Source organism: Acomys minous, assembly GCF_964271855.1.
Source record: "Acomys minous genome assembly, chromosome: 8".
NCBI classification, from domain to species: Eukaryota; Metazoa; Chordata; class Mammalia; order Rodentia; family Muridae; genus Acomys; species Acomys minous.
The window spans coordinates 21,683,006-21,755,094 of NC_140489.1; positions in this window are offsets into that span (position 1 = coordinate 21,683,006).

Below are 72,089 nucleotides of genomic sequence, written 5' to 3' on the forward strand. Positions count from 1 at the left end.
ATTAGTTAGCTGAGGGCTAGTAAGGCATTTTTGAGAGGTAGAGATATTTATAGAAAAAACTATTAATTACACTGGATTTGTTTTTACTTAGATGAGGATGCCATAAAGAACTAGATATATATGATGAACATATCTACCACCACTTACTAAGTTAAGGAGTTTACCCAGATGGGATTTACCCACTTCCAAACATTTACTTGGGAAAATTCTGATAGATTTCTAACAACATACTTCATATCTACATGAAGCATTCAAGGGTTCCCTCATTCATTATAGCAACATTTATTCAGGGATGGCAAAGCTGGAGGTTTTCCTATTATGTTAAAATCTTACATAGGAAAGAAAGCCTCAGCCAACATCTTACCAGAAGATTGCACTAACTACTTTTATTTTATTTTATTTTTAATTTTAAACATATATTGCATTCGCCAGGGCATGGTTTTCCATTGCTTCGCGACAAGACCTCACACAATTAATTTTTATAAATGCCACCTGCAATTTTGTATGGAATAGAATCTACTTTTGAAAATAAAAGTTATGGAAAACTTCCGCAATGTAAAGAATGTCAGTTTGTGTAATCCTTTGTAGGGAATTTACTTTATTTTGAAATTCCATAAAGAATTCAGATGCTATTTGGGAGAAAATATTTACCACTCAAAATTAAGCATGGATGATTTATTTAGAGAAAGATGACTATGAGTGGATAGAAATTATTTTTTTGTAGACAGCTTTTGTCTAGTGGCACTTTTGAATGAGTAATAACACTGGAGAAATGGAATTAGCTTTTAGTAGTGAGTCATAGAACTTAGCTGACTTCATCAGAGATGATGCACTGCTTTGACTGATTTTTTGAACATTTATTTTAGGGGAAAATAACTTATGTGTCCACATGAATTTGAGGGCATCTGGAGCAGGCCAGACACTCACAGTATTTGGAAAGTTGACTTGAAAGACTAAAGTCAATTGAGAAAATGACTTCAGAGTTGATGATATGGTCCACTAATCTTGAAAATCTTTTAAAACGTGGGGGTATCAGTGTCTAGACACCTTCGAATAATCTTCAGGATGGTCTAGTCCAACAAGAAATACCTTAGTTTTATTGGTGTGTAGCCTTCAGCTCTCATTGCTATATGTACTAAATCCAGAGAAAGGAAACAGTAGTGCATTGTTTAGTGACTATATCTTTGTAAACAAAGGAACTTCAGGTACTTTTACATAACTACTAAACAGAGACCATAATACACAATATAATGTTTGACTCAGTCTTCACAATGCTCTTTCTTTTAGGATATTGCTATTTAGTATAATTTGATGGTTTTGTATATTTGTATTTATTTATTTTATAATGTGTTTTTAGCATTTTCCCTACTTCCCCTACTCCTTCCAGCTCCTTCCGTAACTCCCCAAGTACTTCCCAATTCATCTTTTCTTCTTTGTAAAAATATATATAACTTAAATACAGTTTAATATCTAATGTTAATATTAAATTACAATATGAATATAAATGTATTATAATCTGCTCAGTTCCTTTGGTGTTGCTCACATGTGCTTGTGTTTCAGGCTGGCTGCTTGCAATTGGGTAATTTATTGGGGAGGCTGTCCCCCCCCAACTGATTCTCCCTCTCTCAGCAGCCATTATTTTCTGTAGCTCCCAGCAAGAGCTGGAATCTTGTAAAAATGTCCCTATCCACTTTGGCAGGTCATTAGTGTTGTCAGGTTTTAGGTCTTGTTTAGGTAGCCCCATTGTTGAGATTCTTTCTTGATCTCCTGTTCCCTCTGCTTTCATCAAACCACGTCATACCATTATTATACAAAGTAATGCTAGTACATTCCTGTCTATTTTTCTTCATGTTCTTATGGTAGCACTAAACACATATGAAGGTTCTTCTCAGTATTTTATAAGGATGTCCCAATAGTTAAAATTTAAATTCATATTTTGTATGCTTTCTTCAACATATTTTGTGAATTCCTTCCTCTTAACTTATATGTTCCTAAGTCATTTCTTTGTATGACTGTACAGTATTAATATACTATAAAATAGATGTGCCATAGTTTATTCATATAACACTTCAGTGATGGCATGTGTATTGTTTATTATGCTTTATTATGTTACGATCAATTTCCTTTTACATAATCTTTCATATTAATATTTTTCTTCCTATGAATATATTTTAGGGCTTGCTTTTATTATAAAATTCAATTCATATGAATACACATACATAAATATATACATTCATACATATGTACACACATATATTTGAGCTGGGAAGTATGGCAAAGCGGATAAAGGCACGTGCTGTGAAGCTTGATAGTGTGGTAGAAGGACCAAACACTACAAAGTGACTTCAACATGTTTGCTGTGCCTATTGCAACCTTCCTCACTAACAAATGGATTTAAACCTTCTCATTCCTCTACCAAATGTGTCTTTCTATTCTTTCTAAGTCAAAGAAAACCAAACACTGCATAGAAAATTTCTCGTTTTTTTTTTTCACCAAGAGGTTAACATTCCTCACAATCATTGAAATTAGCTCAAATGGGAGCATAATTATACAATGCCAATTATCATTTTATTATCAGCTGCTTAAAGATATACATTATATAACAATTTAATAATCAATCATTCAATTAAATGATCAATTAATAATGTTCATATTACTCATAACAAATAGTAATGAACCACATGGGGCTGATTATGATGGGCTACTTTCCATTTAAATATAGCTGCTTCCTTATCATCAACTATAACACTTATTGCCATGACACTTTCTAGATTTATATGGCCATTGCCTAATTTAATAATGATTATCAACATGATGATTTGGCCTGTGCTTTATGCCAGACATGCTACTCAATAAACATTCTCATGTATAATTCACAATAGCTCACTAACCATATTTATGGGGCGGGCCTGACATCAGCTTCTGTTCAGGGCCCAGCATGGCACTGTATCCCCTTCTTTCATTCCCTTTCCTCTATGCTTCTGCCGCAGCATTATACTGCCCTAGTAACCACCGTGCATGCTGTTTTTTGAAAGTTAATTCAAATTTGTACCACATATATAGTCTCCATGTAAATAGCAGCAGAAGTATAATAAAGTACTCACTGCATTTAAAAATGCAGATGAGATTTGTTGTAAGATCCTGCCTCATGAAGTTTTATACACGAGAGTTCCCATGACCTGACACCAGCAAACCAGAGACATAAGAAATTAAATATCGTAGTCTAAAAGCCTGGGAGGTAGAAAACCATTGGTGTACATTCCTGTTTGGGTTTGAAGGCTGGAGACCCAAGAGCTCTAATGTCCACATTTCCAGGTCTGCAGCCAGATAGAGTGGGTTCAACCTTTTCTACTCCTGATATTTCAGCTTTCAAAGGACTAGATGAAGTCCGTTCATATTAGAAAAAACAGTCTGATTAATCAGTCTACTGATTGAATGCTAAGCCTATTCAGAAACATTTCCTTAGACATACCCAGAAATAATATAAAGCCAAGTGTCTGGATTTTTTTTTGAGCCCAGTCAAGTTGTCATAAACTGTGTACCATCAAATAACACAGAATGCTTTTTGCCAAAAAATAACTTAGACTTCATTCTTCTCCTAAATGTCAGAATGCCTGAAAGCATGGCATGTCACTGATTCTGATACCACCAAGCTTCTGATTGAAAACACTGCTCAGGACAGCACCCTTTCTCCACATGCACACTCACTTTCAATGGAGAATGACTGTCATTAGCTACTGTCTATTGAGACTATCAGAGGCGATGAGTCCATCAGAGGCATCTAAGTGGCAACATAACATCAAAGCAGAATTTAGTAACTCATATTTAAACAAATTAAGGAAATCAAATAAATGTCAAATGAGAGGCATGCAAATAAAGAAACCTGTCATGGGTTAGTAGGAATAGCTGAAAAGCAGTGATAACATTATTATCAGGATGTCAACAGATATAAATGCCATTTGTACAGGTGAGAGGAAATGGGTTGACAGTAAAAATATTCAGGTGCATAAATGTCACTTGGTAATGATGCATTTTGACACCTTTATCTAAGATGAAGGGTACAATTCAGCTCACTGCATTCTAAAATTGAATTTAAAATTAGTACAAGTATCCGTATCCTTGTGTTCTAACTCATTCTGTGTATCATCTTCCCCCTCAAGTGGTCTAACCTGCTTAATGAGCAAGGAGAAACAATAGTCTCTTGTTCATTAGTTACTCATAGTGAGCATAGGTACATAGTCTTGCCTAAAAATGTTAGTGTTGAAATATTGACACAGAATGCCTTGGATGAAGGATCAAGTGGTTATTCCAGTGAAAGACATGTTTGCTAAGATTTCTATATTGTATTATTGTGTTGCCAACAGTCTGTGGTAGTGCTTAGAGACTTAGTCCTTAAGTCCATATACCCTTTACTGGTCATAGGATAACCAGGAAAAGAGAGTCAATAACTCTATTTACCATGCAGACATGAGAAGTGAAGCAGTTGTCACTGTTAACGACTTTAAGTATTTCTCACTGTCAATGGATTTGAATATTTCTCACTGTCAATGAGTTTGTGTATCTCTTCTCCATGTGGGTGTATCATTGCTCAGAGAAAATGAATCTCAGAATTTACCAATATTGAAATACCCTTACCTAGAATAAAATTGAGAGTGATGATGAAGAGTGTGACCATAAATCAGACAATTGGTCCTACGCTCTGATTTCCCAGCCTTTCCTCCTGAGCCATGGAATCCTAAACAAGGCATTTGCTTTAGTCATAGTCACAGAAGGAAAGAGAAAGTCCATATACTTTAAGGGTTAAGGAGGGCTTGACAAGGCATTTCTCAAAGCCGTAGCGAATTGCACGAAACTCTCCACCCAACAACAGTAGGACTATTCTAGAAATTAGTCTTTGTTAATATTCACTCACTCACTCACTCACACAGTTCTTCAATCAGTACATGAGAGAGTTAGGCTTGATAAAGAGAAATTTCAAAGCTGTAACCAAAGTTAGCACAAGCCAAGGTGAGAACAAAACTGCAAAATTAAAGAAGTTTGGAATATTTAAAGCCTTAGCTGAAGGTGTAAAAAAAAAAGTCATCATAAACAGAGGGTTAGGGAGAAGAATGGAGTAAGATAGGGACAGAGAGAGAGGCAGAGGGAAGGGGATATGAAAAGGAGGGAAGAGGGAGACAGGGAGGCAAGGGGAAGGAAGAAAAGAAGGAACCGAGGGAAGGAGAGAGACAGATGGTAGAAGAAGAGGGAGATACTTGAATGTGCTTTTTGCACCTCTGTGCCTGGTGTTGGTGTTCTTCCGCCTCCTCACACTGAAACCCTTGTCTTCTGTCTCCTCTCTGCGTCTCTGGCCGGGGAGCCCAGGCAAAAGACAAAGGACAAAGAGACTCTTTGAAGACATCACACAGATCTTCCTCCTAGGGCAGAGGATGTAGAAGAGAGAGTTGTCTTGTATACTCTCCAGCAGGTTGGGTGACACTTCTGAACCTAAGCAGCACTCCAAACTAAGTCTTTCTTGTTATTCGTGAATACTATCTTTACAAATCCATGACTGACCTTTGCGCCAAACTCTCATGGGGCTTGTGTGTGTAATACCTTCAATAGTTAATTTTCCTGCATCTCCTAAAACTGAGTACACACATCCCAAGGCTTAAACTCTCTTGAGAAAATCATACTAAGTTTAAGAAAGAATTTAAGCAATCAATTTAAGCTTTTAAGAAGTAAAAAAATGTAATAAATCTATTAGTATAGAATAATATAATAACATCAATAATATATAACTGATGTAAATTAATATATATTAATAATATATATTTATTGAATGTATAAATTACTGTACAAAATGGAAGCCAACTTCCAAGCAACCAAAAGTACAAACAATTAAAATGAATCAGTTAAAAGGTACATAGCAGTCTATGGAGACAGTACAAGATAGTTCAATGGGTAAAACACTTAGCATGCGGGAGTGAGATTCTGAGTTAATTCCAAAGTCAGATTAAGTAGTGTTCATCTATTATCTGATTGCTTCTTTTATGGGATGGAAGGTGGAGACATGAGCATCTCCAGAATCCTATGGACCAGATCTCCTGGCATGTACAATAGCAAATACAAGTGACTGATCAAAGGTGAGGACAGATACCTAAGGTTGTTGTTTGACCTCCACATGATGCCATGGTATTCATTCACATACACACAAACAAACAACAAACCGTATACACACAGAGAAGAAAAGAACAGTGAGGAAGAACTACAAACAAAGAGGCATCATGAAGTTAGTTAGAAAGCTTCTATATACAATAAAGTAACTCCTACATGGATGGATTTTTAGTGTCTGTAAATATGCTAATCTTCAAGATGCCTAAGTGTATTTAGCTCTCCAAGAGCAATTGATCTTGAATCTTTAAAAGACTTATTTCTGCACAAATATACACTTTTATGAAAAATAGACTTCATATGTTTAAGACCAAAGACTATTACCCTTAATCCTGGGAAACCAAGCCTGTTGTATAAACTGTAGCCTTACTCTGGGTCACTGTGACAACTTACTTGGCAAAGGGCTCTTTCAAACTAAGGTCTGTCAGTCACAATTTTGTATTGCCACATTTTTGGGGGGACCACACCACTCACCTGAGGAGGTTTTGGTACCTGAGGAAAAAATACAAATGGTACATATTTTTCAAAGGAAGAGGCAATGTGAAGCTTTCCTTCACCGATAGCACAACCATGTAAGATGCATTAAGAGTGGAGAGGCTGTTTTTAGAGTCAGTCTTCATTCATCCCACCAGTCAGATCTCATCTGCAATATTCACGAATTGCTCTATACATTGGTGCACAGAGTGACTGTATGCTGTTTCTATTTTCAAAGATCTCTCATTGTAAGGGATGAAATGAGACAGTGGTGAGAGAGAGGGTATAGACAGCACAATACCCAACCCAGAGCTCTGATGAAAGCTGAGGGATTGACACTTACAGCACGGGCAAGTGTTCCTCCCTGCTGGCTCTCTAGGGACATTCTCCTTGGGGAGATAGTGTTCTGCTGAGGTTATTTTTAAATACGAGTTTGTGTAATAAAGCATATACATAAGCTCAATACATTGCTTGTTTCCCCATTCACTATGAATGATCCCAAATAAGGGAGGAATTAGGGGAACAGTATTTATTTTAGTTCAGTTTCACAGCAGAGGAAGTATCGTGCCTGGTGCTCCAGCATTGGTGTAGGTAGGATCTTGAGTCTGGTTACATTGAAGAAGTGGAGAAAAATGAATACTCAGGTAGCGTTGTTCTTTCCCTATTTTTACTCAGTTTGGAAACTCTGCCTGTGGGATGGTGCTCCCACCTTCCAGCTGGGTCCTCCCCACTCAGTTCGTCCTCTGTGGACATGCCTTACTTGCATAGTTAAGAGGTGTGACCCAGTGTTGTCTTGTCTTCATTCAATCAAGTTGCCAATCAAAGGAATCATCACACTAAAGAAAGTAACAAACACCAAGGAGACAAGGTGCCTACTGCTAGAGGATTGAACAGCAGGGAGAATGGGAAGTTTTAAATTTAAGAAATCATATATTTTATTATTTGGTAATTTCACACAGTACATTTTGATATCATCACTCCTCCCGCATAATTCCTCCAAGACATACTTCCTCCTCCCTCCCTCCCTCCCTCCACTTCCTGTCATCTTTTATTTTTATTTTGTTAATATGAACTCAAATGCTTTTAATGTTAAGAAATTTAAAATCAGAATATGCCATTTTTACATTCACTTGTTTACTCTTTGTTTGTATGGACACTCATAAGAGAACACAGGAGTTGGTTTTCTCCTTTTACCATGTGATGCTGGGATCAAACTCGGGTTATTGAGTGTTTTTGGCAAGCATCTGTGCTTTCTCTACTCATGGATATTGTCTTTACATTCTTATTTACAGTTTTGCATCAAATACCCTCAAAATACCATTACACACTAAGTATCTAAATATGATCCAAAGTAGGACCCATTACTGATATTTATATTATACTGAATTTACTCATATAGTATATAAGGTTAGCATCAGAGTTAAGTTTTATGAGTAACTAGACTTTTCTGTGGTTTTCATTTGAGTTTTGAATATTAAGTGTTGTAAATTACAGAGGGATTCTCAATGCTTCATTCCTCCTTGGACCATCTGACCTTGTAGCTGTTGCCCACTTTGTGTCAACGACTTCTCCTATTTTCTCTGTGCTCAGCCTTATAACCTGTTATAGCCTACAGATATCTTCAAATAAGTTACAAATACTCCTTGTGTGATCAGACATGTCTGCTTTCTTATTTATGTGGTATGAAAAGAAGGCACAACCAAAAATCCAATTAAACAGAGAGTTTGCAGGGAACAGAATTAAACAGAGAGTTTGCAACAGAGAAATCTCTAATGAATAAGAAACACTTAAAGAAATGTACACCATTCTTAGGCATCAGAGAAATGCAAATCAGAAGGACTCTGAGATTCTATCTTACACGCCTCAGAATGGCTAAGATCAAAAATTTAACTGTCATCACATGCTGACGAGGACATGGGGAAAGGGTAATACTCTTCCATTGCTGGTAGGACTGCAAAATTGTACAACAGCTTGGAAATCAATCTGGTGCTTTCTCATAAAGTTGGCAATAGTTCTACCTCAAAACCCAGCCATACCACTCCTGGGCATATACCTGAAAGATGCTCCACCACACAACAAGGACATTTGCTCAAGCATGTTCATAGCAGCTTTATCTGTAATAGGAAGAATCTGGAAACAACCTAGATATCCCTCAACTGAAGCATGAATAAAGAAATGGTGGTACATTTACACAATAGAATACTACTCAGCTATTAAAAACAAAAAAATCTTGAAATTTGTAGGCAAATGGATGGAGCTAGAAAAGATTATCCTGAGTAAGGTAACCCAGAAAGACACACATGGTATGTATTGACTTATAAGTGGATGTTAGCCACACAGGATAACCATACTACAACTCACTGACCCAAACAAGGAGGTCCGAAGGGAAGGTGATTGAATCTCACAGAGAGAAGAGGGAATAGAATACACAGCAGAAATGGTTAAAGAGAGGGAACAGGGTAAGAGAGAGTGTGGAGGAAAATGAACGTGGAGATCAGACTGTGGGAGAGTGGACAGGACTGCAGGACAGAGGACCTGCAGAGAGAAGAGTACCACATTCTATGAACTATGCAAAGCAGGTGTGTATTAGCTCATCTCATGATGTATATGCCAGTCAGTATTTGCTAAAATGTGTTAGGAAGCAGAGTTCAAGTAATCTTTGTACTTTATACACCTTAAGAAAGGAAGACCAAATTTAGGTGCAAAAGCTGTCTTTATTTTCTTGAGTGTCCATTATCTAACTGACAGCAGCAAAAATACTGATTTATCTAGAATACTTGTGACAGCATCTTTCTTCTAAGGCTAACTTACCTTTAAGCTATAAAAGAAGCCAAGGGACCTGGATAAATACTTGAAGGCAATACTCCTCATGTAAAATGCCATTGTATTATAGGAGATAATTAATAGGAACATGATAAAGGTTTAGTGAATGGTCCAAAATACAGAGGAAACTGCTCATGTCTTGTTAATAAATAAATAGTTTGTCTAGATGTAAAAGAATGGAAATTTACATTCCTACTCACACTATAAATATTGAAGAACCTAACTGAGTAAGACTTACTTTATTGATTTTTACTACCAGCTCAGGGATTGCATTTGTTTTTTTCAAGCAGATTGCTAAAGTTCAGTAGCATTGACCCCAATTGTTGCAATTCAGTTTTATGTAGAATGGTACCTCTCAACCCATGGGTCAGGACCTCTTTGGGAGCCGAACAACCCTTTCACAGGGGTCACCTGAGACCACCAGAAAACACAGATATTTACATTAGATTCATAACAGTAGCAAAATTACAGTTATAAAGTAGAAACAAAAATATTTTTATGTTTGGGGGTCATCACAACATGAGGAACTGTATTAAAGAATTATAGCATTAAAAAGATTGAGAACAGCTGACCTAGAACAATTTACACAATACTCCCACTTATAGCCTATGCAAAAGAATGATAACTTCTTTATCATGTAGATGAAGGAATGATGAATTTTTTTTGTTTTAAAGTTTCATCCATGAACACTATATTCATATCACTCCCCTGTCTCTTCTTCCTCCAACTTTTCCTGCACCTCCAATTCTTTCTTAAATTCATGTTCTCTCATTCTTTATTACCATTACATAGATGTATCCATACACATTTACAAGTGCCAAATCCTGAATTAATTTAATGTTGTGTATATTTATTTGGAGCTGACCTCTTAGGAACCTATCATGGTGCTCATCACTGGAGATGACTGATTTTCCCTCTCTCAGTTGCTATTATTTGCCAAAGCTTTTCATCTAGGATTGGAGACTTGTGAGAATTCCTTCAGGCATGGTAGCATGTACATTGGTATTGCCATTTAAAAATCCTTGTTTAGACAACCGTATTGTTAACTTATCCTGAATGTTGCCTCTCTGTCATGGAAAAATACTCTCACAATAGACATCTGGGACTCTGGCTTTTACAATTTTTCCATCCCATATTCTGTAACAGCCCATGAGATTTATGTGTAGAAGTTCTGTTGTAAATGTATCAACAGAGGTGAGGTACCCCATAGTCAGTGGTTCTCTGCATTTTAGATAACTGTGGGTTTCTGCAATGGTCTCTATCTGATATACATATAGATATTCTTTAATGGGGAGTAAGAACTACCCATATTTGTATGTATAAGGATAAGTATTCAGAATGCAGTTAGAACTTATACTGATTTGGGTGTATGATGGATGGTGGTAGGTTTTCTTCTAGGGTCCATGGCCTCAGCAACCATCAGTAGTTGGCTAGTTTTATAGTACCTTGCATGGATTCTCTCCTATTGAATAGGACTTAAATTCAATTACATGCTAACAGTGCCACCATTGTATCCCTTTGGGACATCTTGTTGTTAAGATCATTGCTGTAATTCATAAGGATCATGGTTAGATAGTATTATTGATTCACATGTATCTTTTGGAAGCTTATACAGCTTTTTAAAAGAAACTGAGAGCTAGTCCAGAAAGAGGAGGCTTTCAGGTTATTTCCAACTTAATTCTTTCAGTTCAGTTCAAAATATGTGGTGTCTTCAGCAATAGGTGCTACCTTCAGTTTCTAAGAAGTAACCAAGGTCAGTGACAGTAGCCTATATCATGTTTGGAATATCGTAGATTCTACTGACCAACAACTCAAAAGGAGGCTTCCCATTCCTAGCACAGTTTTTTTTGATAGTCTATGACTCTTGTCACCCCAAACTGGCATAACTTCATTTAATATGCCCCCACACACAAAACACATATACACATACACCTGTACACATAAACAGTGAAGCATAACTTCACTATATATATATGTACATTATATCATGCATGTGTACATAAGTATAGTTTATACATACATGTATAATTTTATACTTTTGGTGGTGAGACTAGCCTTTAACACCTGAGCCTTACATGTGTAATTATAAGGACACTGGAGAAAATGTCCTTGTTTCAGTCACAGACAGAAATCTGCCTAAAAATGGGTAAGCTTGGATGTAGAGTTGACAGCCAAACTATGCCAACGCAGCTTAAGCAAATCCTCAACAGTTCCTGCCTCACAAATATGTCTGTCAGATATACTGGGCCAGAAGGCTGAAGATGATGCTCCAATATTATAGAGAGTTTTGAGTGACTGTTCAGGCAGCAAACCATCTCTGTCAATTCTTAATTTTGGAAGCTGCCAACCTGTACTTCCAGTTCATTCAGGAAATTAATTTTATTCCTTCTCAAGTCTCTGATGGAGTTGAAGACCAGATAGTTTAGTTTAACAATTTAGCTTAGTTGTTTGGGAGTTAAGATGTTTTTAGGTTTAGATAGATATTTTAAGTTGACAGAGATGAGATACGATAGATATTGATTTACGTTCAGAATTTTAGAAGCACCAAGACAGGAAAGATGCTTTCTTCAAGGTTGCCAGATACAAATAGCCAAAACACTATCAATGTAACATTTATATAATTCCTGATTGTTTCATGATTCTTCTTGCCTTAGGTAGTTTATTTTATATATGAGTAATAATATAAATTATATGTAAAAACAAAAATGTTAAAAAAGAACAGAAAATAATATGATTCTCAATGTAACCCCTAATGTTACCTATTTCCCTCCTTTCCTCTTCCGCTTTGTAGCTCTCTCCTTCCCCTCCTCAAGTTACATCTGATCCTCTTATTTTTCCTATTTTCTTCTTCATAACAGCCATATCTTACCACTGTCCTCTTGAGCTCCCCCACATCACAAAATGGAGAGTTTTTACTTTTGCTAATTCTTGATGCACTAACCTCTGAATATTCTAGCTCGGATCCACAAACAAAACATGTGGTGTTTGTTTTTCTGGGTTTATAGTATTTCACTCAGTATATCTTCTAATTCTAACCATTTAGTGGAACATTTCATGATTCGATTTTTGTTTACTGCTGATACATATTCTATTGTGTATAGGTAGCATATACATAATCTATTCATCATTTGAAGAACATTTAATTTGCTTCCATTTCCTTGCAAATTGACTAAAGGAACAATGTATCTGGATAAGCAAGACACATGGTTCTAAACATCATCAGCAGCCATTCATTAGAAAGAAAACAATGAACAATGGTATCCATATTTAAATTGTCAGACCAGGTGGATATTACCTCATTTGGCAAAGGAAACTTTATAGCCTTGATTAAGAAATGACTGGTGAGTTGTGCAGATGTTGTAGGTACTTGCAACAGTATCACAAGGGCTTTCATAAATGGTAGAAGGTATAAAATAACCTGAGGGATGGCAGTATGTGCCAGACCCTTCCCTAAGTCATTGGCTTTCCTAAGGAGAAATTTTGGGTGGCCTCCAGAAACTGGAAAGATTAGGAAGGAGTAATTCCTTCCCAGGATCCCCAATGCTGTATATTTTCCTCAATGAAACTCGTTGTTGACTCTAGGCCCCTGCAACTATAAAGACAATAAGTTACAGGCTGCTCTACTTGAAAACAAAAACAAAACAAAACAAAAACAGTTGAAGTACAATTGACATGAAGTTAACATTAGCAGTGGGAATGGAAAGACAAAAAAGTGTAGATGGGAAATGTAAAGAAACCAGAAGCAGCAGAAATGCAATTAAAAAAAAGGAAGAATTTGAGGCAATGAAAAATGGGCCACAGTTTTTGAAAGAAAGGAACTTTTCTCAAAAATACATACATGGCAGCCTACAGTGCAATAAGAGAGAAGCTGGGAGTAAGCGCTCTCTTTGATCGTGAATTTGTGAAGGAGGTAAACTCTCAGAGAACTGCCCATTCTTGGCTCAGCTTCTTCACCATTGGTTTTATTCTGCATACCCCATGCAAAGCAGCAGCTGCCGACTGCATTGCTGTATTATGAAAACTACAGAGAACTCTCTCTCTCTCTCTCTCTCTCTCTCTCTCTCTCTCTCTCTCTCTCTTTTTTTTGCGTTACTTGGCAACACATTTCTGTCCAGGTGTTTGAGAAACTCAGACCGTAATTATGCCAAAGCAAGAGTAGCTGAGAAGTTCAGTCAAGGAAGCCAGATTGCTTTTTGTCAAGAGAGTCTGTCAGGAGAGAGCCTGGTGTGGAGGAAAGAACGTGAGCTTTGTAGAGAATGTTGAATTTGCATACTGATTCCAACATTTACTTCTGTGACATGGTACAAGCGACTTTCTCGTTCCCCAGATTTCATCTTTTTGTCATTGTTCACCATAAGTAGATTCACATCTATCTGGTGGGATTGCTGCACGGAATAAATGAATTGATAACTACAGGGGGTTGATTCAAAGTGGATGCTTGCTAACCTCAATATATAAAAGAAGAATCTGAAATAGTTAAACCATGGTATATTTTAAGGATTTGGTGTTTTCTATTTTAGAAATTAAAATCAAAATAAGTGTATTGACAAGAAGAACATTATGATGGGCAGATCTGGGTCCTGGGGTCCTGCTCAAACTATGACATCAGCCAAGGACAATACAGGCATAAACTTCTAACCCCTACCCAGAGCTACCCCAATGGACAGAACATTCTCCACCGTTGAGTGGAGAGTGGGGACTGACTTTCACACGAACTCTGGTGCCCCATTTTTGACTACATCCCCTTGATTGAGAGGCCTAGTGGCACTCAGAGGAAGGATAGCAGCCTGCTAAGAAGAGACTTGATACCCTATGAGCATATACAGGGGAAGAGGTCCCCCTCAGTCACAGACATAGGGGAGGGGAGTAGGAGGAAAGCGAGAGGGAGAGATAAATGGGAGGATACAAGGGATGGGCTAACAATTGAGATGTAATATGAATAAATTAATAAAATATTAAAAATAAGTATATTGATTAAAGATGTATTCTGCCTTCACACATACAAGAGACTAAAACATGTCCCAAGGTAGTACCATAGAAATTATATCTAAAACCCATAAGAAATCAATCAAGTTTTGCTCATTTACAGCTAGAAAAAAATAGCATCCCCAAATCTAGATCGTCTTTTCTTTTTCCTACAGAAATATTGTATTAATATTTTATTATTTTTGACATTTTATAGAATGGTTCATTTGCAGTAGATGTTGCTGGGAATAACAGATGAGGAATTTTATGCATGTTAAAAGGGGTAAAGAAAAAAAGAAAGTAGAGATGAGGATGGAGAAATAAAGGAGAAGGCAGAAATTTTAAAAAAGGAAAAGAAAAATAATGGAAATGGAGGTTTGGGTGTAAAAGAGGAAGTATTCACGTGGGATGTAAAAGTTTAAGTTTGAAGAAAAGCTAATGAGGAAACAGGGCGGAGTGAGGGTATTATTTATTCCTTTTCTTTGCTGTGCTTGAAATGATGATATATGAGGTGTTAATTAATTCATCTCCTCACTTATTCATGCAGTGGCCATTAAGAATCTCCTGGACCTGGGGGTGTAGAAAGCAATAAAGCACATTCCATCCTGATGGTCCTAGAATCTGTAGAAAGGTGGAGAAATATAAGCTAAAATTTGCTAGTTCTTAGTGTTACTGAAGCTAGTGTTACTAGTACTGCCTAATGTGTTATCTAGCTAGTGCCTGTATCAGTCAGAGTTCTCTAGAGGAACAGAGGGAGTATTAGTTTGCTTGTATGATATGCACTGGTAGTTCAAAAATGGCTGTCTGCACACCTGAGAAGCTTCGGACCATGCATCTGCTCAGCCCAAACTGGGTTGAAAGAATGGAAGGAAAAAGAGGAGACGAGATGACCAGAGGAATGAGAACCCCAAACACAAACACAATATTTTTGAGACTCAAAGGTTCTCTGGTATCTAACACAAGGTTCACAGGAAGATATATCACTATGCTGAAACATGACATGCTTCCAGGAAACAAAGAAGGAAGGAGAATGACAAGTGTTAGAGAGTCAAGAATTATATTCCAATAAAGTTTCCATAGCAACTCTACAGGCGATCAGACAAGGGATATGTCCATGGATGGAGGAGAGTAGATTTCCTACCTCAATTGATTCCTACCTAGTATTAGAGTTAGAAGGTAGAATTGAAATCATTCCATGATAAACTCAAAATCACACCAAGAAAAGATTATATGGGATATAGGAAAATTCATGCAGGAGACACTTGGGTATAAAAGAAAGGGGTGACAGAGAAGCGAGGAAACAAGAGGGCCTTTATCTCACTAGTTTTGATTAAAAAAAAAAAAAAAACAGACAACTTCTGCCTGAAGATACTGTAGAACCCTGGAAGAAGACATTTACTCATGTCAAGCAGCGTGTAGTGATAAGTACGTCATTAGTAAAACATTTAGAGCTCTGACATGAGCTCTGGTGCCCCATATTTGATGACCTCCCATTGGTGGGGAGCCCTGGTGGCACTCAAAGAAAGTGCCTGTGACCATAAAGTAGGGGAGGAGATCCCCCTTGGACATGGACATAAGGGAGGGTAATAGAATGGGGGTGGGGGGGTAGGAGGGACAGAAGGATACACATGATGGGAGAACAATTGAGTTGTAATCTGAATAAATTAATAAAAAATACTAAAGCATATTATATAATACAACCATTAAATCAAGAGATAAAAACAGCAAATAAGTTTATTCAGCCCTTATATAACTGTTTTGTTTCCTCTGGAATACACAGTTATATAAATATCATTCCTCTAATTGAACTATATTTATTCATAACCTGATTGAACTGTGGAGACTGATATAGGGAAGTATTCTTAAACTCCCTGTTCCCTAGTGGAGCCAATAGTTGATGACTGGAGCTTAAAATATAGAAGTCACAGTGCAACTATTTTATTAAAACGCACACAGGTCAGGTCCAACAAAAGGGTAGGTTATGTTTTGAAGGAGAAAACTGGTTTGGTAATATAAACTTTAAAGTGATAACTTTATGTTCATTTAAAATACAGTTTTTGAAAGTATACAATGTTAATGTTTTATATTTATTAATTGAGTGTGTGTGTGTGTGTGCGTGTGCGTGTACGTGTGCGTGTGCATGTGTATGTGTGTGTTTCACTGTCTGTGCCTGTAGGTAATGTGTATCTATGTGACCTAAGAGAATAACATGAGAGGGCTAATGAGATGACTCAGTTGTTAAAGTCTAGGCTCACAGCCAACACGTAAGAGAATAACACGAACAAGTCATTGTCCTTCTATTACATGTAATCTAGGGATAGAGCCTTGCGGACAGACTCTTCACAGGCCTTTGCCCACTGAACCACCTTACTGGCTCTTGATGGTGGGAGGAGAGAGTGAGCATCAAAAACTGCTCACTTGTCCCCATGTGTTCACACAGGGGCAAACAAAATTAACAACAGTATAATAAAACATTTAATATAATAATATAAGTTAATGGACAAAACATGGAATTCTAGCAGAACTTCTGGGGAACAAGATGAAAGAGAGTCATCTGGAGTACTATGGAGATTGAGGATAGAAGAAGAGGGAGAGGAAGGTGTCCTCAAGCCTGCAATTGTTACAGAATCTAAATGATTACAAGCAAGATTTAAATGTATGAAGTCAGATTTTAAAAAAAAGATGAGTAATCATAGATTAATGAAATAACATAAAAATACTGAAAATTTCATTCATATGTATCTTTGTATTGTTTTTAAACACTTTACAGTGAAATGCATATTATTACTTTCTTACAGCAGCTTCATGGGACCAACACTGGTAGAGACTGTGGTTAGCATGCGTAGAGGAAAATTGTGGAGAAAGGATTAGGCCCAATCTCAGGTTGGGAAAAGGTGAGTATTGGTACTTCTGTTAGTAAAGATTTTCTGTCCATCCTAAATGCTTTAGATGTACTCATCATTTTTAAAGCACTTTCTTCTTCATAATATAAGAGGAATATGTACTTTCTCATATTTGAGAATTTCTCAAGTTTAACAAGGCGAACATTAGAAAATATCTTAAGTAACTTAATATTTTTGCCCCATGTTCAGGTCATTTATTTTGTCTTATTATATTTGAGTTCCTCTATCTAATGGGTAAAATTAGGCCTCTGAGTGCAAGATTTAAACTATTGATTTAATAACATGTTCTCATGTGCTACGTTCCTACACTACAATTTGAGCTGAAACACCCTGGGGTCTACCTAATTAGGGAATTAGATTTCATTTGTATAAATTTTTCCCACCAGAGTTACAGCACAAATTAGAGATGAGGACTGTGTCTAAATTAATTTTAATGGCTTGGTTAAAAATGATTTTTTTTATTTGTGGGCATGTGTGTGTGCGTGTGTGCATGTGTGTGTGTGTATGTGTGTGTGTGTGCACGCACTATGTGTGAGTAGGCAAACATTGAGCATAGAAGAGAATACTGGATTTTTTGAAGTATGGCTAGGTGTGATCTTCCTGATACATGAGCTAGGAAGTAAACTTGAGTCTTTTGAAAGAGCAGTAGATGTTCCTATTGACCATAACATGCCTTCTTGATTACGTAAAACATGGGTGACATGTTGGACATTCCCTACTAGAAAGGTAAACACCACCTCATAGGGAGCAAAGTCAGATGGACAAGGCTTTATAAAGGCTTTGTACTATGGCCAAGTTCTCCAGAGTTACAGAACCAATAGCATCTTCATTCATATTATAAAAATGGACATATTAAATCACCTTATATAATAAGAGCTAGAAAGTGCAATAACGAATGTCTGCACACTAAGGAAGCAGGGAAAGTGATAGCTGCTCAGAACATAAATCTGCACATGTCACCAGTCTACTCCAGTGCTGAGGGCCAGAGAGCTCTCGAGAGGGTGGCTGGAAATCTGCCCATGTCAGATGGGTGAAGCCTGAATTTAGTTTAGAAAATAAGTAGCAGCAACAGATGTGCTTGTTTTGGAAGAGCAAACAAGGCAGGTGACTTCTGTTTTAACCTCAGACCTCTTTATATCTGAAGCACACCCATTTGATGTGTGCATCTTACTGCCAGGGTCACAGAAACATATAGAGATGTGATGTAAAGAGCATAATATAAAAATAGCATTATTGATAATTAAGACTAACCACTACAGACACCAAGAAGGGTCTCAGAACCTATTGTTATGCCAATTCCTCCACCTCTCTCTTCCCCCCAAGAGTTATTCATTTATTTTATCTCTGTGAAATTTTAGTTTGCATGTATGTCTGTACAGAAAAGAGTCTTGGATGCTTTGGAACTCTAACTACAGATAGTTGTTAGCTGCCACGTTGGTGTTGGCAATTGAAGACCAGAACTCCAGTAAAGAATCCAGTGCTCTTAACTGCTGTGCCATCTCTCCAGCCTGACATATCAAGTCTCTTAACAGTAGCAACATATTAATAGAAAATGTTAAGCTCATAGAAAATAGTTGCTAATGTAGTTACAGAGTAAGAACTGTGCAGGAGATGTAACTATACTTTTAGAGGTCACCTAAGCTTGATCATCATATTCTATTTGAGAAGTAACTGGGATGGCACTGAAATCTGGTTTCCCTCAATCCTAGCTGGTAACTTGGAAGCATCACTTAGTCTCTTCAATCTAAATTTTTTAGCTATCATTATAACTGGTATATCTGTGTATCTTCTTGTTTTGAAACTGAACCCTCATTGTGAGCTAATAAGGGGGTAGAAATGTAATTCTATGTTCACATTTAAAGGCAGAATATTTGGCAGTTTATCTGAATTAGATAATCCTCATAATTGAATTCTGATGGCCTGATAAAAAGACGGATGGAGACTGGAAGACATCTGACTACATGGACACAGGATCCTACATATGTGATGACACTCACGCATGCATGTGCCTTTTGTATTCTCCTACTATGTGATATTCTACATATACTGGAGAATTTGTAGGCAAGAACTCCATCACCAACCACTGTCACTCAATTTTGTCCCATAGGAGCTGTGAGGTGAAATGGTTTGTTTGTTTCTTTTTTTGTAATTTGCCCAGCCTATTATATTGTGTTGATTATTAGCAAGATAAAATGAGCTAATATATTTATGAATCAGAATCATGCTCATTATCTCATAGACTGTTAAGGAATTAAATAAAATGACCCTGGAAACAAAGTAGTACTGCCTGCCACAATATAAACACTAAACAACCACCATTTTCAATAATAATTGGTTAGGCTACATAGAAAAAATTATATTAAAAACAGTAAACAAACAAAATATTTTAACTAGTGTACTATTAGGAATGTCAAAAGCGTGAGTAAGCCAGCAGTGCTAGCAGAGGTGAGCTGCTGTATGGGGCACCCAACACCCATCATCCTCCATCCTGAAGAGGTCAGTGTGGAGGAGGGGAGCAACATTAAGCTTAGAACCCTCCCTGCTGCAGACTCCATCTTCCTGACTCACCTGGTACACAGACAGCAGAGAGCCAGCAGAGCCAGCAGAGGTGAGCTATTTGTGGCACCCAACGCCCATTGTCTTCCATCCCAAGGAAGCCTGTGTCTGGCCTGGGCAACATTCAGTTTAGTGCCCTCTCTGCTGCTAACTACATACAAGAAGCACACCTCATTTATTTATTTTTTTATATAGTGTTCTGCACACATGTGTGTCTGCATGCCAGAAGAGGACATCAGATCTCATAATAGATGGTTATGAACCATCCTGTGGTTTCTGGGAATTAAACTCAGAACCTTTGGAAGAATATACACTACTTTTAACCTCTGAGCCATCTCTCTTGCCCCACACCTCAGTTATAAAGATAGATATTACATCAGAGTAAGGTGCTGTAAAAAGGTATTCCAAGCAAATGGATCCCCAAAGCAAGCTGGAATATCCATTCTAATGAAATAGACACTCAGCAAAAACAAGTCAAAAGAGATAGGAAAGGATACCTCATACTCATCAAAGGAAAAATACACCAAGATGACATATCAATCCTGACCATCTATGCCTCAAACGCAAGAGGACCTATATTCGTAAAAGAAATATTACTAAAAGTTAAATCATACATCCAACTCCACACATTAGTAGTTGGAGACATCATTCCCCACTCACCAATAGACAGATCTCAAGACAGATGATGATTGAAGTATTTAAAATGGACAGGATTGATTTAGTACTGTAAACCCCTGTAAGGTTGCTGATCTGTCCTCATAGTGACAATGATAGTATTTACATATAATCTTGTCCCCTGTTTAACTTACTTTTAGTGTTTTATTTGCTTGCCTTTTGTCTGTTGTTCTTTGTAAACAATATAGTTGGTAGAGAAAGTGTTTTGAAGTCCACAGATACTATTTTGCATGTCTTCCTCTCCTCTCTTGTAGGAGATAAACAAGAACAATTAATAGGAGTCAGAAAACAATAGAACAGAGATGCCATACCTTAATTGTTATAAAAATTAGCCAATGCCATCTACTTCTACTTTCCCAAATGCCACATTCTATGCTCCTCTAGCACTAGACCAACTGAAAGTGAATAGATTAAAAGAAAGAGAAAGAAGAGAAGAGGAAAGAGTGCTGGTGGGAGTGCATAGGTGCACAACCATCTTGGAAATCCATCTCGCACTTTCTCAACACTTGGAATGGCTCTACCTTAAGACCCAGCTATAGAACTCCCATGCATATACCCAAAAGATGTTCCTCCATACCACAAGCAAATTGCTCAGCTATGTTTATAACAGCTTTATTCATAATAACCATCATCTAGAAATAACCTAGATGTCCCTCAACTGAAGAATTGATAACGAAACTCTGGTACATTAGCACAATGGAATACTACTCAGCTATTTAAAACAAGGAAGTCATGTAATTTTCAGGCAAATGGATGGAGCTATAAAAGATCATCCTCAGTGAGGTGACCAAGAACCAGAAAGGCACACATGGAATGTACTCACTTATAGGCTGATTTTAGCCATTTAGTACAGGATAGCCATACTACAATTCACAGACCCAAGGAAGATAAGTAACAAGGATCTAAGGGTGGATGGTCAAACCTCCCTAAGAAGGGAAAGTCAAATAGACAGAGATTGTCCTTGGAGAAAGGGAAGAAGCTAACAGAGGGAAGGCAGAGAGAAATAAGGGTGGAGACTAGATCTGGGAGAGTAGAGGCAGAAGGACAGAAGGTCTGCAGAGAAAGGAGAAACTGTTGGTAGAAGCATCTCTGTGATAAGCTGGAGGCCTAGGTCAGAATAGTCCTCTGGGAGGATTTGAGGGGGACTCTAGCCAAATTCTCACTCATAATTTGTGTCCAGAAATAGAGTTTAGTCCAACTCTACCTTTGAATATTATTTTATATACTCAATGAGATAGAACTTGAAGGTTCATATCCAGAGTCGAGATTTGCTAATTGGGACAAAATTTAGAGCTGAGATAGAGACATGCATATGAAGTTACTATTTCATTGAAAACAGTATGATGGTTTCTGAACTCAAATCGGAACAGTCATCCCAAAAGTTGATTGGTCAGGAAAAAAATAGCATGCTCTTGTCTCAAGTACTTAACACTGTGAGGGCTGAGGGATGATTGGACATGACATGCTAATTTTATTTAGGAAAGGTTGTAAAATGTCAAGGCAAGTCTGGTCTCATTAAGCGTTCCTTGTGTCCTTCTCTAGCTGATAATTTTCCTCATTAAAATCACTGTGATTATGACTTTGCTTTTATCTGAGATTCTCAATTTTGGTCATTTGACCACTGTTGAGTATGATATTTGGAAATGGAAGCTGTTTTTTTCTTAAAGTAAATTGTAATTTTATGCATTTCGTGATTTGTAAATTTAACCTTATTCTAATTTTGAATCCTTCAGGATATGTCTACTAATATCAAACTAACATTAAGTCTCATCTTAATGTTCTTCTTGAAAATGACGTGACTAAGGCTTTATAAAATAAACAGACAATATAAGGCCAAGCTAAAATTAAAGGCATCTGCTCCAAGCAAGTCTAGCATGCTACATTTGGCTACATTCAGCACTGGGATAAGGGTAAGATTGTTCATGCTACATGAAAGAAAGCTATATACTTGGAGCACAGTTTGTTTCTTGAAGTTTTTCATAGAAATCCATCACTGGTCACTCCAAATTCCATTTAAACTAGTTATCACTAGGTAGATATATCACTTATCCTTTTAACCAAATCAAGAATAGTTGTAGAAAGATCCGTAAAAATACTCAATAGAGAGAAAGAATCTGCCAATACTTTCAGTTTTTTTTATTATAACATATCAAAGATATATGTCAGGAATTTCCATATACACAGAGCCCTGTATATGTTTCCATGTGTTTATAAATGTGGATTGGTTATTATAATTGGCTACATGATTATATGGACTTTGGATGGTAGTAAGTTGTGAGGTCTGCTATTTGCAAGCCAGAGACCTGGGAAGGTCATATTCTAACTCCAAATTGATTTAGAAGAATTGCATACTAGAACTGTCTGTGCCGTGAGCCTCAGTCGAAGAGCAAGAGAGACTGAAGATTCAAGTTTTCACTGCTTTTCTGTTTCATCCAGGCCATTGTGTTCCAGTGGATTGAATGGTGCTTAGAGGCATTGGGAAAGGGCAATTTTCTTAATGACTCGGGTTCAAATGCTAGTCTTTGAGAAAGCTCACATATATCTATCCAGAAATAGTATTAACTATACTTTTGGGTATGCCTGATCCAGTGAATTTATAAAACTAACAGTCAGAAAATTGGAGAAGGAATCTTACCAAAACCTATTTTCATTATGTTTTAGATGTCTTTCCATAAGGTATACAAGGGAACCAATAAGCAAACAAGGGAAACACATCTTTACAGCAGAGAACAGAAATTTATTAACTAGACCTTCTCAGTTATCAGATGAGGACTGACGGGCTCCCTCACCTGCCTCATTCTTATCTTGATCCACTACACACATTGGCATCTCCCAGCACCAAACAAGCCCCATAAAAATAACAATGAGTGAAATGCTCTTAAAATATTTTACATTGTATTGGGGGAATGAATATAAAGTACCAGAGTGTTTATTAGTATTATAATAATAATACCAGTACATTTACTTATACTTCATGGTTTATCATTACACAAGTCTGTCTTGACACTAGACTCCAGACTAATGAAATCTCTCAATTTTTATAATTTAATGATTTTACCAAAATACCCACAAGTAATGTTTACTTACACACACACACACACACACACACACACACACACACACACAGACACACACACACACACACACTCACACACACACACACTCATAGTTGGAATGAGAACCACAAGATGCATGAATATATAACTGCCAAATATATATGACAGTCAGGGCACCTGGTCATTACTTCATGCATATAAACTGGTAAATTTATTGTGTATTCCACTACGTCTTTTAAATGTGTACATAAAAGTAGGACATTAAAATGAAATGTTATTTAAATACCTTTAACTTGAGTTTCATATTCTGAAAATGAGTTGATTATTTGTGTTGAGGAAATCATTAAATGATAACACACACATGATACCATATATATATGTATACACACATATATGGCTTAGTGTAATCATTAACAAATTGAGCTTCATGGCTGGCTTATGTTAACATTCCATATATGGCAAGATTAATGTTGAAATATCTTAAACTACTCTATAAAGGCGATAACTAGCTGTGGTGGTGAGTGAGTCTCAATTTTAGATTTGGTAGATGCAGAATAATCTGGGAGACAGCAAGGTCTCTGGACAGGTTTCCAGTTGGTTATCTTGATCAAATTACCTAGGACCTGCCCACTGTGGTTGGTACCATCCCCTAGGCTAGGATCTGAGACTAGATGATAGGAAAAAGGTGAGCTGGGCACTAGCAGCCATTATTCTCTACTTCCTAACTATAGACGCAGTATAACCAGCTTCCTCAGGCTACTGCTACCATGATGGCCCTACCATGAGAGACTGCACCTCAGAACACTGCATTACAATAAGCCCTTCCTTGCTTCACATCAGTTTTGTCAAGATGTTTTATCCCAGCAATCAAGACATTAGCATAGCCTGAGCACCTATTATGGCCCAACAGTAGTGCTTATTCACCTGTGGTTTTCATTTTTATCCTTTCCAAGATACTAACTTAAACCTCTTCTACAATGAAGAAATGGAGTCTCCAGAGGGGAAAAAAAAAAGGGAGTAGAGTTATTTTGAGGGTGAGATTTGAGCCCTTGTTCATGCTCATGGGCAAACTGTAGGAAAAAGAAGCAATTTCAATATAAGCATCCCCAAGCCCCTTCTGGAAAATATGAAGATGAGCAGCTATGATACCTTGAATACATATGGTCAAAAGGTGGATGTTGAAGCCCATGGTCTGTGACCATGGTCTTGTTGGAAGTGAACGCTGGGGGAGGTGATCTGATCGTAATAGTATGCTGAGGGCCTCTGTGAGACCTTGGGGAGGAGATGTGATCATGAGGCTGGGCTGTGGGCCTCTGTGAGAAAGATCGGAGGATTTTTTTCTGTAGATCAAGAGGGGATACAAGGAGACAGATAAAAAGGAATAAAACATTTAGCAGGCAACAGATCTGTGAGAGCCATGGTCTTCGTTTTCTCAGCTTCTAGAACTCTAAGAGAAAGAAAGAAAGAAAGAAAGAAAGAAAGAAAGAAAGAAAGAAAGAGAGAAAGAAAGAAAGAAGAGAGGGAGGGACGGAGGGAGAGACAGAGAGAGAAAGAAAGACACACACACACACACACACACACACACACACACACATACACACACACATACACATACACACACACACACACACACACACATACACACACACACACACACACACACACACACATACACACACACATACACATACACACACACACACACACATACACACACACACACACACACACACACACACACACAGAGAGAGAGAGAGAGAGAGAGAGAGAGAGAGACAGACAGACAGACAGACAGACAGACAGACAGACAGACAGAGACAGAGAGACAGAGAGAGACAGAGAGACAGAGAGACAGAGGAAGCAAAGAGAGAGGCTATTTTGAAGCTACAAATCTATGTCATTCTGTTATAGCCACCCACACTGACAAAAACAGCTCCCCTGAGAAAAGGAATACTATTTTTTTCTCTCTCTGCAACCACATTTGTGAAAAATAACAAAAACATACTCTTAACAGAAGAATTCAACACAAGACGATTTGAATTGCGTCCTTTGAGAAATATGGATTTTAAAAAATGCCTATTCTTTGGAAAGAAGGTGCTTACAAAAACTCAAAGCTCCCAATGCACATAGAAACGGCAATAAATCTACACATCAGAGAATTGGTCAAGAAGAGAGCTGGGGGCCCAGTGTTGACTTAACATAATTCACATAAATCAACAAGACTACATTAACTGAGGAGTAGGCCTAAGGCACAAGAGAAAGGCAATTTATAAGTTCTCCCCCATCTCAGAATCTGTAAAAGACCTTGATTAAGTGTGAGTAAATGGGTGTCAGACTGCTAATGAAATATAAACAAAGGGGCTATTTTTATTCTGTTTTAGGTAGGTGTGGTGGAACTGACAGGCTCAAATCCCACCCAGAATCCCCACTCTCCTTGTGGAGGACTCAAGAAATGAAAAGATGCCTTTGTTGACAAGTCAATCTCTTCCCCTTTCCTTAGAGGTTGGTACAGAAAGGAAATGAGGGATGGTGGGTAAACACTTAGGTTCCTGTGAGTTTCTTAGCTGAGAGTTAATGCATTTCCAACTTTTAAATAGACTTGCTTTCCATATTGCTAATGTTGTACATTGCAGTGCCTGTAAAATCTTCATCTCCTTAGCTCACCATTTCCCCTCACATTACCTGTCTGTAATATATTTTAACTCCATACATGATTTAAGGAACATTTCTCATCAGCACCATTTTCTGTATAGGGAGTTTTGTCATGTGGCTTGGGAGTCACATTTATTCCACAAAAGTAACTGAGGGGGAGTGGAGACAAGCATAGATTTTTCTCTTCCTCATTTTATGCTCAAGGTATTGAATAGTAATGAGATATTGCTTAGTTGGTTTTAATAATACTACATAAAAATCATCCATGCCAAACATCAGAATTCAGGACTACACTTATTTTTTAATGTGTTAAAAGAAAGATTTTTAAAAATTATTTGGTTACTTTGCTACTTTTTTATTTCACACTTTTAATTTTCCTGCTTTGCTGGTATTAATTAAAAACCATTCATTCTTATAACAAATAAAAATTAGAAAAGGGCAAAAAATGCTAAGTGTGCTTAGAGATTTGAAGACAATACCATTTTCTATGTATGTTGTAGAAAATGCTGATTTCCATAAGAAATTTATTTTTTGTATAGTCATCTACAGAGATTAAAATGTGTAAAATAAAGTGCAGTTGGGCAACCTCGCTATTGTGTTAATAACTTGGTGAGATCTAACACGAAGGCAGGGCTTAGGTTTTAATGTACTAACTCTGAGGTCTCTCTCTCTCTCTCTTTTTCCTCTCTTTAACAGCTATCACAGTCAAGATTGAGGTCGAACATACTTCTATGACAGGAAAATTAAGGATGTGGAGAACAGCCACAAATTTTCCTCAGTTCTTAAAAGACCATTTTAACTCAGAAATCGTTCACTGTATATTCCAGTACAATGCTAATGGCTTAGAGTTTCTGAGATTACGAATGGCTGGAAAAAATATTGTCCCCAGCTCTCAGTTTATGTGTCAAGGGATACAGGGAAATAAATTTTCCTAAAGTAAGCCAATGTGCTTTCATCTTTTCTCCATGTGCATTCTCCTGTAACATTTGATTCAGACTAAAGAATATTGTGTCACTGAATTGCTTATATCTTAAAATACTGCGATAGTTTCTTTCGATCCACAAAACACTGCGAAGTGTAAAATGCATATTTATCACTACATCTCTTTTATTATAGCATAAGAATTAATGCGGACCAGCATGTTTGAGGAAGAGAGAGGTTTCAGATGTGATCGCTTCTCTTTCGCATTGATATGCTTCTCTTAAGACATGTTAAGGATAGCAGGCTACCAAGAAGAGACTTGATACCCTATGAGCATATACAGGGGGAGGAGGTCCCCCTCAGTCACAGTCATAGGGGAGAGGAGTAAGGGGAAAACAGGAGGGAGGGAGGAATGGGAGGATACAAGGGATGGGATAACCATTGAGATGTAATATGAAAAAATTAATAAAATATAAAACAAAAACAAAACAACAACAACAAAAAGACATGTTAAATCAGGATAAGTATACTTTTGTCCCAAATATAACAAAGCCTTCTCATACAACTTAGAAAAATACCAAGAAAGTTAACTCAGTTCTTTATAAGATGCATGCCAATGAATTTCAGTATTTCCTCTTCAACTGACCTAATTGCTGATCTTGGAAAAGGCAAACTCCAAAACTGCCTTTTAGTTCACCCTTTGATATACATTGGATAACTGTTGATTTTTTTTTGTCTGAGTTGATAAGTGAAGGAAAAAACAGATGATTTCAGAAAGTTCTTTGCTATATTCTACATATTCTTGGTTTATTAAATGTCATTCATTGATTAATATTTTTTATTTTTACAAATTCCTATTTAGGGGATGGAGACATATTTTAACAGTTAAGACCACTTGATTCTCTACCAGAAGACCCAAGTTCCATCCCCAGTACCCATGTCAGAAGATCATAATAGTTTGTAAGTCCACTTACAGGGAATATAATACCTTCATAGGCTTCTGCAGTTAAACACAAATATTTACACACAACACACACACACACACACACACACACACACACACACACACACACACATGCCATGTATATAATTTAAAACAATAAAAACAAATCTTAAAAATAAAAAAGCCTTATGCTACACTGTGTAGACTAAGTTTTACAAAACTTTGTCTGCTATCTGGTGATTACTGAATATTAGTGATTCTGTACACTTTCCCTTCAGGAACATCAAGGTGTTTCTATATGCTTACTTGGCTCAGAGACTAATACTTCAACTGCCTTCTATTTGAGCATTCTTTATACATATTGATAAGTACCTACTTGTAGGTCTACTACCAAGCTGTATGAAATAGGGAGGATTGATAGATATCAGAAACTTACAGCTTACTGAGGACACCAAAATATGACATTTGTTCCCTAATTTAATTTGAATTCCAGCATTTAAGTGTAGGAGGGAATGTTTGAGGTATTTTTGAAAAACTGTTAAAAAGTCATTACATATTCAAATCTTGGGCTTATTTTTTGTAGCATTCTGCTGTTAGTGACTAAGAGTTTTTCCCTGTCAAGACAGGGACCTACTTTATATTCTCAAGGAGGCTTACAAAGTAAGAGGAAAGAGAGACATAAAATAACATCTTTTCACTTGAATAACATTGTGAATTTTATAAAACCTCACATATTGCACTTCATGATCTCCAGCGGGGTACAGTTCTTTGGAGTGGTAGTGTTATCTCAATCTTATAGCTAGAGGCGATGAGTCTGGAAGAGTTCAAAAACCTATACGTAATGACTCAGTTTGGAAGGGGTTAGCCATCTTCACAAGTTATCATTATTTAGATGCACTGGGTGCTTATCATAGGCCCGATGCTGTCTCAAGTTTCTCTTATGTGTAGAAGCACTATGTTTCATCATTTCAAGAAAGCCACTGATGTGTTTCTTATGTCTAGTGAGGAAATATTTGACTGGTAAGAAGAAGAATTTATACAAGATTTCAAAACCAGCAACAACATTACCATAATTGGAATCCAAACAATCTAATACAAAATCTTATTTTTTTTTAAACTAGTAGCTTTAGTACACTGGTGAAAGTTAGCAAGAATCTTGATTTGGACATTCTGCACTGTTTCACTTTCACTGCAAACCATGACGGCCAGAAGATGACTTGTTGGCCTAAACACGGATGAACACCAATGGACAAAAGAATGATAAAATCCTTTGAGTAAAAACCTGGAGTTCCTCTCTAAACTGAATCTTCGGAGGTTCATTCTACAAAGCCTTCCCCATGCTTTGCCCATACATTGTGATTTGAAGGAGTTTTTCACTGTCGAGACGATATGACTCTACAGAAGGTCATGTGACTGGAGTAATGCCTTTCACTCCTAAGGCTCTGGTGATGGCTACAGAAACAGCTCAGTCTGTACATTGCTTCTAGCCAAGCTTGGAGACATAAGATCAATCCTCATAGCTGTGGCAAAAGAACAAAGGTCAGGGGATGAGTGTTCCTATTTGCAATCTCAGTATTTGAAAGGTGGAAAGTGATGAATCTCTGAGGTTCAGTGGCCAGCTGTCCTGCCTTAACCAGTCATCCCCAGACCCCAGAGAGAGACCCCTATCTAAAAAATTAAGTTTGACATCTTCTGAAAAAACAGAAGTTGATCTCTGGCTTCCATACGCAAGCACAAATGTGCAAATACATACCTGTGCATCATACACACACACACACACACACACACACACGCACACATGCCTACATGTGTGCACAAACAAATACATTTCTAGTGCCTACAACCATGCCAAGTGCCCTATAGATAATTACTTATAGAATGGTTTCTGTAATATGTTGATCATAGATTGACTTTCCCAGACCTCCCCAAATTCTTTATTTGATCAAATTGAATGTGGTTAAGCACAAAAGAAACATCTGGTGCTATTGTCAACACAATGTTGACATCCTTGATTATGCTTTTCAGAAGGGGTGGTTTACTCAGGTTAAATCCTCCATTGGCATATACATGAATGGAAACAGATTCACTATTACTGTCATTATGGAAGAACACAGGTCTGGGAAAATCCTGCAACAGGCTGTCACTTACAGAGACTGCCTTGTATACTGCTGAATGCTGCTTTATGTTTATGGTTTCATATAGCAGGATATTGAGCTTTTACTCAATATCAAGTCATCAATTTTTTTAGTCAGGGAACAGCATAGAAGTTGATAAATCAACCCTGAGATAGGAACTAGTGCTTAAGGTCTGTTATACCCAGCAAACATCCATCAGGGCACCTTCTCCAAGAATATTAGAAAGCTGGAGTTAGTTTTTGTTTGGCAAAATTCCTCCTAAATCTCCACTGTAGGAACATCAGTCTATTTTTGCTTTGATCCCTTTACCTTAATTAAAGTATGTGAACATTTAAAAAGAATATAATGTTCAAATGTTTAAACTAGGTCATCCTCACTACAAGATATTTTGGGGTTGTTGTTTATTTTCTGAATTATATTTCCTAAAATGTTTGTTCTTTTTTCTCTCTCCACCTCTGCTCATCAAATGGCGATGATATAATCCTATGAATATTCTATGAAACAGAATCTCCCTAAGCTCATAATGTGTTGTATTTCCATCTCATTCTCCAAATTCAGAGTATTATATATACAGCTTCTACAAGTCTTCCCCACATCATTCAATAAGAATTTGTTGGAATAAGTAAATAAATGTATATGAATATCTCACATTTCTTTCAGGTAAATCTTGAGTCTGTGTTTTCTTTTCTGAAAATTCCTTTCAGTTTGAGCAATTCTAGGGTAGAAAGCACAGGAGTATTCTGGGAAGCAGTAGAAAGCAGCTCTTTTATAGCTCTGAAACCTACTAGTCCAAAATCAAGTTATTGGCACAATAATGTTCTCGCAAGGCTTCTGTCCTTTCCGATCACAGTACTGGGTGTGTAAAGCAAAGGATACTGTGCTTAAAGTAGAGAGAAAGCTCTCCCTTGCCTTATAAAGATACCTGTAATTGCTTGGTAGTTTCCTTTCAAGGTAGACCTTGTTTAAGATAAAAAAATGATCTTTTATAGGTCTATCCATTTACCTGCAAATTTCATGATTTCCTTGCTTTTAATAGTATTTCATTGTGTAAATGTACCACAGCTTCTTTATGCATTCTTCAGATGAGGGGCATCTGGGTTGTTTCCAGATTCTGGCTATTATGAATAAAGCTGCTCCATGTATGGACTGGACTTAGGATTCCTACACATGTGTATCCCATTGGCAACTTGGACTTCATGTGGGTCCCCTGGTAAGGAGATAAAGGTTGTCTCTGACAAGGACTTTCTTGCATGCTTTTCAACCATTTCCCACTGGTGGTGCTCCCTTGTCAGGCTATGGTGGTATAGGATGCCATGAGTGCCGATGTGACTTGACCTGCTGGGATGGGAAGGTGTGTGTGTGTGGGTTCCCGTTTTTAAGGGGAGGGAAGGGATACAGGGAAGAGGGAGGAGGGTGGGATTGGGAGGATAGGAGGGAGAGGGCATGACTGTGATGGAAAGTGAATAAATAAATTTTTAAAAGATGACATTATCCCCTCTACCTGGTATAATCATAGCAGCATGTTCTTCATGGTAGGCATGTGGTAGGTCTGTAGAGGTAAACTCACAGGGATGGGAGTCCCCTTTAGGACTGAGTCCTCTCAAGGGTTTTATTTAATCATACTTTTATGCCACATAATATCTAGCAACTCTTCAGCTACCAGTTAAAATTTTCTGTGGTTACTAGCAAATGGTATGGGTTTTTATTCCTGACCTCCAAACTATGATTATTCACAGATTTTTGTTTGTCTCTTCATTTCTCAGGGTAGAAGTTTGCCCTTTGACCTCAGGTCACTTGATTTTCAGTTTTTTTTAATTGTTTTCCTGATAAGGACAATTCCCAACCTCTACATACTGCATGAGAACTTCGGAGACCAGAAACAATAATTATTATAATAAGTTACCTATTCAAACAATGCAGGATGTTTTTTTCAAAAATGACAAATGATCAATTATTCTACTTGTAAAATTAGAGGCTACTACAGGTTGCATGAGTTGATGAAAAGGCACATCTAAAATTTGGAACCAAAAGAACATGTGGGAATTTTAAGTCACCATCCTATAGTGTGAGTGCAGAAAGCATTGGCACTTTCCTGTAAGTGAACCAGGACAAATGTTCTAAGTTTTCAAGGGTGAGAACATGGTGTGTAACTAGTAGCATATAGGGATGATGTGTAACATAAATGAACAGATTACACTGAATCCACAAGGGTGTTTTCCAGTAGCCATTTAAGCACTCCAAACCTGTGTTACAGCTATCAATTCTCAATCCGAGCTAAAGTAAAGAATCTGAAGGATGTCAGCAAGTAGGTAACTCACTGATGTTCTTGGAGAGACTTATTATCATGTACAACTGAATGAGCAGTGGAACATGTTCAGGAAAGCCTTGCATGTGTATTCTAAAGACCTGGAACTTCTCCTTTCCCGGTTTCCTAGGCACTGAAGATAGGACACAGTTCATCTTGGTCTTAGATCCCACAGTACTGAATGATAGCCAAATTCTCATGGTATGCTTTTGTCGAGGATTCTATGTACTGACCTAACAAACTCACATAGACCCACCGCTCTAAAGAGGGAGGAAGGGGTTGGTTTGGGATGATTAGTAGATCACACACTATAGGAAACCCAAGGCATTCTTCAAGAAAGTTTACTTTCCATCATGGCTCAACTCACCTCAGCAGTATGGGGATACAGTTCTTCTTCCCCTAGTTGCATATCTTAAGGAATTTTCTTCTCTAGCCATAGTGGATGGTTGCTCAGAAACAAAATCTCAATAGTGAACTTATTTCCCTTAAACGTTGCTGTTCTGTAAATTCACTACTTCTGGTTTTAAAGACAGTTGCTATAAAATAAGGCTTACATATCCATGATGGCAAAATTTGAGTAATCCTTCTAACTTCTTGGTATCATAGTTTGAATCAAAATGTCTCCCAAAGAACCGTGGGCTAAAAACCTTTGACCTCAGATTGTTACTCTTGCGAATTAGCAGAGGTATGGACTGACGGGAGATCGTCTCGACACTGAGGGTGTGTTATTGAAGGAGACAATGGAACCCCAATCCTTCTTCATGCTTCTTACACGCCAGGAATAGATTGAATGGTTTTGATTCTGCCATGATGGGGTGCTTCTTTTCCAAGTCCAGAGCAACAAAGCTAATTCACACAGTGCTAGGATCTCTAAAACTGTGAGCAGAAACAAGCATTTCCTTTGTATAAGCTGATTGCCCCATGCATTTTATTGCAATATCAGGAAACTGACTAACACATTTGCTATGCAGAACACAGAATAGTAGGGCAGGCAGGTCTAATTGCACAAATCTCTAGAGAGAAACTCTGTACTTCGTGCCATTTCTCTCCTAACCTTTTTGAGCTTTATGATTAATAGAACCCATCTCAAGATTGAAATAGTCCTAAGTAAATTCAGTGAGCAATAAAAGACACTAATCTTCATAGCTCTTTCTCATAACCAAACTTAATAGAAAATGATTGAGTGCCTTGAATTGTTGACCCAAACTCTACATCTGGGCCTCATAATCATGGGGAAATGCTGAGGCTCTTAACCCAGCCATTTGGTATTATGGACATACTTTGTCATTACTGTCAGTGCATATAAATTTTACATAAATATCATAATAAAGAAGCAGAGGCATGAAAGGAAGGCAGGGTGGCATAACCACGGGGCAGAGCCTAGTTCCTGAGATGTACAATGACATCATCAGTCATGGCATCACAGCACGGTCCCTGCCATCAGCCACAACAACATTTGAGATCAGCCATATTTCTCTTTGGTTCTGGTTGCTCATCACTGAGTACTGTCCTTGGGTGATTTCATTGTCACTGGCCACAGTTGTTTGGATACGGTGTTCTTTTTCTATTCCTACAAGGGGAGCCGTATTTATTGAAAATCCTCCACTCTGAATTATCAGTTGCTGGTGGAATTAAGAAACAGTAAGTCCCCAAGTACTGCTTCTAATTTCTGATTAAGGAAAGCTCCACTTAACACTAAGTTGTGTGCACATTCATTCAGCAGAAAGACATTGACTTGGTTAAGAACATAACGTATAATCTCAGTGTGGCTGCATAGGCTCATTAAATTTCGTTAATTGGTTACATACTCAGATCAATAAGGGGGTTCTTGCATTCATGTGTCTGATCCTCAGTTATCTAAACCTTTCTAGAAAATATAAAAAGCCCAGTTTGTTATTGTATTGAGCGAAGAGCACCAAAAAAAGGAATGATGGAGCTGAAATATTTAGCTTTTTTACGTATGAACCTGTTGTATGTTAAATCTGCAACCTCTCTGTTCTCTCATTTAAAAATCAAGTAATGAAGTAACAATTTTAATATCATAGGTTTGTTGCAAGCTCTAGGCTCGCTACTGAAAAGCACCCAGAACTGTATAATTTATACGATCTCTCTAACTGTTGCTTGCATTGTTATGTGTGTGCATATTTTATAAATAAATGTATAGGTTTACAGCATAATTACCAAACTGTATCAATACACTTCAGAACCACCTCGGTAGAGTAACGTACCTCTAAATTGTCATCATCACCAATTCACAGGCCAGCCACAGATGTTCTAATTTCTAGTAAGAAAGCCTTACAGCACTGGCTAAAATCCTTCTTTAAGAGGAAAGTACATGGTAGACATAGCATGGGTCTGTAAGAATCTGGAGAAGCCCACAGCCTGTTGACCCTCAGGAGGCAGACAAGGGTGTTTTTTGTGCTGCCCTGTGCCCAGCATCTGTTAATTGAGAGAGAAATAGAAGGATGAAATACATAGCTTATTGCTGACTGCAGACGAGAGTCCCCAGAGAAGTTTTAAAAACCTATTTTCTTTGGAGTCAGTCCTTTTAAACCTGATTCCATTTTTCCAGCTGCAACTATGGAGGTGTTTATCTTGTGATGGTTCCCTCTCCCTGGAGTCACAGTCACGATGGTGTTCGCATTCTTCACCTTGTCTCACACAGAGGTGTTTGGAGAAGATTGTTTTTCTTTTGCTCTTTACTACATTTTTTTTTTACAGTGATCCTTTCCTTCCCAGGACCTTCTGTGAGATGATGAATTGAGTTAAATTTTAGGAGCAATAGTGCCATGTTTACTGAGGAGTGAGGAGACAAATTCCCACCAGTCTTTCTATAATTTACAGCAACTTCAAACAAGGAACTTCACCAAGACCCTTGACATTGATGTGTGTGTGTGTTTCCTGTAACATCAAACTAGCAACAACATTTGAACTTAGAGGTTACTACATATACCATCTGAGTGCAAAATTCAAGTTATTTCCATCAGTTTTGAGTCTTTGATTGTTCTTCAGCAATAAGAACACATAATGTTCATGAAAAGACAACAAATATTGGAATAATATGAATGGAAACTCCTCAAGGGAAAGCATTTCATAGTGACCCCATTTTATTTCATGAAGCAAAATGGTAAAATTAACATTTTAAGCTACATCCTTGCCAAATCTCTTTGTCAAAAGGCCAATTTTGAGCAAATTGTTGTTAATATGAGCTTTTATCATGCAAAACTTCCCAGGTTCCTCTGGTTCATTATCTTTAAGTCATAAATAAGTCACATGCCCTTGAAAGTTCACATCTGTTTTTAGGGAACTTCTCTGTAACTCCAGGGTCTCTATTGCTTTTTATTTTAAATTGTTTTGAAATTGTTTGTATGACATATTTATTTGTTCATTTTTCAAGTATTCTTTGACTGTGTGTTCCAGTTTCCTTGTTAGTGTCCAACTTGCACTTAGAGGAATACAAGTTTCTGAGTTTCAAAGACTTTATAAACCAGAATGAAACAATTATTTCTGAGGCATCTTTTGCTAGCAGCCTTATTTACTTCCGTTAAACCATTAAAACTGGTGAAAGTAAAGCTAGCACACTTGTTTATTCTATTCTGGATATACCTATGGTGTATCTGTTGGTTTTCTAATAGTAACTCAAGTTATCTTTTAGCATAGTACTACAGAAATTAATCCATTTGATAAGTGTTTCTTTGAGGAGATGTGCAGTAGTTGGATGATGACACATGGATTAAGGTCTAAAGACATGTTTGTTTTCAGTTTGTCTCTCAACTTCTTTGACTCTTTAAGTGTTGAGTAGAAGAAATGTTCTCTTGGATCACGGGAAATATATCAGAAGCCCCTGTAAGTCTGTAACACTACACTTAACTCTTACTGACATGGGTAGCCAGACTGACTACCCATTTGCAGGTAAGAATTAAAGTTTGAAGTCGACATCAGGGTTAATATTTATTTCTTATGCTCAGGTTAGATTTAATTTTGATCAGACTTACAGATGGCATTGCCACTATCCTTTATCTTATCACTCTGTCCTTCTATTCTGGAGGTGTGTGTGTGTGTGTGTGTGTGTGTGTGTGTGTGTGTGTGTGTGTGTGTGTGTGTGTATGTGTTTATCCAGGGGACACAACAAAGAGCACACTTAATGTATTTGACTGTACTGTACCCTCAATATTAGTTACTTTTCTGATTGCCTGGAAAAAATACTTGGCCAAAGCAATGTAAGAAAAGCAGGATTTATCACCCATGATGGCAAGAAATGCATAGCAAAAGGACTATAAAATGACTGATCCCATTGCTGCCACAACCAGGAAGCAAAATTCAAACAGCGATTGCTAATACTCAGGTCACGTGCTCCTTTTTTAATTCATTTTAGTAAGTCTAAGTCCCCAAGCAGTGGCATGGTGCCAACCACATTCAGGATAGATCATCCATACTCAGCCAAACTTTTCCAGGAACTTCTTTATGGGTACTCCCTGGGTGAATTTCTAGGTAATTCTGATTTCATTCAAGGGGATATTGGAGTTAACTACCTCCCCCTCCCCCTTCTCTGAGCCACAAAGAGCAGAGATGCTGATGGGTCTGCTGCGGTTTCCTAAAATGCCTTGCTGTATTGTGTCTCAGATTCATCAGAGTACAGAACTCCTTCTTTCTGCTTTCTTGCATTCATCCCAGGAAGCCTATAGATAGGTAAGATCTAATGACCATTCTTTGTTGAATCTCTCGGAAATGTAATCCACCTCTGACTTCAAGTAACCAAGGATCACTTCGACATGTCTTCATTTGATATTGATCCTGGATCATAGAACTATCTTGGAATCACCCCGAAATCTGTGAATCTAGGTGCCTTTCCATTTTCAAGTAGGAATAAAGTTGAGGGCTAAACTGTAATTTTGATTTCTTGCAATATCTCCTTATGATGTCTGAGCTGCTACAACTTATGGAATACGTTCAGATACTTTCTGAGTATTCCATTGGAAACCTCTATGCCTCACACACAAGCTAGTAGCTAGAAAGTAGCCTAGTGCCCTGTTATTGCAAAGGGCAGGGACTCATAATGCACTCAGAATTCTTTCCAAAGAATTATTTCTCCCAGCCAGCCGGGCGTGGTGGCATACGCCTTTAATCCCAGCACTCGGGAGGCAGAGGCGGGCGGATCGCTGTGAGTTCGAGGCCAGCCTGGTCTACAAAGTGAGTCCAGGACAGCCAAGGCTACACAGAGAAACCTTGTCTCGAAAAACCAAAAAAAAAAAAAAAAAAAAAAAAAAAAAAAAAGAATTATTTCTCCCAACCATAAGATCCTGTTATTCAAAGGAGTCCAGATATGAGACTACCCTAACTTCTCCTATTCCTATCAAGATTGCTTCATGCTGTGCCTCTGGACAAAGGGACAGAAAGTCCAAGTCTCAGATCTTAATTGTTGCACTATCAACATTCACCCAGTCCTTGATTTGCCTCTTAGTTGCCCTGTGAGCACTGAGTAATGTGTCCTTGAATATCTGTAGGGAAGGACGATGCAAACAGTATTTGCTATATGCTTGTTGTCAGGTATACTGTGACAGGAGAGATTAACAAAAATTAGTTTTTCAGTATCTCTGAGAAGTATTAGAATGAAAACTTGGACTTGATAATAACAGCCCACAGAAAAGAATACATGTATCCTGTTGTATTATCAGCATATGAATCTTTCACTCATAACAGGGAATACAGAGAGGCAAACTAGAGCCTGTGAACCAAATCTGACTCATCAAATATATTTTTAAATACAGTGTTATTAGATTAAATGCATACCATTTTCTACGCACCATCTATTAATTTTACTGTCTCATCCTTAAATGGCAGGGAGTAATTAAAACAGAAGTTACAGTCTTTGAAGCCTAAATATTTACGAGGTTTGTAGAGAAAGTGTCTGTGACCTTTCATTTAGAAAGACTTCCTATTGTGTTATTGTAGTCAATAGGCAGAAAGCACAACTATGGGACTGGTCCTTCTACCTAATGTAAGCACAGGAAAAATAATCATTTTAGAAACAGCATCTTGCTGACACAGGGTCTTGTTATTGCTCTGTCTCTGGGTTTGTTTCACTAGCTTTCTTTGGTGGTGTCTTGTTTCTTGATTATTTTAGAATGAAAATCTGTTTTATTCCTTTGAATCTATACCAATGCTCACTGTTTAGTCATCTGTTTAAGAAATATAGATTGAATTCTGGTCACAAGTCAAGTACTGATATGTATGTGGGGATGTAATAATGTGGAGGAAGTTAGCCTTCATCTCAAGGCTCTGTATCATAACAGGGTCAGATTCAAGCACAGAGATGGTAAGGTAGAGAGCACATTAGTGTTTGGTGATATAGCTCAGCGAAGGCCTACTTGATGAAATAACACCAAGATAAGAACTGATGAGGTCCCCAGATGGTACAGATAAGGCAGACTCTGTGGAGTTAGTGTTCCCCACTTTCAGAGAGAGGGAAGAAAAATGCACTGAGGCCTAGGAAAAGGCCTTTCATGGTGAATTTAAGATCTAGAAGCAGCCATACATAGCTGCAACAGTGCTCCATCATTTTTTGTGGTAAGCCTAGCCCATAATGGTTGAGTTATCTCTTCAGTCCTGAACCCACAATCCCCTTCTCTCTCCCTTTGTCTCCCCTCTCCCTCCCTTGCTCCCTCTCTCTCACACTCTTTCTCTCTCTCTCTCTCTCTCTCTCTCTCTCTCTCTCTCTCTCTCTCTCATGCATGTGTATGTGTGCGTGCGTGTGCTTGTGTGTGGTGTGCTTATGTATACATGCTAAAGGATGTTAATGTTTACGTGTGGGTTCAAGTGCACTTGTGTACATGTATGTAGTCCAGAGGGTGATTTCAGCTATGTTTTTTATTCACTTTTTTTCTTATTTCTTAACACAGAGGCTCTCAGTGGTTATGAAGCTCACCAATTCAGATAGTAGGGGTTACCAGTAGGCTTCAGGGCCCCCTCTGCCTCATTGCTATTCTCCAGTCTACAGGCTTACATCTGTGCCTGCCTTTTTTAAATTGGTACCGGGGATCTGAAGTTAGATCTTCTGGGTGATGCCACAAGCTCCTTACTGAATGAGCCTTTACCTTAGTCTTTTTTTTTTTTCAAAATTAGATATAGTGCTTCCACCTTGGACAAATTCAAAAGGGCTGTTTATAGTTTAAAGTATTACCCTGACTATGGCCAAAGATCTGTTTGACTAGGGAACCATCTGTATTCGTGCAGTCTATGCATCATCATAAAAGGAAGGCTTTCAGAGCTGTGTTTATCTGACTGGTTTGCAGACTCAGTGAAAGATATTATCCTGAAATTTCATATTTATCTTACATTTTTATGTTCTGGGGTTGTAGGAGGAAAATATTGGTACACTTAGTTGAAGGACAGTCCAGAAATAGCGAACACTTCTTGAAACTGCCTAGCACATTAGAAGGGTCACTGTATACTTTGTCAATCTCACTTAGTCCTCTCCTCATGTCCTCCTTATTATTACAGGAAAATGGGACATATTTATTCTCAATGTTGTGTTTTCCACGTGGAAGAACCTTATCTTATTAAATGTTACTATCATCCATTAACAAAGATATCATTATTCAACTTCAGAAATGAGGAGGGAGTCATTGAGAGCTTAAGTAATTCTCCTAGACTGACAAAGTCAGAACATCGCAGATCCAGGACCCAAAGTTACTATTCCAGACCAGGTAGCAATGGGGCCAAGGATAGTCCAGGGACAGGAAGTACTTCCTGCAGCAGTGGTGAGAAGAAAGCTCTTTACAGTCAAGGAAAGCCAAGCAGCATTTCCAGATTGACATTTGAAAGGCATAGACAGACAATATTAAGTGTTATATAATTTTATGTAATATTATATAATTATATTATATATAAAAATGTAATAGATATAGTAGCTCATAGTTATGTCTGTCAACTATTTATCATTTAGGCAAATATCGATGGAAAACAATATAAAGGAAGCAGTGGTTAATTTTTTTTGGCTCTCTGTTTCAGAGATTTTAGTCCAGGTCTTCCTGGCTTCATAGTTATTGACCTTTGTAAAGTAGAATATTGTAGGAAAAGACAGAAGTCACTCTTCTAAGATAGTTTCGGTGAACTATATCACTGATCTGTGTCTCACCTTCCGTCAGCCCCAGTAATGCCCTTAGAGACACAGTCCACTGACACTCATCATCTAACTATGCCTCTCTCTCTCATGCGTCAGTGGCCTCAAATTATAAATCCATAAGGCCATATTAGCTCTCAGCAGTCAGATGTACCAGACTGAGACCAGTTTGCAACATCTGTTTTGTTCTATATCTCATCTCTAAGCTATAGCAATATAATGATAAGTTAGGAAAATAATGGTCAGACATACTCTTTTACAAAAAATTAATTTTAGCCCCCTCTAAGCATCCTTGAAGTGTACAGTCTCTCAAAAAACCCATATGATCATCAAATACTAGTAAAATGTCAGGCATGGCCATGAACCTCTGAATACACCTAAAGGAAAAGCTGTTCAAAGCATAACCCAAGGCAGATCCGTACTGCGACCCAGCGGACAGCATCACTGTCGGGATATAACATATTCCTTTTTTGTGGTGCCACTCTCAGCTATAGTTGGAATATGGTTTACCCCCAAGATAATGTGGGATTTTAATTGACAGTTGTATGTTAAAGGTATCATGACACTGCCATGTTGATTTGGTGAGGTATCTAAAGGTGTGGTTGTTGTAGCAGTTGAATAAGGTTAGTAGAGTAGGATTCCTATGATTGAATTCTAGCTGTTTTATAATGAGTACAAGAGGAGCTCACAGATTCACATAACTAATATGTGTGTTATTCTGCTGTTGCTCTGGAAGAAATCATAACTGAGCCTCAGAAGGAGACAAGTGCACACTTGTGGAGTGCTGGGGCTTTGTAACAAGAAGAGAACAGTGCTCTGGAGAGGTTATGGTCAGAGCAACAATCTTGAAGTCGCGATTCAAGTAGGTGATCTCTTCGAGCTTTATGCTGTATATCAAACACAATGGATGCTCAACCCAACATGGTTCATTTGCATCATTTGTAAATGGAAGAGAGTTAGAAGAGTTAACATTTATTTATTATTATATATTCATCTTTTCAGAACTCATGGAAGAAAGAAGAGTGTGGTTAAGAACAATAAAATGTACAAAACTTTTCTTTTCCTTTGGGCAATAACTAACATGAAGTTTGATTTTTCACATTAGATTTTCAGCCAGGTAGCTGAGATAATTATCAAACTTGGCAATGAATTTGTAAGGCATTTATCACCTTAACAAAAAGGGCTATAGAAGTAAAGGGAAGCTGAACAAATAGAAACAACTGAAAAAGACTTCATAAAAGCACATAAAGGAATAAAGAATGCTTCTATAGATTAATAGAATAAATCCATAGCAACAGGTCTCCACCACTTACAAGACAAGAAGTCACAACAGGACTAAAGGAAAAACTAGAAAATAAAGTTAACTAGAGTTAAGGAAATAGTATGATAACCAAAACAATATATATTTTAATGTGCCTTGAGAGTGAGATTGAATACATTATATCATACTCTTGTGCTTTTCCCTAAAAGGTGATCCTAATAGCTACACCAGGCCAGGTTGGATGCATAGAATTGATTGCATATATAAAGCCACCTTTGACCTCTATTCTGTGAATCTGGTATCCCAAGGAGGGAGGCCACCTCAAGTGATTGCTCTCAAATTCTCAAGAATTGTATGGGAAGAAATTTTTCTTGGCAACATATGATATTTTCTCGCTTTCTGGCAGATTTTTCCACTAAATGGGAGAAAGTAATGGGAACTGAGAAGGTCTCACAGGTATTTTTGGTTTTACAGATGCCCTACTAACACATGACCTTGGACAAAAGCACCTAGCCCAATGACTTCAGGTGTGGGATCTATTTCACTGATTTTCCCTGGAAAGGGAGAACCATTATATTGGCCACCACCACTATGTGTGTGTGTGTGTTTGTGTGTGTGTGTGTGTGTGTTTGTGTATTTTACTGTACATAACCTTTAATTTAATTCAATAAATATTTACACACTGGGAAACATTTTTGTTAATCATGTATTCCCATGGTTGCTTCAGAAAAATAATAGTTACAGTTTCTCTGTCTGTCTTTGTCTCTGCCTGTCTATCTCTATGTCTCTCTCTGTCTCTCTCTGTCTCTCTCTGTCTCTGTCTCTCTCTCTCTCCACAAACACACACACACACACATACACATACACACACAAACACACACACATACACACACACAACCACACACATATACACACTCACACACACACAATTACTGTGTAAGATGTTCAATCCCAGATTCACCAGAATTGATAGTCTCCTTGTGTAGCTTCTGACATGCTCCTTCCATCTCACATCTCTTCCATACAACTAGTAGCTCTTAACCAAGAGTCACGCTTTGAGTCTCAGTATCTGTCCCGATGACCTGCTGGTCCCTGTTCAGATATCTCCACATGGAGAAGTGGAGGGAAAAGTGGAGACTGCCTCTGACATGAACTCTGGTGCCCCCGATTTGATCACCACCCCTTGTGAGGACACAGAGGAAGGGGATGCAGGATATTCAGATGAAGCCTGATAGGTTGTGGTCAGATTGTGGGGGAGGAGGACCCCACCTGTCAGAGGTCTAAGGGAGGGGAAGAAGGCAGAAGAGAGAGAGAGGGTGGGAACAGGAAGGTAAGAACGAGAGGATTACAGTTGAGATGTAATGTAAATACATTATAATAAAAAAGATATCCAATCCCAGAGAAATTTGCTTTATTTTTCTTCTCCTGAGAAATTGAGGGCTAAATAAAATGTCTTGTTCCAAGAATGAAGGTATCATGGGCCAAAAAGCTCCTGATAGAGTGGCTTAGAGTTATGAAAATTGATCCATAAAGGCATTAGGTTAGCAATTTGCAGAAATACAAGGGATGCATTATGAGAAGCTCTGTGGTGTTCAAGTCAATGCAACAGCAGAAGTATCCCAACCTTGGGTGAACAAATGCTGATGTTCTGTAATGGATGCTACCAAAGACCTCAAATGTTCCTGCCATCTTTCTTTGAGATCTGGTGGGGCTTTCAATTTCAGTGCTTCCAGCCACTTCCTCTACCAAGGACACGCGTGGGACAATTACGAAAATAGATATTGTTTTACAGCTGGAAAGGGTCCTAGAAATGGTATGAGGTTAGGTATTCACTTTGTGAATTGGTAACCGACTTTCTAAAAGACGGCCCTGCCAAGGAAATTAGGACAGCCACGCCAGAGAGAAAGCATATGTGTCCTGAGGCCGGTCATGGCTGCTGCTACTGGGAGTCTGTTCTTACACCAACAGTAGATCTTACTACCAATGACAAGTATTCACATTACGCTGTATAGACTTTCACTACTGGTGATATCGACCTGTGTCTGTAATTTTGTTTCTTTATTTCTAGCTCCCCACTTCCATCACCTCAGCTCACCAAGGATTTCAATAAGAAACACTCATAGTTCCAATAGTAATGTACATGAGAAATTAAACGTAAGATGCAGAGTGATACTTGGGGCTTTGATGTTAACATAGAACCTTACACATGCTGAATGCCTTATCTAGTCTGTTTTCTGTGAAGACGATATCTGACCTCCCTGAAGCCTTCCTTCTTTCCAGAGACATACTAAATTTCACCTTACATGTATAGATCTCAATGTGTAGCTAAGAATGCAAATTCAATAGCAGTGTGATGGTTTTTATTTTTTTAGAGTGTTAGACTATCTCCACAATCAAAATTAACATTTAAAATTATTTTTGTATGCTCTCTATCATACCCCTAGAGTCCAACATTTGACACAGACCTCACACCAAAGAAAACTTTCGATAGCATTTCAAGGAAAGAACTAATAGACACTGATAAAAAGGGATGAGTCTCTTATAGCCTGTAACCCACTGCCATCACATGGGCAAATTTTAGGAATCGGACTGCCCTGGTTCAAAGCCCAGTTGGCTACTTACTTAACAGTTTTGTGTTTTAGTAGAATTGCAATAAGTTGACATTAATAATAATATATAACTCATGTATTTTATAAAAATTATGTGAAACGATTTTGAAAAGGTATTTTGCATTTTGAAGAGGAAACTCATCAAGTACTGTACTCTGTTCTCTTTCTCCTCTTCTTTTCATTCATATAATAACAATAGGGTGTTTTTTTTAACCTTGCTTAATTGTAAAGAATTTAGTAGGAAGAGAGAGAAGAGATACAGAAGAATCAGAAAAAATAAGACTAATATCATCTATCAACAATTGGGCTGTATGTTAGTGATCAAATGTGCAGGCAGAAAAATGTTATTTCTTACATAACCACAATGTAATAGTCACCTATTTACTTACATCATCTCTATTTGAGATAAGGACTGTGAAGAAAAGATATCTCTAGTCTACAAATTGCAAAGCAAGCTCAGAGGATAAAAAATTCATGTAGAGTTGCCCATGGGATAAAAACTAGTTGTGAGTTGTGTCATCAATGGTCAGACATCAGACTTCAAAAAGCAAGTTAATCTGCCATGGCTATAGAATCTTCACTTACCATTTGGATCTGTTTCCTGCTTTGTAAAGTGGATTAATAAAATAATGTCTATCACAGTAATATTAGAATGAGTATCTGTAAAGTCCTAAGAATACAGGTTAATGTACTCTTCAAGTAGAGAAAGTACCACTTGTCAAATGGCTTATATGATAATGTCACTCAGAATGCCTGTGAAGCAGCCTGACTATAGTTGTCCTATCTGAAGGGATTAAATGGAAAAATACTTGAAACTATAAATAATTCAAATAAGCAAAAATCTCAATCTTTCTTTCTGGACATAAATCAATTTTATCTTTCTGAAAAGATAGCTCCTATGATTTTAACAAAATTTTTAATGAATTAATGGGATTGCATAGTGCATTTTCTATTGTTATGCTATAATTTTTCAGAGCTAGTTACATTATGAAGAAAATATTTTTCCAAGCTTATGATTCTGGGGGTTCAAAATAATGCTGGCAGTGGCTCAATGCTGATTATAATGGCATTATGGATGTTACTACAATGCTGGGTCATATTATATAAGGAGAAACAGGAATACATATACTCAGCAAAGAGAAGACTATCCTTTTCTACTAATCCTATTGAGAGCTATAACTAAGGTCTAACTAAGAAGTAAGGCAGTCTCTTTAGAAGTGATTCAGGCAGACTCTACAGGTTCTGTCTCTTAAATATTCTGGAAAGTCATTCTCACATAATCACAGTGAGGACCAAGTTTCCAGCACACCAACCATTCAAGAATGCACTTCCGTTAGAAACAAACTATATCTAAGTTTTGACAGGCATGATTGTCTGTTTGCAAGTAATTCTGGTTTTAATAGCTCTCTACTTCTATTTGATAGACAATAGTAAACATTTTAAATGAACAACGAAAGATTCTTTGTTCTTATAACCACATCCACCTAATTTGATTAAAAGAGCATACAATTTGAGAAAGGACAAGCCTTGTATCCAAAACTGAGACAATGTAATGGGTCTACAATATGATAAGCATTCAAGAACAATTGGGGTCTAGAAGACATGGTCATTGCGTGTATAGAGCAGCAGCAAGGCTGAGGATGAACTGCTGGTGGTCAGTTCATCTGGCTCCACAGATGAACTGAATCAGCAGAAAGCACAGAAGGAGACAGTGCCAAATGCACACAATTCTTTGGATGCTGTGTGCAAAACTCAATGAAAGCAGAAAGAAGAATTCAGCAATATGATAACCATCCCACTGCCCTTGACCCATTTCAAATGTAAAACTCTAAGTTACTCTATAAAAGATGACAAAATTGGTTTTAATTCATGCTTATTAAAAGATTCTACTTGGAACAATTTGAGCACCATTATAAATAACTACAATACTATATTATACACCAAGGAATTAAGTATCCATGAATTCATATTGATGTAAGTTAGGAACTGAATAATTAAATGAAAGAGAAACAACAGTTCTTCATTATGAAAAGTTTAAAATTAATTACTGTGAGATTTTAAGAAATTAGTAAATCATAATTGGGATGTTAGATTATAACATACATTTCTGAGAACCATGTATGGATGAGGAAATGAATAGACAGCAATGAAAGAAACTGATATGCTTGTAGGATCAACATATATCCTCTAGCATGTTCAATAATCACAGAGAGAAATGAATGTATTTACCATGGAGAGTCTTGAAGACACTAGCTCATCCAGTTAATCAAGGTTCACATCATAGATATCAAACATCAATAGTTTTAACTGTTTGATAGAGGACACACCATCTCTGTGGTTATCTTTTAAGTAACCCCTGACTTTATCAAATCCTCAGAAAATAGCAAGAGAAAACAAACCAAGAGACACTCCTCAAAATAGCTCATCAGTCTTCCTGAAAGCATCAGTGCAATGAAAGACAAGGACAGTCAGGTGGACTCTCATGGATTATGGGGAATGAAATTAATTTTCTGCAGTTATTTCAGACCATCTGTAGACTAGGTAATTTGCAAGTTTAATAATAATAATATTAACAACAACAACAATAATAATACATTTACTATAAAGATCCATTTGGTTCCAAGTTCAGAAAGCTGAGAATTCTAAGAGAATCATGTTGACATTTGTCCAGCATCTTCATTCTTCATCATCTTATGACACAATACTGAAGGGCAAGTGAGTATGTAAATCAGAGAGAGTGAGAGGTGGCAAACTTACTCTGCTTTGAAGAATTCTCTCTGATACTAACCAACTCGTGGATAACAATCATAAATCAATCCTTCAATCAATTAATAATATCAATCAATACCTGAGGCCATGGCACTTGTGCCCTAATCATTTCTTAAAGGTTCCATTTATTAATACCTTAACAATGGTACTTAAATTTCAAAATAAATTGTAGAGTTCAAACTAAGTAATTTTGGATATGACTTAGGTTGGATTTTGGAATAGAAATCGGGCATCAGCAGATAGAGTAGTCAAATTCAAATAATTTCTGTGCTCCAGTCAATAGTATTTTTGAAAACGGCCAAAATGTTATGTTTATTTCTGCATAAATAAATGGAACTGGTTGATCTATAGAAAATATATTATCTTTGAAACTCCCATACAAATTGAAAGTGATACACAACAACTGTTTGTTTAAATAGAAGTTTTCTGGGAAGAAATGTCTTGTATTCATTGTGTTATTGGTGTGCCGGGAATTAAGGAACCCATAGTCTAGTTGTTGGATAATTGGTACTTGAAAGATTATTTTTCACCTCTAGTCTTACATACAAAGCATGTTGAAAAACAAGCCTGTGTGGGATGTATGGACCATGTTTTTCTGCTCTCCTCTCCCCTCACATCTCATCTGAGGCAAAGTATGTTCAAGTCAGTGCTTTTTAAGAAAGCAGCCACTTCATGTTGGAGCCATAAATAAAAGGGCATGTGAGAAAGAATAACCTACTGTCAAAACTGGGCTCACGTTAAGCTGCCTTAGAACACAGACTTAACACACTGCTGGGGGTAACATCCATTTTAAAGAGATCCCTGAGAACCTGGGTGAGAGTTTGAGTGAGCATTTCCTCAAGAATATTCCACTAAGCATGAATATTTAGGAGGTCTTAGGAGAAGTGTTTCACTACAAATATGACTCAATTGATTTTCATATTCTACATATTAACATTGCAAGGGGCTGGCATTCCAAGTTTAGTCCGTAGCATTTGATCATATAGAGTGTATCCAACAGCTCTATACAGGAAAGAAAGCAGAATTACAAAAGAGACTATTGGTTTAGAGAATATTGTCCATTTTCTTTATCTGTGGCTTTGAATTAAGAAAAACAAGTAAGAGATGTAATATGAATAAATTAATAAAATATATTTTTAAAAAAGAAAAACAAGTACAGGTTTTAATATCCTGTGGAGAGAGGTATGTCAAATGGAAGAGGAAGGAAAAACAGAATGGAATTTTACCATCTTGGAGCATGAACGCCTGTTGCTACTCCACTGGGAATTTAACATGTGTGTATGAGAACAGCTATCTCTCTGTTGCTCTGTCTTTGTCTGTCTTTCTGTATCCATGAATCTCTGTCTCTGTCTTTCTCTGTCGCCCTCACACCCTCTGTGTCTGTATGTGCTGGTAAACAGTATGAATTATAATCCTGCCAGCATTCCAGAGTCAAAAATTAGGATAGGAATAGTAGAGCTTAGTGCATAGGAACCACATATTGAAAGGGATAACTTATTGTTAACTAATATGACGTTAATGACATTTATGCTAATGACAAGGCATAAATTACACCCCTTTCAGTTCTCTAAATGCAGTTATAATTGATAATTTATTTTACTTTGTTTTGATTTTTTCAAAACATATGAATTTTGTACAATTATTTGATATGTCAATATATAGATATGTATCTATGCTGACTACAGAATTTTTATTTTTGTTATTTTAATCTTTCTCAAATACCAAAAACATGATTATTTATGATTCTAATGAAAGTGTCTTGATTTACTGATAGTTTAGAGATTATTTTGAGCTTTCACTAAACTCCATCTATTTTTGAAAGGAATAAATACATAAAAGTTATTAATAAAGTGAATTACATTGTCATAGCAACAAATATTCCTAGGTATTCTGCACTTATGCAACCATTAACCTCTAGTGTCTGTTTATTATTCAAGAGAAATCATGTTTTGGAGGGAAAATTGCTTGTCATCAAAAAGGACAAGACCGCCTACTTAAATTCAAATTATTACAAAAGATAAAAATAGTTTTTCAGTTAAAATGATTAGAATTTGCATTTTATATTTTCTTTTGTTTTTTTTTTTTTAACTTCTTATGAGACATGAATCACAGTTAAATTAGACTATTCTGACTGAGGGACTCACAAGATTATAGACAGAGTAGGTGAGCTGCATATTCAAATGTCAGTTATTGGGACTGGAGGGAGGGCTCTGCAGTTGAGAGTACTTGACACTCCTGCAGGGACCCTCAGTTGTGTTCCCAGCACCCACGTCAGGTGTCTAACAACCATCTACATCTCCAGCTTCAGGGATATGACAACTTCTTCTAGCCCATGAGGGCACTGCATTCATGTGCACAAATCTACACACTGACACACACATACACATACACATAATAAACAAAGAGAGCATCTGCAAGTGTATGCTCTTAGTCTCATGGTTCGTACTGGGAAATGGACATATGATCAGAAAAATTTTTATGCTTGCCTTGCACTGAAATGGAACCAAGTCCTTAGTTATCACCTTTGGAATATGAATATTTTTGGTCTGGTGAGTATACTTTCTTGGCCAAAGTAGCTATAAAGTAGTTAATGCTCCCTTCACACTGCTGCTTCCCCTCCTGTGTGGATACAGAATACAGTAAGTCTCTTGGGCACTGGGAGGAAAGCTCAAAGTGGAAAACATACATTAGGGAAACATCACTCAGATGATAATATGCTAGGACCTTCTGCACAGGTTATTGTAAAAGAACAAGATAAACCTGTATTGAATAAAGCCCCCTCAAATTAAAAAAAAATAATGCCCCAAAATTAAAAATACTAAATCAACACTTCCTAGAAAATTAGGTGTCCATTATAATGCTATTCAGTTATAATGCGACACTAGTAAACTGATCCAAGAATTTAAAAATGACATTAGACAGTCTTTTAAAAAAAAACTTATTTATTATGTGCCAGGGACCAAACGGCCTGAGGCAGACCTCCACCCATTCAGCATTTGCAGCAAACATCCTGCTGGGCCACTCATTAGGTATGCAAGGCATCCGGCTTAACCCTGAGAAGACAGCGATCTGATCCTAAGATAACCACAGAGACATCCTGCTTTGTCTCACCTGGAAGACCCCTCCCCTTGCAAATGTTCCCGGGGCTCAACCCAGAAGATTTTGTACTTTTCCACTACTCTCCTTGCGTACCCCCGCCCTCACTAAAGCAGGTTTTAAAAAGCCTGCCATTACCTTCAATAAACGGCTCTTGACAAGCAACTGTTCGCTTGAGCTCTACATCTCTCTCGCCCATATCTTTACCTACAGGTTGCGACCCCCCTCGACCCCCCAATAACTGACCAGCTGGACTGGTTGGTGGACTAGTCACATGGACTAGTTATCGTTACATGGACTAGTTAATCTGGCGCCCAAAAGAAACATTTGATTGAGTTTTTTGTTTTTATTGACCAGACCTGTCCCTGGTTCATGATTGATGGACCTACTATTCATTCTGAAAAGTGGCAAAAGGTGGGGCGTGAGCTTAATGCACTTATTAAAAAAGATGGTAATACAGCGGTGTCGAACAGTATTTTTTCTTATTGGGGCCTTATACGGGACATAATTGAGTCCAGCGAAAACGAAAGTGGACAGAGGCAGCTCCTCTCCGTGGCTGAACTCTGCCTGCGCGAATCTCTCCCTCCTTCTCGTGTTCCTTCCTGTTCCTCTCTGCAGGGTTCCTCTCTTACGTTCATTGACATGCCCCCCGATTCTGTTCCTCCTACATCCTCGGAGCCCTTAAAAAATCTTTCCCCTGCGCCTGCGTCCAAGCCTTCCCCTTCCCCCCGCCGTCTTTATCTGTCGCTTCCTCCCACCTATGAGGACCCCATTTCCGCTATGGAACGCGGGTGTTCACCACTTTGTGCCTCTGTTTTTCCCCCAAAAAGGACACCCTCTGTCCGGTCCGGTCCGCCAGCCTTTCCTGTTCCCCCTCCGTCGGTCGCCCCTTCACGCGCCTCCCGCCATTCCGCCATTTTCCTTTCTCAGGCCCCAGATGAGCCCTTGGATCCGGATGCTGCTGCCACCCTTGAGGAGGAGGCTGCTCGATATCATTCCGATGATGGCCTCCTCCGCGTGGCGCCAACCTTTCCCTCCTCTACCTTGCTCACTCTTCCCCCTCCCCTTACTAAGCCCTACCCTGCCTCCCGGCTCCCGCCACCTTGTTCCCTCCCAAACTGCTTTTGCCAGACGGAGGCCCATCTCCAACACCAGATCTCCCATGCGACGAAGATTCTTCAACTTCAACAACGGCTTTCACTTTTAACAACGCGCCTTTCCTCCACAGCCCCGTTTATTTTCCCTGTCACCCGTTCCCAGAGCCAGCCCACCCTGAGCGGGGCAAAAACTGAGGCCACTGATTCAGGCGCTGCTTCGGGAGAGCCACCTGCCCCTACACCCTCCCAGTCGTCCGCGGCCCTTGTAGATTCTGATAGTGAGCATGATTCCTCAGGTTCGGAGGGAGAACAGAAAGGTGGTGGAACGGCTCCTGACCCTACCCAGCCTTTCGCGCTCATAATTTTTCCTTCCCTCTTTGCCCCCACAGGACTGCTCTGGCAACGGGCCCCTCTTTTTTGGCTTCATCTCCCCTCCTCCTCCACTAAGGTCCTTCCTACTTATCCTACTCTGGTTGCGTCTCTCATTCGGCAGGGGCGGGAAGCGGCCACCAGGCTCTTCGGAAGGGACCCTCACTCTATTATCACGCCTTACTCGGCCACACAAATAAGGTGGCTTTTTCAAAATTCAGATGATTGGGCGGTCTCCTGTATTTCTTTTTGCGGCCTATTAGATAATCATTATCCCCCAGATAAACTAATTCAATTCCTGCAGCGACAACCTGTCATCTTCCCAAGAGTCACCCGCTCCAGACCCCTCCCCCAAGCTTCCCTGGTTTTTACTGATGGTTACTCTACCGGGATTGCTGCCCTCTCTGTGGACGGAGCTATCCTGCAAAAACAAACCCCCCATACCTCTGCTTAGCTTGTTGAGCTGGAAGCTGTCGCACACGCCTTTACATTGCTTCCCCATACTCCCTTTAATCTATATACTGATAGTGCCTATGTCGCGTCCTCTGTTCCACTCCTCGAGACGGTTCCTCATATTAAGCCTGCTACTAATGCCTCCCCTCTCTTCTCCCGTATCCAACAGCTTATTCTTTTGCGCTCTCAGCCTTTTTTCGTTGGTCATATTCGCGCTCACTCTACCCTGCCAGGGCCTCTGACTACACTTAATGCCCAGGTGGACTCAGCCACGCGCCCCCTGCTTTCAGGGCTGGCCGTTCCATCCGCCAGCGACCCCGTTGCTATGGCCAGGGAGACTCACGCCCTCCACCACCTTAATTCCCAAAGCCTCTGCCACATGTTCTCCATCACTCGGGAACAAGCCCGGGCTATTGTTAAAGAATGCCAGGCATGTGTCACCTTTCTTCCCGAGCCACATACGGGAGTCAACCCTCGTGGCCTCATGCCTGGACAGGTCTGGCAAATGGATGTTATTCATTTTTCCTCTTTTAAGAAACTTAAGTATATTCATGTGTCTATAGATACTTTTAGTGGATTTATTTGCGCCTCTCCGCATGCTGGAGAGTCTACTAGAGATGTTATTGATCATGTTTTGTATTGCCTTATTGTATGCTGGAGAGTCTACTAGAGATGTTATTGATCATGTTTTGTATTGCCTTATTGTACGATGGAGAGTCTACTAGAGATGTTATTGATCATGTTTTGTATTGCCTTATTGTACGATGGAGAGTCTACTAGAGATGTTATTGATCATGTTTTGTATTGCCTTACTGTTGCCCCCAAACCCTTTACCTTAAAGACTGATAACGGCCCTGGGTATACAAGCTCTGCCTTCAAGTCCTTTTGTGCCCAACTGCAGATTAAACATGTTACGGGGATACCTTACAATCCCCAAGGACAAGGAATTGTCGAGAGGGCCCACCAGACACTTAAAACAATGCTTAATAAATTACAGTTTTCCAAAGGAATCCTATATCCCTCTACAGCAGGGCCTCGCCTGCTTCTCAATCATGCATTGTTCGTCCTAAATTTTCTACAAAAGGATGATCTTGGCCATTCGGCGGCCGATCGCCTTTGGCACTCTTCCACCTCCTCCACCTATGCCAAGGCTCTGTGGAAGGATCCACTGACCCACCAATGGCATGGACCCGACCCAGTCCTTATTTGGGGCAGAGGTCATGCCTGCATTTATGATCAAAAAGAACAAAATGCGCGCTGGTTACCTGAGCGCCTAATCAAACCTTTTAACCCCCCTCTCCCAGGGAACTCCCCTGAGGAAAAGATGTAATTGTGCTCTTTTTTAGGATAAAAAAGATACCGCCGATTCATCATGTTGCTACTCACCGCGTCGCTCCTTTGCCTCTGCCTTCCTGAAGTGATTCTCGCTGCATTCCTGTGCCAACCTCAGCCTTATACAATCTATAATTTTACCTGGGTCATTATTAACCAAGCGGGAGATATTGTTAATTCCTCCTCCTCTCAGGGCATTAACCCCCAGTGGCCCGATTTACAGGTTGACCTCTGTGCCCTGGCCCTGGGAGGCCCCTCTTCTTGGGGCGTGGAAGACATTTTTTGGCCTAAGGCTCCCGAGGAGACGCCCCCTTTCTCTCGCTCGGTTGGTGGTCCCAGCCCCGGCTGCCGTAATGACCTGGAGCGCATCATGCTCCACAAAACCTTACACCAGGATGGGATTGCTTGGGCCGGAGGACTCTATGTTTGCCCGGGACCCTCTCATCGGCCCTGTCCTGATAACCACCACTGTGGTGGGGCCCAAGATTTTTACTGTGCCTCTTGGGGGTGTGAGACCACTGGCGACACGTACTGGAAGCCATCCTCTTCTTGGGACTACATCATTGTTGATTCCTGGGTTCATCCTCAGCCCTATGGTGAGGCCGTTAAAGACCTTTGCAATGCAGCTCGTTCAGTCACCAATGGCTGGTGCAACCCCCTGACCATTCGCTTCACTGAGCCCGGTAAACGTGCCAGTTGGACGGGTCGTGGATTTAAATGGGGCCTCCGTGTTTATAAATCAGAGTACGATTTTGGACTTACGTTCAGGTTACACCTCCTGAAAAAGGTACCCAATAAGGGCACTGCAGTGGTTGGGCCTAATCATATTTTCCATCATCCTGTTCCCGTTCCTGCTCCTGGCCCCCCGCCTAAACCCGCCACCCCCATGCCTCCCTCCCCGCCCACCCCCTCGGACGTCCTCCTTCGGTCCATTTCACCCCCTCCCTTCCGACCTACCCTCCCCGTGGGCCCCCCCCAGTTCGGCTGATGTCATTCTCCAGTTGGCAAATGCCTCCATATGGGCCTTTAAAAATGACTCCTTGTCGTTTCCTGAATGTTGGATGTGTTTCTCCCCCTCCCCGCCCTTTTACAAGGGTATTGCTCTTCTTTCCACCTTGCTCTTTACTAATGTTACCCCACCCTCACCGGCTTAGCTCCCGACAATCGCATTACCCTCCAGTCCGTTTCCGGCATAGGTACTTGCCTCCTGGGTCCCCATATGCTCCCTCCTCTTCCCCTCAGCGGCGTTCGCGCCCAGACTGTCATTCCCGACCTCTCCCTCCCCTACAGTCCCGCGCCAAATAACACCCATTTTGCTTGTTCCTCTGGTTTAACCTCGATCGTCTATGCCCCTACCTTCCTTTCCTCCAAAGACTGGTGTGTCCTTGTTATTCTTCTTCCCCGTTTTACTATTCATGACCCCGACTCATTTTTAAATTTTCTGAAAGGGGGAATTTCCCCAACCCTAACCTTGCCTCCCCCTGACTTACTACCCTTCTCCTCACCCTGCTCAGGCCCCTCGTTGGTGTTCTCCTTCTATTATCCTTTGGCCCATGGACTTTAAACCGTCTTACAGGGTTTGTTAAAAGTCAGGTTGAAGCTGCCACCAAGAATATCCAGGTTCACTACCGCAGCCTGGAGACTGAGGACTCAAATGAGACTTCTATTTCCATCCAGGAGATTTCACCTACGCCTCAGTCGGTTAACTACGGGCGGCCTTTGCAGTTCCTATGGGCGGCCTTTGCAGTTCCCGAGGATGCAGAATGCTGGATGGTGAGCCTGGTTGTGCCCTCGGTGCCTTTGGTAAACCTGTGCAAGCCCTCCCCTATATCTTTTGGCCTGAGCCCACCTTGACCTGACCCGCGATAGTGCCTGGTAAGTCAGAGACGGAGCGATCGAATAAGTCTCGGTTATCAGACGTCGGTCGGTCCTTGGTGGGAGGACAGACCATAGGCATGGTAAGATTGAGCATCGATCCTCTAGCAGGCTCAGGCCATCGCGAGGCCCCCTTTCCTTGGGAATTTGGCCGGTCCAGAATAACTGTTGTCCTGAAACACTTGGACAATAGTGATTCTTAAATATACCGCCATCCTGTAACAATGACTGGTGACCTCCTAAAAGTCATTCGCTGGGCTGTAAGGTCTCCCTCAGGCCAAAACAAACAAAAAAGGGATGAGATGCCAGGGACCAAACGGCCTGAGGCAGACCTCCACCCATTCAGCATTTGCAGCAAACATCCTGCTGGGCCACTCATTAGGTATGCAAGGCATCCGGCTTAACCCTGAGAAGACAGCGATCTGATCCTAAGATAACCACAGAGACATCCTGCTTTGTCTCACCTGGAAGACCCCTCCCCTTGCAAATGTTCCCGGGGCTCAACCCAGAAGATTTTGTACTTTTCCACTACTCTCCTTGCGTACCCCCGCCCTCACTAAAGCAGGTTTTAAAAAGCCTGCCATTACCTTCAATAAACGGCTCTTGACAAGCAACTGTTCGCTTGAGCTCTACATCTCTCTCGCCCATATCTTTACCTACAGGTTGCGACCCCCCTCGACCCCCCAATAACTGACCAGTTGGACTGGTTGGTGGACTAGTCACATGGACTAGTTATCGTTACATGGACTAGTTAAATTATGTATACAGTGTTCTGCCTGCATGTGTGCCTGCATGACAGAAGAGGGCATTAGATCGCATTATAGATGATTGTGAGCCGCTGTTTGGTTGATGGGAATTGAACTCAGGACCTCCAGAAGACCAGTCAATGCTCTTAACCGTTGAGCTGTCTCTCAAGCCCCATTATACAGTATTAGTGACAGCTTCACACATGTTTTAATTGAAGTATGATAATTATATTTTATTTTACATAGTGAGAAAATGAAACCAAAGGATAATTGTATTTTTCTTCTCATGTTTAGAACATGGGCATCTAATTTCTATGCATTGTTGATTTAGTATTTTTAATTGAGGCATTAAATCAAAATAATTAATATTTTGGTTCCAATGCAAACTTTACAAAGTAGGGTTCATTCAGAGTTCATTTTTCATATAATATTCTCAGCTAAAGAGTCAAAAGGATTACTGAGTAAATATTTCTATAAAAGAGATATTAAAAATACTCAAAATTTAAAAAAATATTTTAATTCCAAGAGCAAGGATTTGCATTCATTGTATAAAATTTGGCCCATTCTTAAAGTCTTTCTCTCTATCTCTTTCTTTCTTTCTTTCTTTCTTTCTTTCTTTCTTTCTTTCTACTTTCTTTCTACTTTCTTTCTTCCTTCCTTTCTGTTTCTTACTGTGTGTATGTGTGTATAGTGTACAGGCATATTTGTATGCATACTCACATATAGGTGAAAATGTATATATATGAGGCTAGAAGACTTTCTATGGTTTCCTCAGTCATTCTCCATTTTTTTTTTTTTTTTGAGGAACAGTCTCTCACCTGGCTGGGTACTCATCAACTCTAGCTGGCCAGCTTGTAGCAGAGATCTTCTGTCTTTGCTTCCTGACTGTTGGGTTAACTGAAGTAAAATGTGAAAGAAACCAGTCAAGCGCTGAGGAGAGAATCAAGTGGCAGAAGAACAGTTCCGTAAAATGACTCTCACATTATTCAGTGCATTATTTCCACACCTCACAGCTCCATCTCTATCAATCAGAACTTTACAGGTGATCCACCACCCTCAAAATTCTCCAGTGACTATCATAGAATTCACAGATTTTCATCTTACTTCAGACCCCACAGGAGATGTGCAGCATCTAATGCATCATATCAACACAGTTTCCTCGCTATTCCACTTACTTTGTGTATTTTACACCATTTTATGATAAAAAGCTTTCTTGACACAACTCTCTTATGTCTAGGTGAATAACACTTTATTGGCCATGCACAAGGCTGCAGGGCACAGGCACCAATTGCTATTACTGCCTTGTCCAGTAGTCAGGCCACCATCTTTAATGTTTCTGAAATTAGCTTCACACATGTATGTATCTCAGGGCTGAGGATCTCCCATGGGAAATTTTCTAAATCAGCGTTTACTTGTTTGTTTCAGGTGGTTTATTTATCACCTGTGCCAGAATCATATTTTAATATGTAAACATCTAGGGACCTTTGTAGATGTTATGAGCAGAAATTACTTAGTGCATGGCATGAGGAGCATCAATATAAACAAACGTCATTGGGGATCTGGATTTTGATGTTTTAGGATATGAGTGTGATTACTATAAACATCTCTGTATTCTTCACAGGCAGAGGTGTGTTGAGGCTACTGAGTTATACTCATCCAAAATATTATTGAAGTTACCACAGATTGTCACTGAGGCACAGTCCCCTCTTCTGTTCTGACAGTGTAGCACAATGATTAGGGGGGATACAGCATTGTTGTTTACTATGCTATGGTTACCCAGAATGGCCTACAAGTGGGGTGTGAAGGACAGTAAAATTTCTAGTGCATACTGCCTGCTTATCTTGTTCATTAGATGAACTAAGTCCTAGTAGATCTCTATTAGATGGATGAGAGAGTTTTCTAGCCAATAGCGTATATCATACAAGAGAATGAAGGGCAAACCAAAGATGGTTGAGATTACTTCACCTCCATTCCACCCGGTTCCCTGGTAACCACTCAACAATAAGGAAGGCATAAGGAACATGGTGTCAGGTGTGAGGAGCTTAAAATGGGTCTGGTTGTTTGGCAGACTGATTGTATGATGATTTTTAGACTTGTCTCTTCTTTGTCCCTTTCCCCAAATGTCTATAGGACACTGGACTTTAAAGAGTCCTTACTGATTAACTACCCTTGCCTTCAATATGAATGCTATGTAGTCTAACTTGGTGTTATTAAAATTAGCAGTACCTTGGTTTAAGTCTTTGTTTGTCATTGCCAATCCTGGGATAACTGCTCATGGTTTCTCATTAAATAAATGCACATGGTTTCTCAGGGCCAGTGCTGGATAATAAATGAAAACTGACTTAGAAACTTTTCTAATCATCTTAAATTTAAATTCTTGATACGTTTTGGTAATTATTGACACTGTCAATGTCACTTTCTCAAGTCATATCAGAAAAAGTTTCAGTTGCTCATAAAGGGTCTATAGACTACAGTAAACATGGAGTATCTCACTTCATGGAGGACATATTTATGGGATTATACTAAGACCTCTGGTTCATTCTGCCATAATTCTTCGAGAAGGTTCTGTGGTAGGTATAAGGGAACAGCAAATTAGTGACCATGAAATTGTATAGTCCATGAAATTCCACACTTTATAATATTTTTCAGTTTTATTTCATTATTTCCCAGTTTCTATAAAGGGTACAGGAGAGCACTGTATCATTCCAGTGGAAATATGTGTACATCCTATGCTGGCTTTCCTCTCAGCAAGCTAAGCACAGAAGGTTGGGTGTCACCTAAAAGGGTGGATGTTCGATTTATTGTTCAAATTCTGTCAAATTTTAAGTCTGTGTCTCTGTGATTTGGCACAATTTCAGAATGAAAAGAGTGTCTAACCTGTTTATACATTTTAAAATCTGTTCTCAATTTCCCTAGTGACCAAAGATTTACCTCTATAATACGGTGTAGACTCAGCATTAGGACTTAGATCTATGGAGCAATGAAAAGACGGGTCAGTTTACTTCAATATGGACTAAGCCAATCTACAGTGTGAAAGATGGTCTCTGAAACACAATACAGCATGTTGGTCCCCCCAGAGTTTACCTTTTGAAGGTTTATTTGATAATACACTGCTAGTTGATATAAATAAAGGGCAGTAGGATAAAGCAGAGAATGTACTGAAAATAAAGAGACACATTATGTTTTTGTGATGCTGGACATTTGTTGGTGGGACCTAAAGTTACCTAGAATTTCTGAGAAACTTTAAGAATTACAGTGTGGTACAGATCCCCAGGACTACAGGCTAAAATATCATCTGGCTCTCAGCATGCTAGTAAAAAAATGCTCCCAATAGCATCAGTCTGATTCCTGATACATTAACTGATCAGTGTAGGAGGTGAAATCAACTTTATTGGCTTCAGCAAAGGTTTCACTTGCCAGAAGGTTTCACATACCAGGAAGAAAGTGGGTCCTAAAGGTTCTGACTGTCAGGGAAGATGGAAAGAGACGATTCTGAACTAGCAGAGGCCGGATAGCTTTATAAGTTATGACTCATATGGTCACCTGGAACCTGCTACTCATCAGGCACGCAGGTGTGTAGAGTGATTCTTGAAGTAAAAGTAGGCAATATTCAGCACAATACAAATCCTAAAAAGGAAAGTACCGACTTGGGTGAAGCCAGAGAAGGTTCTTGGACAGAGATATGCAACTAAACTGGAGAGGGAACTTAAAATGTAAGAATGAGAGCTGGCTATAGGAGCCACCACACCACTATGTTTTTGTTACTGATCTGTTAGCAATAATAACTATGTATATGCTGACAGGAGTTTGTACTATATGCATTGCTTTCACATTCATTAACATGCTTCAAAAGATTGTGAAAGCATTAGCTTCTTCATGTATGCAGGAAAGGTAAGACTTGGTGAAGTTGTTTGACTCCTCAAAACCAACTCTGAAAACTGTATGAAGCAAGGATGAATATAGATCCCTTGACATCAAAACCAGAGGCTTCTCTATGGCAGATGCCGATTATTGCTGTTCCCAATGATAACCTATATGAGAATTGCTTTGAATATGAAATTTAGCAGAGCTAATGCTTTGTGTCCTAAATGGGAAAAAGCAGAGAAAGCACCAAGGCCCCCAGGTTACTGTCACTAGATGCAGTCGCAGCCTTAATGCATACAAACTGATATTGCCAGTCATTGTTATTAACATTCTATGGGTATTTGGGAATTTCTAAGAACCCACTGGAAATAGCATAAAGATGATAAGTAGATACTAAGCAGATGTAATATTTTCAATGACAAAAATTCACACATTTTCTACTTTTGTATAGTTTTGAGGACAAGGACAGAAAAACCACCTTTTTGTAGCTCTAACTATGACATAATGCATGTCTTTTACATTTTAATTCTAAGCATCAGTCCTTAGCTTCCCCATCTCTTCAATCAACGTGTTACTAATTTCTCATAATTTTGAGACTAGTGGATTAGGCAATAGGTCTGACTCTAGGGATAAGAATCTGCTATCTTTACATTGTTGCTGCCAGTCTAGTGTATGAGAGACATCTATAACATATGCATTTCCAAGCTGAGGCAGTAAAACAGCATTGAGTAAGACTTAGACACATGTTAACAGCAGGAGTGAAATAAAATGATTAGCAACTGATTTGTTGTCTTCCTCTGGGAAGTCTCAGGAAGCCACCTGTGGTGACAATTGCTATTGAGCCCACTGGCAAACCTCTAGGGAAGCCAGCATGCAGCACTACCTATAGATACAGTACATATAGATATATGAAGAATTTGTCATCATCCCTAGGACTAAGTGAGTCTTGTTTTCTCCTATGCTGCTTCCAGATGTCCCAGGAGTTCAACAACAGGGAGCACCATGGCTTTTCAATCCAGAGGCAGAAGAGTGATGGATGATGATGATTTGCCAGACTCTGCATAAGGTAGTGCTCTTGTCAAAAATCTGAATTCTTTACTGGGTTGGACATTCTTGACTGAAAGAAAACTGTGACCAAATAAATGCATATTATTTCAAAGCAGTGTTTTTAAACTGAACTCTTCATTAGTGATTGTAAATAGTGTGTATAACTGGATTTGATGAGAGAATGAAATAAAACACACAAAAATTTATTATTGACTAGAGAAGGCAGTAGGAAAAAAGCTAGTTTTAACTTCCAAGTCCATCTAACAGAACAAACTACTATTTTCTGAAGGGAAATGGAGCGGGAATAGAACTTGGAGGGTGGGGGTGGGGGGAAGAGGAAGTGGAGGGGAGTTGGGAGAAATTGAGGGAGGGAGTCTGTGGTTGGGATGTATTGTATGAGAGAAGAGTCTATTTTCAATAAAACGTTTTCCATAACAGTTTATTTCTATTTTTATGTTTGTTTTTTAATTACTGATTATTAACTAGCAGAAAAAGTGTTTTATTAAAATAATTTGTTACCTTAACATTACTTTAAACTTCCACCTTATTTGGTATTCACACCAGATAAAATTTGGTATTCACACAAAATCTCTACTATGCAGAGATAAAGTAAGCAGATAATAGTGCTCACATACTTTTTGGGAAGTCCTGGCTTTCTTACTTGCTAGCCCAGTCTGATCCCTGTGTTAACATGATCTCAGAGGTTCAGGTGGCAGTGAACTTTACAGCCAGCCTGCAGATGGCAGCAAACTTACATTTCCTCACCAGAATCTAGCCTTTCAATTGTTCCTTCAGACTACTCTTTTTTACTCTTTTTTACTCTTTTTTTTTTTTTTTACTGTAACAGGTTACATACCACATGCAGGAATTAAACAATATAAAGAAAAGAAAGTAAATGTTACTGAAATATAACTCAAGAAGCAAGTAGAAATTTGAGGAGAAAAAGAAGCAAGACTAGAATAAAGCTCGAGACTAAGTCTAGAAGGAGAAAAGTAGTTTGATACTGTCAACTTTTGGATTTGGTCTCGCCAGGCAGGAGCAAGGTTGGGTCATGAAGGTTCACACCTGTGCAACACCGATGATAATACACTAGTATATAGTGCACTGATATGCCATCCTGACAATAAAGATACCTTTTTAAAGCAACTAAGCTGGAGCTGTGCTCCTTGAGAGGCGATGTAGCCAATATTCCTACAAGAGTAGGTAGCCATAGTCCATTTGCAATGGCATGGAGATTCTGTGGGAAACATTGTCTCTGAAAGGTCTATCATGGTGTTTCATCACCTCTTGTCCCTGTTGAGGAATCACTACTACTGATGGATTTGACTCAGTTATCGATGGAAAGGCTGTTAAGCCTTTGATATCCCTTACATTCTATGGGTCAGATCCCTTAGCTGCAAGTGGACTTTTCATTGGAGAATAATAGGAAATAATGAAGATGGAAGCAATCACTAAAACTAGGCTCCAATGGTTATCAGCACATCAATATTTGCATTTTAGGCCCCATGGAGCTATGCAGAGGACATCTGCCTTATTAGCAAGATTTCATGAGCCGTTAAAGGGTTTTGTTTTGCATGATTCATTGTTTAACAAAATGTCATAGGGACCAGGCCCATTTGCCTTTTTAAGCCACCTGTCTCCTGACAAAAGCAGGTGCGCTGTGTAGGTAGCATTCTTAGTATAAAGATGCACTGACCAAAGAAATGCCTCGAGAGACATCCCATTATGGGGGAGAAGCTAATACAATGACAGCTTGGCCATTAGAGCATGAGCTAAGATTTATAACACTTCTCTGCATTAACACCTGTGAGGCTGAGAGCTGAGTTTAAATGTAGGAAAAGGCCAGTTGGATAGAAACTTCTAAACTGATATTTCTGAATGATTATTTGTTGAATGATCATGACTAATCTTTTGTTATATCCCAATCCCATTCTGCCAAATATTTAATATTTAATTGCTTTTTCACTGCAAGGACTTTAAATGAATTCAATATCCTCTTTTCTTTCCAAGCCCCACTCTGCTCTGATTTTATAAACAAGGGATTATCAAGGGACATGTTATATACTTTTCCTTCTGAAACATAAAATATATATTCTTTAGTATTTTGAAATATTTCTGTGGTTAAGCTCTTTCTGACACATTACATACACTTGATAAATGTTGGCTATTGCTTTTGTATAATTGGCTTCTGAAGTGATAGTTAATTCACAGTTAGGCATTGGGTTTTAAAATACTTCTAAGCCCTTTGAAAATATCAGTAACTTAATTCTCTCCCAATCCTTATCTTGTTTTTATCTAGTAGGAAATTTTGGAGAAGGTGATGGGCTCTACCAAGGGCATCTCTTGTGAGGCAGAATATGCTTTAAGGACCTTCACATTTGTTGTCATATACTGAAAGAAGCAACATCATAACAAGAATTATCTATGTCTAGTTTGCTGATAAAAATGTTGATGGAAAAATGTAGTTCCACAAAACCACAGGGCCAGAAACTACATATTAAAAATCAAACCAGTGATTTGTGCTGACTATCCAATATGTCTTGGACAAAGTGACAAGCTCATAAGCTTACAAGAATCAAGGAAGTACCATGTTAGTGAATCAGAAAGGAGAAAGATAGCACTTTACTTATTTTTTTATTTTGTTTTTTTCAAGACAGGGTTTTCTTTGAGCAGCCTTGGCTGCCCTGGAACTCATTCTATAGACCCTCAAACTCATAGAGATGTGTGTGCCTCTGTCTCGAGACTGCTGGGTTTAAAGGCATGTGCCAACACCACCCAGCAAGATATCATTTGAAAATAATGGACTTCAATGTTGAGTAAATAGGTGTGGTAGAGTCCATGGTAAATGATCTAGTGTGAGTTCTGTGGAAATTTTGCCTCTGATAACTTGGCTTCAGAAACACTGACTAACTTCAATCAATTTACTAAAAGAAATCAGACTCACAAGTTTTTCTTATACCATACACAGATTTTATTTGTTGCAACTCATGTGAATGCAGATAAGTAATGAAAATAAAAACATATTTAATGTTATAAAAGGATGTCAATTTAAGTTTTGCCTTAGAGGGCACTGTTTCTTCATCCGTTTTTATTTCTAAAGTAAATGAAATGATCTAATGTAAAAACTTAAAAAATAAAGCATGGGTATATTTGATCAACTTACTAAAAGACTAGACTTCTAAGAAGCAAAGGTAATGTAAATCTGAATTGTGGTAAAACATATACATATATGTGTGTGCATTTATGTGTATGAATATTTATCTTTGTGCAATGATTAAACACTTATTATTTCTCCACTCCTTTCACTCTTCCTTAGCAACTTAAAACCATTATCAATCTCTGATTTATTCTATATACCTGTGATAATTTTTCTAAGCATTGAATACAAGACCAGGGTATGAGTCATATTTACATCCTCCTCATTTTACACCTAAAAAGTCTCAGCTATAAAGAGAGTAAATGCCTTGCTCCATATTGTAAAGTGATGATCAATGACATGAATACCAAAAAACCTCCTTACGGAGATGGCCTCAAATATGGCAAACAAGCCACTGGGAAAAAATGTCTTTACTTCTACCACAGACAGAATTCTGCCTAAAAAGGGGAAAGTTTGGATTCAGGCAGAGTTGAAGGCCAAACTCAGCCAAGACAGGGTAAACAATCATCAATAGTTCCTCCCTCACAAATATATCTGATACATATATTGAGAGTTTTGGGTGACTGTTCAGGCAGTAAGCTGTCTCTGTCATCTTCTTATTTGGAAAACTACTAACCTGCACTCGCGGCATACTCAGATTCAGTCTTTTGTTTTAAAGTGTTGGCCTCCTTCTCTTTACTTTCTCCTTATCACAGAAGATACAGCCTAGTACTCCAACTCCTCAAGGCCAGCCATGACCAGCTCATCAATAGTAATGGGAAAGGACCCACTAGCTTTCCAACATGTGCTTGGAAAGCAACTTCATTGCATTTTAATCTTCTACTGCAATAGCTCATATTGGTTGTTTAGTCTCATAAGAAGACTTTTAGATCGTGAGAGCTAACAAAGGGATCATGACACATGAAAAGAGGTAACTCTGAAAATTATGATGACATCTGGCTTTCACTAAGATTAACCTGGTCTTCTTTTTTTTAAATGAATTTCAAAATAGTATGACTGTTTATTTTCCCTACAGTAAGCAAATACTTTTTTTTCTTTCCATATAGGTTGTATATATAAGACTTGGAGAAATAACTGTCCTAAATTGATGAGCTATCTAGTTACTAAATATATTACAAAGTTTAAGTCAACAAAATACTCATATATGACTGAGGTTTCATATAACAATATTGCCTACTGACATTCTAGTCAATTACTTTGTGTTGGTGCTCGTTGATATGTTAATATGAAAATAATAGCAACAAAAGAGCAATTTAGGATAATATATTACCATTGTTAAGCAATAGATACATTTTTTGATATAACAATACACAGAATAACATTTTCATGAGAATTAAATGCATTCCATTGAATGGTTATATTCATGTTTTGTCTTTCAATTATTCCATTTGAATCTATATTTTAACAGACCTCAAATGATGACTATATTGTTTCTTCCCTGGGCTGCTATTCCATGCTCTAAATTGAAGAAGGCATAATAGATATATGAATTAATAAATCAATATTTTTAAGGCTGCAAATGTAACTATATATCAACAAATTCAAGCAGAATTTTGTTATCAATATTTTGTGTCATAACATTTTATCTAGAAAAAAGTTGTCCAAGAATAACTAAATAACCCTGCTTCTTCCCTCTTTCTGGAATAGAATGAGATCAATGTGACACTCTGGTTAATTCTTATGGATCCACTTAAGGAGTAAACAATTAGTTGCCACAAAATATGTATTATTAAAGTATAAAAATCTTTCCAGAAATGTTTGATGACTGGATAGAATAAAATTTATTGCTATTGGAGGTTGAAAATGTGTATAAAAATGAATTAAGACAACAGACAAGACAAATGGATAACTGTACCATTGAACAGGTATCTGACAATTTCTGAGAAATCTTGTAGAGTTTTTATGCTTAGGGTAGCATTTCACTTAAAAAGACATGGAAATAAGAGAATTTATGGTGCTACCTAATTTAGATCAATCATGACTCGATTCTGTATTTTTATTAGTGTTGCCAAGTATTTTGTGGCAGTTCTAAGAACTTTGTGCAGTTGTTAAATTTTGAAAGAACATCCTGCAAAGCTTTGAAAGTTTTTTTTCTCACTATGGGTAAAATTAAAAGCCATCATCCTCCCAGATGGCCCTCAATTGAACCTGAAGTAACCATGTCAAGTGCTGTTTCTCAGAGTGGGTGGACTCTATTTTATTTCCCAAATTATGCATCTGTTTGGGATCTGCAAAGCTTGGTATCTGGAAATCTCACAAAAACAGAATCTCATGAAATTTTTAGGGCTCTTTGCCTTGATTAGATTGAAAATATGCTGGCACAGCTAGCCCAGGTTCCAGCCAAGTCATGGATGTACAGAGAGAAGGCCTGAAGTACAGAATGCAAAGCAATGGCAGAAACTAAGTTCAAAGTCCTTCCAAACTTCCCAGACACGGTGCCATAATTTCTGGGCAGTGGCTCAGCTATGAAGGTGCTTGTGTCAAATGGGTAGATTCAGTAATTCCTGAAACAGACGATGGTAAACAGAAAAAAAAAAAACCACTGCTACCCTTTTCCACAAAGTCAGCCAAGAACGTTATTCTTTCCAACATAAATATCACTTTTCGATTCTCATTCATGAGGAAATGAAAAGTCAGAGATGAGACATTACTTGTGTTTAATGAAAGAAAGCAACAATTCTAAGAAGTCTCCTCAGGTCATAGTTGGTGTGCAGACAATTTTTAAGTTTTATTCTATTTAATCCCTATTGAAAACTGGGAATGTTAGCGTTATCATTTTGCATCACTACAGAGGCACAGGGAGAGTGAAGATCTTGCTCAAGGTCACACATCATAGAGTGTTTGAGCTGAGACTCACTTCTAGCTCCCACTTTAAAGCACAAACTCTTTCCAATATACCAAGGGTTTGACTTTGACATTGCTTTAGAATTTTGGAACCTAATACATTTTAAGATGATGTTTCCATTTTTAAACATATTCCTAAAATACACGTGTATTTCCTTCACATCATAAAGGACTACAGTGTTCAAAATCCATTTCCAGCAAGGACAGTGAACTCTCCAGAGATGCGTTGGTTATCAAAAGTTGAATGTCTTCAAGTCCTATAGTTTCTGAGTAATTTTATTCATTTTATCAGAAACAAAAGACATATTCTTTGTTCCTCTATTTTATTTTTGGCTCTCAAGCACTTTACAGATGTCTTATTGTTGTTTTGTATGTTTTTTGTTCTTGTAGCCCAATTAAGAGAAAATAAAGCTTAAAATAATTTTTAAAGTAAGAGGGGAAAAAAAGGCCTTGAGCCCATGTACATATAACTATATACTAGTAGCCAGTAGAAGTTGAAATACAGTGACTAAATACATATAAAAATTAATCACTTTTCCCCACCCAGAAAGAGAATCACACTCACAGCAAGACCACTTACTCCTTGGCAAGCATATTAATTCGTTGCCTTCAAGCCCTTCCAGGTAATCCTAGGAATAGCCTTTCCAGTTGTAGACCATGAAAATTTACTGACACTGAAACTCGTCCCAGAGGCAACAACTTTTTGCTGTGGTTTGCTGTCAAGTTGCTAACAGTTCCATAAGTTCAAACATCAATGAGAGACACGACCTGAATTTTTAAACAAGCAGATTGAAAAGAAACCAGAGATGGTGGGTTGGAAGGATCATCAATGCCCAACTGCTACAAATCCTAGATATGGTAAGCCATGTTTTTTAAAATTCCCTCAGCTAACAAGCAATTGATCCACACATATTCAAATGCTGCTAAGATTTCACCGTAATATCTCTTAAATCTAGTCTGTTCTTTCTTGAATTGGAACAATTGATCTGCTCTAAGATTGTACCTTTCTTTAATATTTTATTAATTTATTCATATTACATCTCAATTGTTTTTTTTTGAATTTATAAACAATAAATTTATTGTTCATAACAATACAACAACCAACGTATGACCCAGTTCAGTATAAAGAAAATAGATTCAGTAATTTTAGATTTAGTCAGTGCATAATGATCACCAAACAAAATCCTGACACCATGAATGATTTAATACACATTGTTCTGTTTGTTCCAGTGTTTTACATAGGAATACAATAGCATTTGTATTACTTAGAAGTCTAAGGTCTTTCTGCTATCTTTGGGTCTTTTTATTTTTTTTTTATTTTTTTTAATTAATTTATTCATATTACATCTTACACTATGGAGTATTACTCAGCTATTAAAAACGAGGAATTCCCGAAATTTGTGGACAAATGGATTGACCTAGAAATTATCATAATGAGTGAGTTCACCCAGAAGCAAAAAGAGACAAATGGTATATACTCACTTATATCAAAACACTAGTCCAAGGGATACGTCCCATGAAAAACCTTACTTACCAAGAAAGTGGGTCAGAGGAGAGGACATCCTATTGAGACTTTAGGCGAGAGTAGCATGGAAGAATGGAGAAATAACAGGACCCACAGGGTCCTGGAAACCTACAAGAAGAACTTTATGACAGGCAGATCTGGGTCCTGGGGTCCTCCTCAAACTAAGGCACCAGCCAAGGAGAAATAGGCAGTAAACTTCGAACCCCTACCAAGACCTAGCCGACGAACACGATATTCTCCACTGTTGAGTGGAGAGTGAGATCTGATTCTCACGTGAACTCTGGTGCCCCTTTTCTGACCATGTCCCCTGGATGGGGAGGCCTGGTGGCACTCAGAAGAAGGATAGCAAGTTACCAAGAAGAGACTCAATAATCTTAGAGCATACATAGGGGGAAGAAGTCTCCCTCAATCACAGACATAGGGGAGGGGAGAAGGGGGGAAGTGGGAGGGAGGGAGGAATGGGAGGAAACAGGGGAAGGGCTAACAATCAAGATGTAATACATCTCAATTGTTAGCCCATCCCTTGTATCCTCCCATTCCTCCCTCCCTCCCGCTTCCCCCCTACTCCCCTCCCCTACGTCGGTGATAAGGGGGAACTCCTCCCCCTGTATACGCTCATAGGGCATCGAGTCTCTTCTTGGTGACCTGTTATCCTTCCTCTGAGTGCCACCAGGTCTCCCCATCAAGGGGATGTGGTCAAAATGGGCACCAGAGTTTGTATGAAAGTCAGACCTCACTCTCCACTCACCGGTGGAGAATGTCTTGTGCATCGGCTAGGTCTGGGTAGGGGTTCGAAGTTTACTGCCTATAACTTCACCCAGAAGCAAAAAGAGACAAATGGTATATACTCACTTATATCGAGAAACTAGCCCAAGGGGCATGTCCCATGAAAGACTTTACTTACCAGGAAAGTGGGTTAGAGGGGAGGACATCCTATTGGGACTTTAGGTGAGAGAAGCATGGGAGAATGGGGAAATAGAAGGATCCAGAGGGTCCTGGAAACCTACAAGAAGAAGATTATGATGGACGGATCTGGGTCCTGGGGTCCTGCTCAAACTATGGCACCAGCCAAGATTGTATCTTAAACATGGGCATGTTCATCCCTAACGTGGAAAGAATATGGAAGAAGAAATGTGATGGTATATTGGAAAAACAGTACTGGCCGGGGTCAGCAGAGGCCAGGGGCTTTAGGACACACCACTGTGTTTTACAGCAGCTGTTGATACAATAGTGGCACCTTCTTAGTTCTGGTGAACTTAGAACATAAACTCCACCTGAAATTCAGGAATTAATATGCAGCTGGATGCCCTTTCCAAAAAGCCAAGTTTTAATTTCCTCAAACAAAATTCATTATTTGTGGAGGATTGTCATCACAGTTTGGCAATACGCATTTGGGGCTTGCTGTTTTTTATTAAAAGCTTATATTTAATATTTTCTTCGGCATCATTTGTAATTCCATTTATAAAATAAGAGAGAAAATAAAAGAAAACATACACATTTGGATTCAATCTCCCTATCTCCGAGTTTGTAACCATCTTGTCTCTTGTGAGTCATTTACATACTTTGAACTTTAAACTATTCATGGGTAAGACAATAAAATGCCCCTCCATGTAAAAGACAATTATAAGATTTAATATTTTAAAACGAGCATGAACTTACTGTTTCCTCATAACGCACTTCTCTTTTTTCCAAATGCCAAGGTTTCATCTGGCAGCTTGGCTTTGTGGTTGAGAATGGGTTGGGGACCACTCAGACAAGCTTTCCAACACTCCATGCCTCTCACGCAACCCTGCGGACATTCCTCTGCGAGTCAAACCTCAGTGTTCAAATAGACTTCCGGCTCACTTCTGAGGCCAAATTAGACGAAGCATATCAAACACTTGGGTTACAGTCTAAGAAACTGCAGCTGTTTTAATTATTTTTAGTAGACCTGAGAATAAAGAGCCACATAATCTTCAGTGACATTCCAGCCCCAGCACTCTAAGCGGCATTCACTGAAGGGTAAAATTGCTATTTTACTGACCCGCAGTTTCTCTTCAGTACCTAAACTTTACTGCAACTATGATGCATAAATACATGTGATCGCTAGTTAAAAAACAAAAACAAAAATGAGATATGCATTTTTGTTTTTTGTTTGTTTGTTTTTGTTTTTGTAAATTAATAACAATAGGCTTACCAGAGTGCTCCTTGGACGAAATTGCTGTTTGCTACTGTAATGGGCTACTATGTACCTATTGGGGGCGGAGCCTTGCTCCTATGGGAATAGCTACACCTAAGCAGATATCCTGGAGGCAGTGATCACAGAGACAACTTTATTCATGTCCTTAGCCCAGTGTTTCTCAACCTTCCCAGTGCTGCAGCCCTTTGGTACAGTTCCTCATGTTTTGATGACCCCGACCATAATTTTGTTGTTGTTGTTGTTACTTCATAACTGTAATTGTTACTGTTATGAATAGTAACGTAAATATATCTGTGTTTTCCGATGGTTTAAATAGTTTATTCATTCACTTTACCTCCTAAATGCAACTCTCTCCCTCCTCCCCACCCAATCCCACTGTCTTACCCTCTTCTGCCTTTGTGCTTTTCTCTCAGAAAAAGGGGAGCCTCCTTAACAACCCACGCCGGCACATCAAGTCGCATCAGGACCCAGCTCATCCTTTTCCAGTAAGCCCAGGCACGGCAGGTCTGCGATGGGGAAGTGTTTCAAAAGCAGGTAACAGAGTCCATATCAGAAACAGCCCCCCTCACTTGCTAGGGGATTCACATGAAGACCGAGCTGCCCATCAGCTACATATGTGTAGGGGCTTTAGGTCCAGACCATGCATGATCTTTGGTTTGTGTTTCAGTCACATGATAATCATAATGCATAATCCAAGACGCAAAGAAGCTAAGTAAAAAGAGGGTCCAAAGGAGGCAGCTTGAATCTCACTTAGAAAAAGAAATACAATAGACAGTGGAAGTAGATACTGATGGTTTTAAGCGACCACTATGAACCTGTCATTGCATGCCCAAAGGGTATGTGACCCACATATTAAGAAGCCCTGCTCCTTGGTTGCTGCATCAGTCTACATAAGCCCCTTTGGGCCCAGGGTAATTGGCCTTGTTTGACTTCTTGTGGAGTTCCTGTCCCTTCCAGTTCCTTCTACTCTTCCCCCAACTCTTTCATAAGGCACCCTTCACTCAGTCAGTGAGTCTCAGCATCTGATTCCATCTGAAGGACCATGCATGTACCCAACATAGACCCTCTACATATATATATAGCTGATGGGTAGCTTGGTCTTTATGTGGGTGCCCTAGAAAGGAGAGAGGGGTTGTCTTTGACATGAACTGGTTTTTGATCACTTTACCCAGGCAGAGGAAGAAGA